We start from the raw sequence: 64,580 nt of genomic DNA, 5'->3' as shown, positions 1-64,580 counted from the left end.
TAGTCGCAAACTATACAATTAGTTTCGTAATTAATCACCTTCGTCCAACAAAGGTCGACGGATAGCAGCAGTGACACACTGACACATCTGAACTTTTAACAAAGGCATGCGGGAGGGCCCGGCCGGGGGGACGCGTGGCGCAGTCCCGTCGCCAGCGCAGGCGCAGAGCCGCGGCAGCTCGACGCTCCACGCGTGAGCCGCCGCGCGCGAGGACTCCTGTTTGAAAGTGGCAGAGGCGGTCGCGGGCGCGCCGTGGGCCTCGGGCGCCGGCGCCGCTCCCGGACATGACATGCACTGCACGCGCGGCCTACGACGTGGAGGGTCTACTCCTCCACGCCGTTGCGCGACATCATCGATTGCGGAGCGCCGGACCCGGACCGGAGGCGACGGCCCTCAACGTTCGTCGAGCCTCTCGCGTCCTGTCGGTCGCCATGCCTGGATGTCCTCTTCGCGCGCGCTCCCTCTCACCACGCGTCCGGTCCGGCGCAGGCGGCAGGCGCTCGGTGCTCGCACGGACATCGAGTCGCCCGGACGCTGCCACGTACTTTCACCGAGCTCGCTGTGCATGACTGCACTATGCACGGAGATTTTCTCCAAACTCCTGAATTTGACACTATGTAAAAAGAAGATTCTCCATTACATCAAACTTACGGTAAATACATGAAGTACTAAATGTAGACGAAATCAAAAACTAATTACACAGTTTGATTCTACTTTGCGAGACGAACGTTTTGAGCCTAATTAGTCAATGGTTGGACAATTATTACCAAATACAAACGAAATGCTACAGTGCGCTACATAATGCTACAGTGTATTTTGACGGCGCCAAATTCGGCCTGCTAAACGTGGCCCATGTTTGAGAGGTCCGGGGGAAGGGGAGCGCCGCATGGTGGCTGCCGTTTTGCGTTTTTGAAATCCTGGTGCCGCCATCATGTTCTGCTGCCTGCCTTGCACCGGCATTGGTCCACATGCAAGGGGAGCCCTTCTTTCTTCCTGTCGCTGCATTGTCGCTGCCTGCCTTGCACCGTCGTTGTTCAGGATTTTCTGTAGAGCTTTCTTGAGTAAAATGTACCCTGGGTACTTAAATTATTGGGGCATTACCATCTAGATACTCGAACTGAAAAAAGGTACCACCTAAATACTTAAACTATGGGGGCATTACCATCTGGGTACTCGAACTAAAAAAAACCTCCTACTTGGGTACTTAAACTATTGAGCCATTACCATCTGGGTACGCGAGTGGGCCGTCGCCGCCGCTGCTGAGTGACCAGGAGCGCGGGAAAATGAATTTTGATTCTTTTTCTTTTTCTGAAAATGGATAAATAGTGCTGGAATTTGTTATTTTTGTAAAAAAATAATTAGAGCTCCAAACATTCTAAAAATTTTTGTGTAGCCTCTATATGATGTACTCTACCTAGGAAGAAAATAAATAGTTTTTGTATGTTTAAAAATTACCTCTTTTAATTAATAAATGAACTTCCATAAATTTTATAATTAAAATAAATAAATGTCCAAAAAGAGGCGGCCTACCTGTGCTCGCCTGCTCGCTCGCACACAGTTAGGCCACCTCTTTTTGACATTTATTTATTTTAATTATAAAACTTATGGAAGTTCATTTATTAATTAAAAGAGATAATTTTTAAACATACAAAAACTATTCATTTTCCAAGTTTCATATTTTTCCTAGGTAGAGTACATCATATAGAGGCTACACAAAAATTTTTAGAATGTTTGGAGCTCTAATTATTTTTTTTACAAAAATAACAAATTCCAGCACTATTCATCCATTTTCAGAAAAAGAAAAAGAATCAAAATTCATTTTCCCGCGCTCCTGGTCACTCTGCAGCGGCGGCGACGGCCCACTCGCGTACCCAGATGGTAATGGCCCAATAGTTTAAGTACCCAAGTGGGAGGTTTTTTAGTTCAGGTACCCAGATGGTAATGCCCACATAGTTTAAGTACCCAGGTGGTAGCTTTTTCAGTTCGAGTACCTAGATGATAATGCCCCAATAGTTTAAGTACTCAGGGTACATTTTACTCGGCTTTTTTATAACTGTTTTCTCTTAAGTTGGAGTACTTCCAAACGTGTAGAAAAATCCATCAGTACCATTAAAATATACTCCCTCCATCCCAAATTGTAAGTCATTCCAAGAATCTTGGAGAGTCAAAGCATCTCAAGTTTGACCAAGTTTATATAATAAGATAATAACATTTATGATACCAACTAAGTACCAATAGATTCTTTGTTAATTATATTTTTATAGTATACCTATTTGATGTCATAAATCTTTGTAATTTTTTTTATAATTTTGGTCAAACTTGAGAAGCTTTGACTCTCCAAGATTCTTGAAATGACTTACAATTTGGGATAGAGGGAGTAGTATACTTCGTAACCTTATCTTTTTTATGTGGTTTCCTTGAACGCCATCGTTTTACATTTTTCTCTTTCCTTATGTGCCATTGCTGGTGCCGAAATTATATTATTCTCTTCTAAGCAAAAATGAGTTTCATCACGTGGCTATGTAATTCATAATTGGTGACGAGCGCGCTAGGGGTACATTATTCACAATTTATGCTATCATATTGAATGACGGCGTTAGGCTCTGACTTGTTTGCTGAGAATTAGCGGCAGTGCCACAGAAGGAGAATTAAAAAAAAAGTTCTGAATAAATTGTAACAAAGGAATACTGTATTTTATTTTTTTTAATGGCACTTAAGGGCCGGATAGCTATAGGCTTTGAACGTACGTTATTCAAGCGATTTTGTCTTCAAGATCGAGTCAGCGGGAGCGGCCGTTTGATAACTCTGCGGATAGGTAGCTCCACGTACGCGTGTACTACGTCCAACTCGCAACAACCTACAGCACACATAATTTTCTTAAAAAGATCCTACAGCGCACGGAACGTTAAGAAGCGCACGGTGTATCGATCGACGTACGTGTCGTCACGTAAGGACTCTCTCTCTCTATATATATAGGATAGAAAATACATACACGACTACAGTCGTGCAGAGGAATGCTTCCGTGATTTTAAAAATCGATCGAGGAGAACCGTCGAGAACAATGCAAGTTGCGCTGGACGAGCGTGTAGCCCAGTGGCAAAGCTCCGGTGGTGGGAGCTGGCCGGCCGGGGTTGGAGCCCAGGTTCTGCACCGCTTGTTTCGTGCGAGCAAATAAATTCCAACCATCTGCTTCTCCTGTGTGATATCACATTAGGATTGTGACGTGTCTGTCGTCTACGAAATTAGTGGATTTCGGTGATCTCAAGAAGGACGCGGTCTTCAGATCTGAGTGTAGCTTTGTATACGGATGGTATGTGTAGTGTGCGTATGTTGAGTGGACGTGCATGTGTATAAACGGATGCTACAGTTGTACCCAAATAAGATGCAATAAAAAAAACCAATGATCATTGCGTTGTGCGTTGGTTTGCTAGCTAGATGTACGAACGCGTCATCGTGTGTGTATATATATATATATATATATATATATATACTCTCTCCGGTTCTCTAAAGTAAGTCGTTTTGAACATCAGACACAGTTTTTAAGAAACGACTTTAACTGCAACTTTTTACTATAAAATATTTATAAAATATAGTCAATATATATTTTTATGAAACTACATTTCGAGATAAATCTACTTATATCACTTTCATATTTTCAAACTTAACCCAAAAAAAATTATTTGTAGTCAAAGTTTAAAATATTTGACTTAAGACAACCTCAAAACGACTTGCTTTAGAGAACCGCAATGAGTATATAATACAACAGATACATGCTTCATGCATCATGCCGCGTGTATATCATAGTATCTTTTTGTGACAAGCGCAGCAGGAACGCATGCAACTGGAGTATTTCCAGATAATGCTTGGAATACTTCGTGAACGCAAGTGGTCAAGATTGCTGTAGTATACTGCTAGCTCTGGCATGCATGGTGTATTTGTTTCGCATGGAATGGGGCAGCAAGGCCACTGTACAGGTATATATCATAAAAAGCTGTGTGTGTGTGTTTTTTTAAGAAAGAAAACCTAGCGGGCGTGAGAAATCTACGCCCCTTTTTTTTACAAAGCGTAGAAGTTATATAGATTAAAAAAATATACCCCCTCTGTCTCAAAGTAAACACTTTTAAGATATGTTAGGGTGTGTTTGTTCACTCTTCACGTCCTAAATCTAGTCTCATTTAATTCTATTTAATTATTTTTCTCCAAACAGTTTAAATGGGTTTTAGCCAACTAGTCACTTAAATATTACTAAATAGGACTAAACCTCACCTTTTAGTCAGGCTGCCTCACCTTTTAATCACATTGGTGCCAAACACCTTGACAAAAAGAGACTAAAGACCTCTTTTAGTCTCTTTTGGTCAACCAAACCAAACAGGGGTGACTAAAGTTTAAGGGCCTGTTTGGATTGAAGGAATACAAAACAAAAGAATAGAAAAAACGCAGGAATTAAATGTGGAGTTCTTACCAAAACAGAGAAAAAGAAAAACGTAGAAAATATACAGGAACTGGTGTTTGGATTGCATGAATTTGCAACGAAGTACAGGAAGTCACGTTATGCATCCATGAGACACCGACGCAAGGGTGCACTAGACAGGTAACCACATGATTCAAGTACAGACCTACAGCAACATCAGAAAAAAGCTAGATTATGGTCGATGGCACACACAAGACAGCGATAAAAGTGCGTGCAGCTACCTCGGTCTTCGCGAAGGAACAAAAACCAATAGAGGGGCTCGAGCACCCCTACCGTGGCTGAGCCTGTGGAGCCCCCCTCAGCCCCCCTAAATTTTTTTGTTATTGGAGGATGGAAAGGATGAGCTTGAGCGTTGAGCTAAGGTTGAAGACGATGCTGGAGCATTGAGCTGAGCTTCATGCCTTTGTCCCCATGTGAACTTAAGCCCCCCCTAGATTTTCATCATAGATCCACCACTGTTTGGATGGATGTTTTATTTCCTGCATTCTCTACATAGAAGGAAGTCGTTCGTGAGGAAAGGAATCTGTCATTCTTTTGATCCAAACATCAAAATGTAAAATATTTCCATAGGATTGGATTCCTTCATAATTCCTTTGGATTTCCTCCAATCCAAACAGGCTCTAAAAGCTAGTTTAGGTGACTAAAATTTAGGAGGTGCAAACCATACACGCCTTTAGTATAATCAATGATACCATGAAATGAAGTAGCAAAATCTACTAGTGCTAGGTATCCTATGATCCAAATATAAATTCATTGTGAAAAAAATTTACAAATGTTAGAAGTGCACTTAACTTGGGAGCAAGAGAATGCTATTGTATCCGGTGGTGGTGGACGTGTTTAGTACTAACATTTTGCCGTACGTGATTATTTTTTCCAAAAAAACATATCTCGTCGTAAGTTCAACCGTTCAACCAGAGCCGCAACCCGAAAATATTCGCCCTGTTCGTTTAGACTGGTTTAGCTTATAAGCCATAGCTGAAAGTACTACTGGCTGGTTTGGTGTGAGAAAAAAAACACTATTCGTTGGCTGATAAACCATGGCTTATAAGCCATGAAAGCATCTAGGCCCCTAGTTGGGTTTTGGTGATTAATGACAATACATGATTACTGTGACTAACGTGTGTTTTGGCAGAGGCAATTAAGTTAGGTCACGATAATGGAGACCGATTGGACTATCATGGTGGTCATGCCCCTACGATGAAAATTGTTTCGGTTTTCAAAGAATGGACGACAAGGTTAAGGATGAACTAGTTCTAAATATTATTTGGAGTTGAAGAGACACTTATAGTAGTTTAGGACTTTGTTTTTTCTTTGGCCGTACAATTAAGGGGGTATGAACGGGTAGCTTGACCTAGGTGAGTTTAGTGAGTTAGGTGTGGTGCACACTTGCTAAATCTAGCACTAGATAGCTCCAAAATAGCCCTTAGATCTAATGGAGCAAACTTCATTCACGTATGATCGAGAGTTGGAAGCGAATAGAGGGTCAAATACTGACCGGACGCTGGCTCCGGTGTGACCGGACGCTGGCTTAGAGTCCGATCAATTTATTTGACCAAGGTGTTTTCGTCTGGTGCGACCGGACGCTGAGAGGTGAAGTGACCGGACGCTGAGGACCAGCGTCCGGTTCACTCCAGTAAGGTTCCAGAGAGGGAAAATCACGACCGGACGCTGTCCAGCGTCTGGTCACTACTTGATCACTGGAGTTTGGGGTGAACTGTCCGGTGCGTCCGGTCAACATGACCGGAGCGTCCGATCACCCTGCAGAGGCACATAACGGTTCGTTTTTTAGCCGGTGTTATAAATACCACCTCTATTCATGTGTGGGGGTACTTTTGCTCATTCCAACAGCTGAGAAACACCTTTGAGAGTGCCAAGAAGAGCAAGGTCCTAGTGAGGTGATTGAGATTTGGGAATCCAAAAGAGAGCCCTCATTAGTGAGACCAAGAGTAGCAAAGTATGCATCCACCCTTCTCATTAGACTTGTCGTGGTCAAGTGAGACTCCGTGCTTGTTACTCTTGGTGATCGCCATCACCTAGACGGTTGGTGGTGATTGGGAGCTTGGTGATCATCCAAAGAGCTTGTGGATGACCCAACTGTCGATGTTTGACCACCGATAGCCTGTCATGGGAGTCCCCGGGGCAGTATGTTCGGGCTTCAACGTATGCGGAACTCGACGGTTAACGCAAGAGACAACCAATTTATCCTGGTTCAGGCCCTCGATCGTAGATCGAGTAATAGCCCAACGTCCAATCGGCGTTAGCCTTTGCGTTAGATTGATTGTAAAGTGTTGTGTTGTACAATTGTTCTCTTCAACTCTCCTATCTAAGGAGCCCTGCCCTCCTTTATATAGTCAGGAGGTCAGAGTCCTAGTCGGTTTACAATGAGGGTTCCTAGTAGGATTACTGAATAATACTAGTACTAAGATTACATGGAAAGAATCCTAATCAGGCTAGTTTTTCTCCCTTCCTTGCGGGGTACCCTGTGGGTCCCGCACCGACAAGCCCCCGAGCACTTCATGGTTGAGTTCTGGAAGCCTCGTCTTGTTCCTTCAAGTCTTGGCAGATAGGAACAAGCGTCGTCCGAGTGCTTTTTGAGCAAAATCGTGTAGCGCTTCGTGAGACCTTCGAGTGGTGTGTGCTTTTTGAAGAAAAAGTACATATGTCTGGGTATAGCCCCCGAGCCTCTTGCTGTTTAGAACAAGGAGCTGGAGGATCTTGTTTTGAAATTGCTCTGATTCTTCGTTGAAGGGCTCCCGAGCATGTACCCGGGTTCTTTATCATGAATGAACTCGGTTATGGTTCGGGCTGGGTTCTTCTGTCGTAAGGTCTTGAGTCTGTCTTGAAGAAGTGTTCTGAGTGATGTGCGCTTTTTTAAAGAGAAAAGTGCACTCACTAAGTGTAGCCCCCGAGCCTCTTGCTATTTGGAACAAAAAGTTGGAAGGTCTTGAATCTGAGTTGTTCGATAGAACTGTATACCTCTTCTTTTGCAGCCCCCGAGCATGTATCCGGGTTGTTTTGTTCAGGAAGAACCCAGATGCAGAGTCTTGGCGTATTCTCTGGTAGTCTACTGTTGTCAGATGTAGTTATATGGTGGTGGTTGAGTGTAAATGCCTTTTGTTCACGGGTTGTACTGTGTTGGTATATTCTTCCGAATATGCTCGTCTTCGAGTACTGTTCCCTCTCGCCTGAGTCTTCCATTATTGAGTCATGTCTTTTCACTGTGTTCTTTGTTAGGCTTATTTTGTTGATACTCCTGGTCCATGTGCACCGCTCCTTTGATCTATAAATACCCTCCCAGAGTACTTGTTTTCATCCATTGAACATTCTGTTGAAACCTTCGTGGTCATGAACATGGTAGTTTGTGAAGTAGAGCAGCCCCCGGGCGTGTTTTATAGTTTCTATGTGTCTTGTCATAGCTGGAGAAAGTCTTGTGATAGGGATTAGAGGTAGGCTAATCCCGTAGCAGCATTGTACCTGGATGTACTAGGTGGCAGTTGGAGGAAGTCTTGTGATGTGGGCTTCGTTCCTTCATCTGGCAGTTCTGGGTTGATCCTCGTCGCCTGTCTTGACACTGTCCGGTGCAGATCAACACCATATCCAGCATCACATCGGTCTTGGGTAGATAGATGCCTGCCGGCCTTCTCTGCTCCGTGTTGTCCTGCCGTGCTGCTGATTTTCGCCTTGGATGCATTGCGTCCGTCCTTTGAAGAAAACAGTGTAGCCGATGACGGTTTGTCCTACCGAGTAGCAATTTGGGACACATAGTCGTTCTAGAGCCTAGCCATGTCCGGGATCCTCTTTGCTACTTTGCTTTTCGTGGTACCAATTTCGTTGGGTCTTGTAGGATTTGTAATCTTCTATTTTTGAAGTTGCTTGTAATGGAGAGAATCTTGTCTTCTGAGTTGTCATTTATTTTTCTGCTGTGGTCCTGGTTGTTCATCAGATTCCCGAGTTCTTTCTGTAAGAACCGAGTTCTTATATTCCTTGTGAGGTAGCCCTTCTTTTCTTTATGGCTGACGGGTTGTTTTTTGCAGCAATCTGTTAACTCCACCGTAGTGCCGGATGGACAAGTCTGAAATCTGCCCGTTGAATTGTACCGTTGTGTGGATTTGTGCCCTCCGTTATTTTAGCTGCGTCAGGAAATAGACCGTTGCGTTCTCACACGGTGCTTTAACGGGCCTGGTGGGCCGTTTTTATCGCTGTAAAATCTATTTAAAGACCTTTCATCTTCTTTTTCTTTACTGCCCTTCTCTTGCCTTGAAAAAACCCTAGCTCTCAGAAATCCGCCGTCGCCATTGTCGCCGTCGCCTTAGTGCCGCCGTCCAAACTTTCTCTTCCCCTAGTTGCTTTTTGCCTCCGTTAGTACATGGGTAAGAAGAAAACCGCGAGCAAGTCCCAGTCTAACTTCGTGGATGAGGAATCATCACTTTCTTTGATCGAGAACCAAGAGTTTGTGGCCATGAGGGCTGCCCACAAGGTTTGGCCGGCTCCGACAACAACCGAAGAGTAGCTTCGCGAGCTTGTCAGCGACGGCTTGATCCAGAGCAAGGACTTTGCTGAGTGGAGAGCTCCAAGCGAGCATCGGGTCCCTACTCCCAGTCCTGGTGAGATTGTCCTCTTTGTCTCCTTTGTCCGTGCTGGACTCTGCCTTCCCGCTTCTGCCTTCCTCCATCGATTCCTTAATTATTTTGGGGTTGCTTTGAACCATCTTACCCCCAATGTTTGGAATTCCTCCTTCTCTTTCCCTCTTCCGTTTCTTCTTTCGTCTGAAACCACAACCCCGCCGTGATGACACCTCTGTTCTTGGTGGGTGTGGGATTCAGTTCCGTCAGGGTCTCAAAATTAAATTTTTTGATTATGACTTAGTTGACTCTGTGAAGGATTGGCGTTCCGAGTGGTTTTATTCCGCCAACATGATTCCTCCTCTTTCCGTTCATTCTTCTTCTAGTCCCACGGTTAACGATCGATGGGAAAAGAAACCTTTGACGAATTATGAGAATTAGGCGATCAAGCCGCTTGTTGAGAGGATAAGTACTCTAAAACAGCAAGGTTTGACCGGCCTTGGTATTATTTCCAGTTTTCTTCGCCGTCGAGTCCAACCTCTTAAGGAGCGAGAAAACTTTGGTTTTGAGTACTCTGGGGCAGAGGATCCTTCTCGTATGGTCTCTGCCCTTGAGTTGACCGACGAGGAGGTGCTCGAGCGTCTTCGGAAGATGCTGAAAGGGGTGAACGTCGTTCCTTACGCTGTTGTTGAGTATTGCGCTAAGAACCCTCCTCCTGCTGTGAGTTGTTTTTCTTTATTCGAGTACTTTTTGAATTTCCTTTATGGTCTTCACCTTTGTTTAATCTTTCTCATTTGGTTGTTTTCCTTTTCTTTGTAGGAATTGGGGCACAACTTTGTTGACCCAATCCCTCTTGATGTCCTCTTTGCTGTGGTGAATACTGGGGAGGATCTTGCTGGGGCTTCTGTAATTAGTAAGTTCCAAATCACCACATTGTTTCCAGGAGTTTCTTCCGGAGTTGTTGATGTATATGAAGAATATGTTCCTCGTCCAGTCCCCCGAGGTCCTCGTAGCGTCTCAAAGAGGGGGCGAACGGATGGTTCTTCATCTGGTCTGCCCGCTTCCAAGAAGTCTCGCAAGCCAAGTACTCGTCCAGGTACTCCAGTTGTAGCTAGCATGCTCTTAGGTGAGTATATTAACTCTCTGTCCCTTTGTTTTCTTGTTTTTATCTTGATCCGAGTACTTTTGTTTTTTTTTCAGCAGGTGCCCTGGTGGCCTTGGACGAGACCGAGGAAGAGGATGATGAAGTACCCCTTATCATGCGGCGGTGAGTTGTTTTCATATTCTCCCGCCATTGAAATCCTCCTCTTTATCATGACTTTTAGTCTTGATCTTTTTGTAGTAATCGGACATCGGGTATGGGTTCTTCTAAGGCTCCTGCGCCGGTTTCTGTTGTAGCTCCAGTGTTTAGTTCTTCGGTAGCTCCGGTACCGGCTTCTTCTGAGGCTCCGGTACCGGCTATACCGCTCCTGTCGTCAAGTGGCGATGACATTTTTGCCGCTGTGGTCCCCCCTGCGAGGTCCTCTTTTTGTTTTGCGAAGAAGGTGGCTGGGTGAGTGGATTCTGGCTTCATCTCTTTGCTTCTGTTCTCCTTTTCTCTGGTTCTCATTGGCGATTTCTTTTATCAACTTTTAGGCCTTCGTCTTCTCTCGTTTCTCCGTCAACTTCTTCTCAGCCCTCTGATGTGCCGCCGAGTACTGAGCCTCAGGACTCGCAGCGTACTGTTGGTGATGTGGTTGTGGGGGCAACAAGGCTTTCTGGCGACGATGCTGCTGCTGACTTGGTTGCCCCGAAGGTGACCGTGGCCATTGCGGCGGGTCCTTCTGAGGGATTGGCCTTGGTTTCCCGGGAGATTGCCCTGGTCGTGCCTTCTTCGCCTAGGCCGGCTTCTCCTTCTCCTTCTCTTGCCTCCGGTGTTCCTTCTTTTGCAGATGATGTGGTGCAGCAGTTTGATGCCACTCATCGGCTATCGGAGTTAACTACTACCTGGGGAAGCTTATCGTCCCTTGCGACTTCTTTTGAAGAAAAACTCCAGGTAAGTTTTTTTTTGCTGTTCTTTCTTTCGATGTTCGCTTTTCTTCTGTCCTCATTCCTTGTTTTTCTTTGTCTCTTCTTGCTCAGTCCTTCTCTCATGATCATACCGGCTTCTTTTTCTCGTCTGAAAATGAGAAAAAGTTGTCTTCCAAAGTGAGCGCCCTGAAAGCTGATCTTGACCTCCTTTGGGCCGAGATGGAGGCTGAGCATCAGACGCATCAGGAGGAGGAAAAATCTCTTCGAGCCCGGGTTGTTGAGACCGAGAAGCAAAGGGATGCTGCTTTTCAGGAGGCTCAAAAGAATTCGGAGGCCGTGAAGAACTTGGAGGCCGCGAAGAAAGAGTGCAACGGTATTGCTAGTTCTTTTTGTTTCCTTCTGTATTAAAACTCTCCTTTGTGCTGACTTATTGTTTATTGCCTTGTCCAGCTCTCCGGGTTGAAAAGCAGAAACTCTTGGAGGGCGTTGATGAAATGAAGACTCTTGTTCGTACGAGTCATAACAAGGCTGAGGAGGTAATTACTCATGTTGAGGAGGAACTTGCGCTTGCTAAGTTGATTAGGCGTGGAGCTGATAGAGATCTTGTGCAGGCCCAAAAAACTATTGAAGATTTGTCTGGCAAGTTAGCGACGGCTACTGAAAACTGGAAATCTTTATGGAAATCCTTTCGTTCAGTAGCCGACGTTCTCCGAACTCCAGCGAAATTGCTCTGGTCTATGCCCAGGCTTAGTTTTAGTCGTTTTGCTTTTTGTTTCGGGTGTTAGCTCATTGGCTATCCTCATCGGCGGGCTCAAGCGATTTTTCAGCTATTTTGCTCTCGGCCGGCATGCTCAGACGTCTTTTCAACCATTTTGCATTTTATTTCGGGTGTTAGCTTGTTAGTTACCCTCATCGGCGAGCTCAAGCGTCTTTTCAGCTATTTTGCTCTCGGCCAGGATGCTCACGCGTATTTTCAGCCATTATGCATTTTATTTCGAGTGTTTGCTTGTTAGCTACCCTCATCGGCGGGCTCAAGTGTCTTTTCAGCTATTTTGCTCTCGGCCGGGATGCTCAGGCGCATTTTTAGCCATTTTGCATTTTATTTTGGGTGTTAGCTTGTTAGCTACCCTCATCGGCGAGCTCAAGCGTCTTTTCAGCTATTTTGCTCTCGACCGAGATGCTCAGGCGTATTTTCAGCCATTTTGCATTTAAGAAACAACTCGGATAGAGCCATTAGACATATGTTTGTCGAGAGATAATTATCTTTATTGATCATGAAAATTGGTGTGTTACAATGATACATAGCGCTATCTTTGTTGATCATGAACGTTGTTCTCTTGTGTCTTGTATACATATGTTCCCTTGCGTTGTTTTTATGCATAGAATCTTCGTAGCTGACTGATGTGCCATGTATTGTTGACTTCTTTTTCGTCTTCAGTTATGAGCTTGTATGTGCCTAGTCCGATGACTTTTGTGACTATAAAAGGACCGTCCCATGGACTGAGTAGTTTGTGGCGTCCGTCGGTTTTTTGTACTCTTCTTAGTACTAGGTCTCCGACTTGTAATGATCGATACTGGGTATTCTTGTTGTAGTGGCGCCTTAGTCCTTGGAGGTATCTTGCTGATTGCAGAGTAGCGTTTACTCTGATTTCTTCTGTACTGTCAAGTTCTAATCTTCGTGTGTGTTCTGCTTCTCCTTCGTCGTATTGCTCTATCCTTGGTGACGTCTAGATCAAGTCTACGGGTAGTACGGCTTCTGATCCATATACCAGGAAGAAAGGCGAGTATTCGGTGGCTCTGCTTATTTAAGTCCGTAGCCCCCATACAACCTTAGGTAATTCTTCAATCCATTTTAACCTAGTCTACTAGTTCTTCATACAATCTTGGTTTTAATCCGGCTAGTATGAGTCCATTAGCCCCTTCTACCTGTCCGTTGGCTTCTGGGTGTGCGACTGATGCGTAATCTATGCTGAAGCCACAATCCTGTGCCCAACTTTTGAATTCTGTAGCCGTGAAGGAAGAGCCTAAATCTGTGATGATTCGATTGGGCATGCCGAAGCGGTGCATAATGTCTTGGATGAACTCGACTGCTTTGGCTGCGCTGTATTTTGCGAGTGGTTTGTATTCGATCCATTTGGTGAACTTGTCAATTGCTATGAAGATATACTCGAAACCGCCCTTTGCTTTCTTGAGAGGTCCTACTTGATCTAGTCCCTAGCAAGAGAAAGGCCAAGCGGGTGGGATGCAGATGAGATTGTGAGCTGGCACATGAGCTTGTCTTGCGAACATTTGACAACCTTTGTATTTTCTGACAAGTTCTTCTACGTCTTTGAGAGCTGTTGGCCAGTAGAATCCGGTGCGAAAAGCTTTGCCGACTAGTGTTCTTGAAGCGGCATGATTTCCACAGCAACCTAAGTGTATTTCGTCTAAGATTTCTTTGCCTTCTTCAAACAAGACACATTTTAGGAGTACTCCTGACGATGCAGCTCTTCTATAGAGCTTGTCCCCTACTAGGACATCGTTTTTACTTCTGCGAACAACTCGGGTAGCTTCCTCTTTGTCTGCTGGCAACTTATTCTCTTTGATATAATCAATAAAAGCCTATGTCCTTGAAGTGTTGATTATCAGAATTTGGTTGTCTTTGTCTGTGAGTTTTGGACCTGTCCCACCAGGTTGTTTGATAGAAGGAGCTGATAACTCCTCTATGAATACGTTGGGTGGGACCTTTGCCCTATCTGATCCTAGCTTGGCGAGGACATCTGATGCAATATTGTAATCGCGCAGGACATGTAGAATTTCCAATCCTTGGAAATGTTTTTCGAGTTTTCGGATTTCAGCGCGATAAACACCCATGTTTTCTTTGGTGCAGTCCCAATCTTTGTTGACTTGGTTGATGACTACTGCCGAATCGCCGTATACGAGTAATCGCTTGATTCCGAGAGTAATTGCCATTCGTAGCCCGTGGATGAGAGCTTCGTACTCTGCTTCATTGTTGGTAGCTTGCCATAATATTTGAAGGACATACTTGAGTTGTTTTCCGTCTGGAGAGATTAGGAGAACGCTGGCACCGGCTCCGCCTAGCTTGAGTGATCCATCAAAGTACATCTTCCAGTGGTCAAGGATTGTATCTGACATAGGTTGTTGAATCTCTGTCCACTCGGCAACAAAATCGGCAAGGACTTGAGATTTGATTGCTTTTCGCAGGGTGAAATTGATGTTGAGAGCACCGAGTTCAACTGCCCACCTTGATATGCGCCCTGTTGCGTCTCTGTTGTGCAAGATGTCTCCGAGTGGGAAGTCTGTCACCACGGTAATCTTGTGGCTTTCAAAATAGTGGCGAAGCTTGCGTGAAGTGATCAATAGGACGTAGAGTAGTTTTTGCATATGCGGGTACCGAATTTTTGATTCTGACAGTACTTCGCTGATGTAGTATACGAGTCGTTGTACTTTATACACGCGCTGTAACACCCCGGTGTTATGCCAACATTTAGGCACTGCAAATCATGCATCATCAAGCATCCTAATCATACATGCCTAATCATGTAAATAACAACTGACACACTGCTTCGAAACATACGAAACATGTTTGTGAAACTTGAATGTTGCATACACTTGTTAGAGTTATTTTTGCCCTGATTATGTTTGCTAGGCTAGTAAAACATGTTTGGCTACTATTGTAAATCATCTAGGATTATTTAGTTCAATTTTTGGAGCAAGGTTTGTATTCAAATTAATTCAAAATTTTGCTTCAAAAAAATAATTTCCCAAAAAAATTAGGGTTTTGAGTTAAACATTGACTTTGATTTTATAATTAAAAATCTAGATAGAATTGGACTTTGGTCATAAAAGCAAAGTTGTAGAGAATTAAATTCTAATCAACTTTCATTTTTGGTACATTTTCAAAAGATGTCATTTTCTTGCTCAAAATGATATTTGAAAGATGGTATTTGAAAAATTCTTGAAAATAATAATTGAAAAAGGGCTTTTCTCACTTCACGGGCCGCCGCCTCGTTTTCGGCCCACGGCCGAAGCCGGCCTACGCCCGCGCCCACGCGGCCGGCTACTTCTGCTGATGCCGGTGCGCTCGCTTGCTCTCTCCCGCGCTGCCTCTCCTCTCCGCAAGCACCGAGCTCACTCACTCTCCCCCTCACCGCGCCACCGCACCCGCCGGCCAAATTCACTGTGCCTTCTCCACCGCGGCCAGCAGTTCCGCCTCGCTCTCTGGCACGTAGTGCTCGCGCTTGTGCCGACTGATCGAGCTCAGGTAGTGCCTTCTAGCGCCTCGCCACCGTCGGCCATGGCGCCGCCGTGCTCGGCCGCCGTGGAAGGCACCTTCCTCCTCTTCTCCACCCTGCCTAGCTACCTGCCCACCTTCGCCAGCTTCTCGCGAACCGCATGCTCCCGCTAGCTTGCCCTGGCACAGCCAGTGATGGCCGCCGGCCTCGTTGGCCGAGCCACGCCACCGCGGCGTCACAACGCCGACGTGGCTTCGCCTCGGCCGAAGCTGGGCCAATAAGGCCATGGGCCGACGCCCTGCCGGGCCGCCTCCCCCTTCCCTTCGCTCGGGCCACGCAGGCCAAGTGTGGCCGTGGGCCAGCTGATTCCAGCGGGCCGGCCCAGTAGCAATAGGAGGATTCGTTTTCGATTTTTCTTTATTATTTGAAAATAGAAATGGTTTGAAAAATGTTTGGATACTCAAATTTGCTCCAAATCTGTTGAAATAAATTTTTCTAGGTTCCTTATCATCAGATCTACTTGAAAAAATTATTGCATGTCATTTTTGGGATACTTCTCTGTAGAACTTTATTTAATCATGGATATTGCTGATAACTTGAAAAATATGTAGAAAAACCTATAGGCTTCAGAAAAATATGATTCCAAGTTTGTTGATCTTCTTATGTAATGTACTTCCTAGAAAAAATATGTTTCATGCATGTGTTGTGGGAAAATTTTGAGGTGTAGTTCAAGTACCTTTAATGGCTGATTTTTGTTATTTTAGCTAGAGAGCAAACTTTGTATAAAACATGCATGTGATAATTTTTGTACAGTAATTGTATGCTATGAAGAACATAGGAAAAATGCTAACTCTGTTTTTTGACACTTTTCGTAGTACAAAGTATTTTCATGTTCATAATCATGCCATAGCTTGTTATTTTTGTGTAGGCTAATCCACTCATTCAAATACCATGAAAATCTGATAGTAGACTATTTAGGGTAGTACTGTGCTGTAGTAATTTTCTAAGATTTTTCTAAGCAATAAAAATAGATGTTGCTATTCAAACCTATTATTAATTAGGGTTTAATTAAGTATTACTTTTTGTGTGATTAAGAAATTAGTAAAGCTTTGGTGTATCTTTGAAGCATTTAATAAGATGTGTTGATTTAGAATATTAGTAGTAGAAGAGAATGCAGTAGATGACATGTGCTTGTAGTATATGTTCTTGGATGATGTTGACTACCTTGCATTCAAACATATCTATTGTATTCATCTCATTCGATGCACCGATTGCATAAGCACTTACGCACATTGCATCATATAAGATCGCAAACCGAGAACCTAGTCGTCATACCCGAGGAGCCCAAGGAGCAGCTCGAGGTGCAGCCGCAGGAAGTGCCCGAAGCCGACGAGGAGGACGTTGAGGAACTTCTAGAGTGCCCCGATCACCGCCCGAGCTCCTTCAAGAGAGGCAAGCCCCGGAGCATTTTCTCCCGGTTTGCAATTATTAATTAAATGCTTTACTTTAATTGATGCATTATGTTCAGGAGTTGTTTGCAACCGTTGCTGTATTATACCTTGTTTACCTTTGTTATACTATATCCTTGTTACCCTGGTATCCACAGTCGAGTCAATGCTTAGCTGGCTTAGACCGGTAGAAGTCGGATGATTTTCTGTCACCTGCGAGCTATAGGTGGTTACCTAGATCTGCTTGGATGACTATGAAGTCATGGTATAACTAAGTGTTAAATGAAGTTGAGACCGAACGAAGACTTGCAGAGTTTTGGACTGTAGTGCTTCCCGTCTGTGTCGATTAAGGACCGACCGTTGTTGGGCCTTGAGTCATGTTGAACACATGCCTTACATTTAGCTGGCCGGATAAAGTACCTTCCGACCGCGAAGCTGGGAGATTATTCGGGCCGAGTAGATTGCCCGCAGCGCACTGTGTCGGAGCAGATGTGGTAGGACACGGGGGCGAGATGATAAAACCAAAGTGCAGTCGGTCAGCCCCCGGGTACATGTGGTTCCTGGCAAACTCAAGACTCGTGGATAGTTGACTCGGTGATCAATATCTCACTTTAGCGGGTGAGTGAGGTTTGTGTAAGGAATAAATCACCAGCTGGTTAGGAATCGATTCGAATCGCCATCGCTCCTGGATAGTGAGCACTTGACTTAAGTGACTTCATCGTAGTAATGTTGATGGAACACTTGGACAGTTATAATGAATATGACATTATAAAAGTTGTTTAATGATCATTGGTTATCATTATCTGCTTAATCACATATTTGCTCTAGTATAGGTGTAAATCTAGTCGACAGGTTAATAACAATTAACTTGACAATAATGCTTTTGAAAAGGGTCTTGAAATGCTAAAAATGCTTCTTTTTGCAAATGAGTCAGCTACCCTACTATAAAGCTCTTCATAATCCTTGGTGTCGTTTATTTTTGGTTATGTCGAGTAAGTCTAGCTGAGTACCTTCTCGTACTCAGGGTTTTATTCCCACTTGTTGTAGATGGGCAGATGTATTACGACTACTGTATCAACTGCCTTTATCCTGCGATGAGTGATACTTAGGACCATGGGCATGGTCATTCCTTACGTCTCGTCTGATGCTTTTGTTGGAGATGATCATTCGCTGGCACTGTATTTGAACTCCGTGAGTGTGTGTGTGGTTTAAACAAATGGCTTCCGCTACTTTTATTCGAACTTGTTTTGTAATAACTATTTTTAAACTCTGATGTATCTGAGATGCAACTTTTTATGTAATATGTGATGGTGACCGCTAAACTTATTACAATCTTGGCTGGAATGGAAGTTTGTTTGAAATCCTTCGTGATTTCACGGACTACCGGGTTATACGGGCTTAAGTTTGCTAAATCGTCTGCTCTAACGGATGATTTTCTTACTTAATTTCGTATAATTGGTCGGTTCTGTTACACGCGCCCTTCTTCTCTTTCTACGACTATCGCCGTGATGACCACAGTAGAAGTTGCCGAAATGTATAGCATCATGTCTTCGTCTTTCTTTGGAGGTGTAAGGACTGGTGAGGATGTGAGGTATGCCTTAAGTTTCTTGAAAGCTTCATTGGCTTCTTCCGTCCACTCGAACTTGTCTGTCTTCTTTAGTACTGCCGCCATGCACCCTTTAATTTTTGCACATCTTTGACGTTTTGAGGTGGGCCCATCTCTGTTATGGCTCGAATTTGCTTGGCGCTTGCTTCGATTCCATGATGACTGACCAAGAAACCGAATAGTTGTCCTGAAGGAACTCCGAATATACACTTGTTTGGGTTCAATTTCCACCTCCACCTTTTTAGGTTCTCGAAGGTTTGCTTTAAGTCTTCAATCAGTGTATCCGGGTTGTTTGTTTTTACAACCACATCGTCCACGTATGCTTCTATGTTTTCGCCGATTTGATCACCAAGGCATGTCTGGATAGCTCTTTGGTAAGTGGCTCCGGCGTTCTTGAGTCCAAATGACATGGTCTTGTAGCCGTAGGCACCGAACGGAGTGATGAAAGATGTCTTCCTCTGGTCTTGCTCTTTTAATGCGATATGGTGATACCCTGAATAGCAATCAAGAAAGGATAATAGGACGGATCCTGCTGTTGAATCAACTATCTGATCAATGCGTGGCAGCCCTAACGGATCTTTCGGGCAGTGCTTGTTGAGATCTGTGTAGTCGACACACATGCGCCATTCGTCCGTGTTCTTTTTCAGTACTAGAACTGGGTTTGCTAGCCAATCTTAATGAAGGATTTCTCTGATGAATCCAGCCGCCATTAGCTTTGTGATTTCTTTTTTAATCGCTACCTTCTTGTCAGGCGAAAATCGTCGTAGTCGTTGCTTCACAGGCTTGGAGCCTTCATTGACATCGATTCCGTGCTCAGCCAACTCTCTTGGGACCCCTGGCATGTCGGCCGGCTTCCAAGCGAAGATATCCTTGTTGTCCCAAAGAAAGTTGATGAGCGCGAGTTCCTATTTTGCTGTCAGGTGGGCACTGATGGTTGCCATTTTTTAGGAATCACCGATGCCTAGGTCGATTTGCTTGACGTCGACTTCTTTTGGTGGTGCTAGGATGCTTGGCCTTTTAGCCGGTATCTCTAGTTCTTCTTGGCTTATTTCTGCGGCGATAGTGGCTATTTCTTTTCTTCCATCGTTTGCCTGTGCCTTTGCTGCAATTTGGATTGCCTGTACGTCACAGTCAAATGCGCGCTTTAAATCACTTCGAAGAGAAAGGACACCGTTAAGTCCTGGCATCTTAAGTAGTAGGTACGGATAATGTGGTATTGCCATGAATTTTGCAAGCGCTGGGCGCCCGAGGATTGCGTGGTATGATGAATCAAAGTCCGCAACCTCAAACTTGAACTCTATACGGTAGTTCGAGGGAGTTCCAAAAGTGACGGGTAGAGTAATTTGTCCAAGTGGCATGGCTGCCATGTCGGGTACTATGCCATAAAAGGCTGTACTTGGTGTAATCATCCCGGCGAGTTGCAGTCCCATCTTCCTTAGCGTTTCTGAAAAGATGATGTGGAGTCCGACTCCCCCGTCGATTAGTACTTTGGTGACAGTCATACCGGCAATAGTTGGATCTAGAACCAGTGGGTAATGGCCTGCGTTTCCTACGCTGGTCCATTGGTCTTCTCTTAAAAATTGGATTGGATACTCTGACCAATTGAGATATCTTGGTGTAGCAGGTTCTGCTGCTATGATGGTTCGTAACGCTAGTTTTTCTTGATGTTTGCTTCTGGAATCTGGAACCACAGCAAAAATTACTGCCACTGTTCCCCTAGATTTTTGGAATCCCTTGTCCTCAAGGTTGTCTTCTTTTTTCTGATTTTCTTCTTTATTGTTTCCCTTGCTATCTTTTCTAGTGTATCTTTCGTTGAAGGTGTAGCAATTTCCGATGGTGTGCTTTCCGTGGGGGTGCAAAGGACAACGTATATTCTCAATGTCATCATATCTTCTGGGCTTGGTAAATTTCCTTGATTTGTCAGCCATTGCCACTGTGTTGTCTGGACCACGCTATCTCTCCTGATGTCTGCTGTTTCGAGGAATTTGCCTGTCCGAGTTGTCTCTGTTGTTTCTATCCGGGAATCTTTCTCGTGTCTTCTCCTCTGCAGTAATAATCTTTTTCACTGTTCTTCTGAATTCTTCATTGTTTCTTAGGTTTTCTTTGCAAAAGTCTTGAAATTGCCACCTAGCCATGATTCCGTGAGAGAAGGCTTCGATTACTTCTCGTTGCGTGATGTCATGTACTTGAGCTCGTAGTTCGCCAAATCGTCGATAGTAATTTCTGAGACTTTCACCTCCTTTCTGCTTGAGTCCTTTTAACTCTGCGTGGGTGATTGGATGTGTAATAATTCCCGCGAAATTTTTATAGAAAGCTCTTTGCAAGTCTTCCCAATTTCTGATTGATCCTAGATTCAATTTGTCAAACCATTAGAGTGGCATGGTTTCTAGGGCCATGGGAAAGAACAAGGTTTTGATGTTATCGTCTCCTCCGGCCAATTCAATTGATTGTGAGTAAATCCTGAGCCATTGCTTTGGTTCAGTCTTGCCATCATACTTGAAGTGGTTGGATGGCTTGAACTTGTGAGGTAGTCGTATTGAAACAAGTCTGTTCGCAAAACAGGGGAATCTATCGTGCGTTCTGGCTTCCGTATATTCTGATTCTGCGCCCCCTTCTTGCCAACTGTCGTCTTGGTGAGAGTAGCTCTACGTGGCTGTCCAAGTAGGTGCTTTGCTTCTGGTCTTTCTTGGTTGCTCGACTCGGTTGTTTTGACTGTGATTTCTTCGACTCTCTCCATTGTGACTTCCACTTGGTCCAAGTCTTTCGAAAGCGGACTTCCTTTGATTTTGATCTTCCTGTTCATGAGATGTCGCACTTCCGTCGTGCGTTTTAAGGACTGTTGATCGGAGAAAATCTCAGAGCTGTTCTTGTTTTTCATTAGGATATGAGGTTGCCCTGAGTTCTTCTAGTGCTTCTCAGATCTTGTCGTAGGGTGTATTTGCTGCTCGCCCTTCTTCAACCTCTCGTTCTGATTTTCTTCTATTGTAGTCGGCTAGATCTGATTCATATTTGATCCAACTGTCTTTTCACTGCTTAGCACGGCGTTGACGTCCTTGTTTCAATTTGTTCTTTCTTTCTCTCGCTTGTCTCTGACTCTCAGTCTCACCATCGTGCCCCTGGATAAATGGTGATATGTTGGACTCGAATTCATCTGAAGACCTTACGTCGGGTGCTTCTGGGGGAATCAATGGTGATCGAGGACGGCGAATCATGAATACTTCTCTAGCGTGAGTTGTTCTGTCAACGTTGTTGATTTCCGTACTGCCAGAGCTGTTGATAACTTTAGTAGAGGTTTCAAAGTCATAGATCGAGTCTCCTTCTTGGTAGGGTAGAATTGTTGTTGTCGTATCGTCAACTAGTTGGGTGCCGTCATTCTTGGGAATGGTACCTGGCCAGTGAATGATGCAGTCTTGAGATGTTATGGTTAAAACGAGACCTTCCTGGGCTCCCTTCAGCGACATTCTAAGCATTGGATAAGTGGATCCTTCGGGCCATGTCTGATAAGATGTTGCCATGTTGTGGAATCCGAACGGAAGAGGACCCGACTTCTCTGAAGTGCTCTAGGTATACTCCGAGTAGTATTCTTGACAGGTTGACGTCATGTTCCAGAGCTTTGTCAGAAAAGAACTCGGTTTTCCGAAAGAACTCGGATAAGACTTCGTTTTGGAAGCGGAACTTAAGTTTGAATCGGATGCGCAAAGCCACAAAACCTGAGTTGAATCGAAAATCATGAGCTGCGCGAATCTTCCGGCGATTTGATCTGTCGTAGTTGCCGAAATAGAATAGTCTTCATGGTGATTCGAATCTTCGAGGAGACGGCTTTGGAGCTTGCCATTGTCGTCCGCCTCGCAGATCCATGAGCCGAAGATGAAAGTTGATGCCGTCGAGAAGATCATGCTGTCGAGATCCATCGAGCTCTCAGATGTAAATTCACCGAAAGCCCCTACCTGGCGCGCCAGCTGTCGATGTTTGACCACCGATAGCCTGCCAAGGGAGTCCCCGGTGCAGTATGTTCGGGCTTCAGCGTATGCGGAACTCGACGGTTAACGCAAGAGAGCCGATTTATCCTGGTTCGGGCCCTCAATCGTAGATCGAGTAATAGTCCTACGTCCAGTCGACGTTAGCCTTTACGTTAGATTGATTGTAAAGTGTTGTGTTGTACAATTGTTCTCTTCAACTCTTCTATCTAAGAAGCTCTGCCCTCCTTTATATAGTCAGAAGGTTAGAGTCCTAGTCGGTTTACAATGAGGGTTCCTAGTAGGATTACTCAATAATACTACTACTAAGATTATATGGGAAGAATCCTAGTCAGGCTAGTTCTTCTCCCTTCCTTGCGGGGTACCCTGTGGGTCCCACACCGACACCAACTCAAGTTGTGAACGGTTGTGGGTGATTATGGTAGAACCGCCAGAAATAGCATACTTACGGAGACGCTCGTCTTCCATTAGACACTAAGTACCCTGAAAGCAGGCTACAACGAGCGGTATCCGTCGGGCACACCCTGAGGAAGAACCCGAACGATCCACATTTTTCCCAAGGATCCAATAATGAGAACGGGTTACAATACCAGTTCATTTCATACATCCGAGTTTCTTAAAAGTATATTATTACAATACCAAATACCAGAGTGTGGAATAATAAACAGCGAATTTTTTAAAAATAACAACTAGCGATAAGGGCGAGGATTCCGTCTAAACCCACTAGAAGGATCCTCCACGCAAAGGTACTCTTCAAGCATCACCTGCAACAGGGGTAAATAAATCCTAAGTACATAATGTACTCGCAAGACTTACCCGACTAGTGGGAATAACTTTCCGACTCCAAGGAATATGATAAGCTTTATGGTTTGCTGGTTTTCGTTAGCAAAAGCAACGCTAATAGTGAGTCCTTATTTATGTCTTATTATTAGTCGTATTAAATTATCATCTAGCCAGTCTATATAAGCACATGTTCTACTTTCAAGCAAGAGTTGAGCAATCAGTTCCATGTCTTCTCCTTTCAACTTTCAGTTCTTATTACGATGCTAGAGTTAAGACAAGTCGTACCGACTTGGCGGTGGTTCGCGAACCAATGTGCCAAGCAAGGTGCCCCGAAAACACACGCCCTGCTTGTACCCCAGGCAAAGCAGGACTAACCCATCACTCCCCTGTCCCGGGTGTCCAGGTCCCCGTCCAAACTTAGACTCCAAGCCCCCACTCACGAGTCCCGGACTCAGTGTGGTGCAAGAACCTCCACCATCTCCGCCTCCAATCAGTCGATCCGGAAAGAGCCTGATCCACGACAAAAGAGCAACAAGTCTTCCCTACGCCCATACCCAAGTATGCGCTCGAGACAATAGATCTATGACTTGTCTAGCGTCCATTGCAACGACCAGTCCTTAATCGACACGGGCAGGGAAAAAGTGTAACCAAGCCATGCCCCATTGGCCACAGGACATAACCCCTTACACCCACCAGTACTCAAACCATACCCTTGCCCGGTCACCATTTTCCTTTCTACCATTTTATCATGAGTGATCATATTTTATCACCTATTTGCGAGTAACGGCAGGTTACTCACGCTACCGATATCCTAAGCATAGCAGCTACTCAATCTGTACTAGTAGGACTCATGGGTAAATATATTTATACATGTAGTTTCCATAAAATGCATGTAACTTAAATGCGCACACACACACACACATATATATATATATATAGTGATCATAAAAATATGGGTTATGCTCTGGGGCTTGCCTTGGGCAGGCGCCGGGTCAGCAAGGTCAGCACCAACAGGCTCCTGAGCTCCCTCCTGCACAAGAATCTCCTCATCGTACTCCTCGATCACCTCGTCATACTCCGGCTCGCCGACGGGCACAAAGTCTACCAGTTTGTGATCTACATGAAATGATGATGCAATGTTTAATAATACGACAACAGAAATTCTTAAAGTAAAGGTACCTCGATTTAACTCCTAAGCTAATGATACCGACAACGGTGATAAGTCATCTATTGTTACCGATAAGTTTGAGGTATGACATTCATTATTATTATAACAACTACGGTTAGTCTTCCTCCTAATGCTGATTTACGTTAAAGACGATAAAACAAGAGTAATAGCTATTTTATTTAACACCACATGCTAAGGCTACAAAATTTACAGGGAGTACATGACAACCTAGTAGACCTACCGTAAAATTTGTGGCTACATCTATCACCAATTATCCACAAATATTCCTACAAGTATTAACCTACCTAATATTAGCTCTCTAGTTTTGAATTTATGACCTAATACTAGTGATAGCTAACTGCAATCCAACTGTACTATCAAGTAGATGGTATTTTTACGAACCTAACGAAATTAGTCTCACTATTTTTGGACAACTACGCAATTTACTACGATTTATCGAAGTTCGACTCATAACTAAAATAAATAAACATTTCTATTCTTCTAGAAATTAAGAAAACTGAATCCTACACCTAGGCCCACACGGGCGGCCTGGCCCGCCACGGCGTGACCCACACGCGCGCGTGGCCCAGCCGGCCAACGGCCCGTGACGAGGGAAGACCCGCGCGCGATGGCAATTATGCACACACCCCCGAACTACTATGTATTCATAGCGAGCTCTAAGACACTATTCCACCAGTCTATGGTTTTACAGCTGCACCCTCCCATTTCTCCTTTACCGCGGCGAAGTCCCCCGGCACCCGTACGCGCACTGGCGCGACGACGCGGGCACCGAGCGGCCACGTCGGCATCATCCGAGCCTCTACTACCTAACTAAGGGGCCGATGATTACCTTGGGGACAAAGCGCAGCGACTGGAGGCTTCACGGCGAACAGGGGCGCCGTGCCGAGCCCCCTCCCCGGCGGTGGTCGCTTCCCTACGATGGCAGGCGTGTTCCCGTGAGTGACAGCGAAGACGAAGCAAGCAACTAAGCTAGAGAGCTCAAGGGACTACCCACGGATACCTTCGCGTTGACGGTACAGCCGGAGATGGCCCGAGCCAAGCTGGCCGCGTGCGCATCGACGCCGCAGCGGCGCACGGCGATGACACGATCGCGTCAGGGAAGGGTGGACTGCTACAACACTACGACCGAGGTGCGCAGGATGCTTAGGAGGGTAAAGCGGGGCTGGTGGTGCACTGAATTGCCACAGGGTGCCTTGGTTGCGAGGTTAGCCGACGGCGCAGAACGCCCCGGTCTTATGGACCCGAAGGCGCGGCGTTTCAAAATTGGGGCACAACACGGAGACACAGGCAGTGAGGTGGGGACGGTTGTGCGGTCAGTTACCCAACGGAGCCGAGGCTGCGGCAAATTTGATTAGATTGCTGCGGTCATGGCGAATTGAATGGAGGTCCCGCCGATCATGGCTACAACGAGGACATGGGCTCTGGCGCGCAATGGCTTGGCACAGTCGTGGCCGTCAACGCAACGAACAAGCACGCACCATGAAGGGGGACAGCGGGACGTGCTCCAGGCGACTGTCCGCACAGCCACGGCTGCAAGCCGACGAGACCCAGCACGGCGTCGCAGCAGGCAGCGCTAGACAAGAAAAACACAGTGCGAGTGACGCGGAGGTGATGGTGGAGCAGGCTGTTGTCCGTCGCACGGGCAGCCAAGGTGAGTCAACGGAGCAGTACCGGGCGTGGCCGCTGGCGGCGCGTAGCACGGGACCCGACGCGCCTCCGGCCAAAGCAGGGCAGGGCATGGCACGGCAGAGCTTGGTCGGTGGCTCGGATGTAGCGCGTCTGTCGCGGTGCTGCAACCCGCGCGCCAACGAGTGGCAGCAGGCGAACAAGGTAGCTGCGCCAAGACCCTACGCGCGTGTGCCTTCACGGTGGCAGTGCGGATGCGGCCGACGCATCGACGCGTTTGGGCGAGCTAGCAGCGACAGAACGGCTAGCAGCGACGATGGCCGCGGTCAGCGCGCGGTGGCAGACGGCCTTGGCACGCAGCGCAAGGCCGTGCGCGTGCACAGGCGCGGCGGTGGGGCGCAACCGGCGAGCCAGGAGGACGTGGCCGGCGCGGCAGTATGCTGGCAAGCCAGCAGCGGTGCCAGGCCAAGCGGTGACCGTGCCAAGAGCTAAGTCATGTGCCGTGCACGCTTTTTAAAGCAGCTTGAAAACTTGTACACGATGCTCCAAAGGTCAAACCAACTGTTCGATGCACAAGAGGGTACGTTGGGCTGTCAATCGGAGTCCAGATATCGTACCACTTCCTAAGCCAATCGCTCTACAATTATTGCCAAAGGTGGCTTCGTCGACCTTCTTTCAAACCTACGCGGAACGACTTAACTTCGAATGGTTTCACGTCGAATCCCAAATCCGACCCCCTTGATGGACTAACTAGCTATCCTTGCCCTCGACCGCACATGTTTCAACGTCGTTCGCAAAAATGTTCTATAACATTTTTGTTCGACAAAAATTCAACCAAGTGACATGACACGTAACATTGTTTCATGTTTCGCATAAATGTTTCAAGTGCCTAACATTGATTTATAATTCATGTTGTACACATATGCACATAAATATGATGCTCATGTGATGTTTTAGCAAGAACAGTACAATGTAACACTGTGGGTGTTACAATGATTCACCGCGACGGAGTATCGAAGAATTAACCCGTAGAGCGCACTTGATCCTTGCGCGGATCAAGGGGGAGCTATACCCTTACGTGGGTGCTCCAACGAGGACTAGTGGGGAATGGTGACTCTCCGATATCTCGGCAAAACATCATCACGTTCCTCCTCTCTTTACTTTGAGCATTTACTTTGAGCAATTCAATTCTTGTCTTTTACATTCCTAGAATTATCATGCTAGAGTAGGATTGAAACTTAGGGTGCTAAACTTTTGTGCGTTAGATCAATAGAAACACTTTCTGGGCACAAGGGGTTAATTAGGCTAACCATAGAGTATAATTATTGCAAAGAAATTTAGAAGTAGCCCAATTCACCCCCCTCTTGGGCATCTTGATTCTTTCAATTGATATCAGAGCCTCATGCTCACGTATTTAGGCTTAACTGACTAGAGAAAGATGTCTCACGGGGATGGACCTCCTCCTATCTTTGAGGGGGATGATTTTCCATATTGAAAAATTCGCATGAAAACGTACTTAGAAGCTCTAGATGTTAGAATACTTAGAGCCGCCTCACAAGGCTTCCCAAAACCTCGAGATGCTACCAACCTACAAGGCGATGAGTTGAATTATGAAAAAAGGAATGCAAAGGCTAGAAACAACATATTTAGAGGCCTTTGTAAAGATGTGTTTAACTGGGTGAGGAACCACAAAGACGCCCATGCACTATGGTCGGACGTTTGTGCGCTCCATGAGGGAACAAAGAGTCAGCATGAGGAACGCTATCATCTTGTCATAAAAAAGCTCAACTCTTTTGAAATACTTCCTAAAGAATGTGCTAATGAAATATATTCACGTTTGAATGTTCTTGTAGATGAAGTTAATGGGCTTGGACTTACTCAAATGCATCCATTCGATGTTGTAAGAAAGATATTGAGTGTCCTTCCCATTGATAAATATGGGCATATTGTGACCATGCTTCATCAATGTGATCTTTCCACTGCTACACCGACACAAATGTTGAGAAAGATCAATGCTCATGAGATGTATATGCACATCACGCCACAAGATAGCTCATCCTCTACCAAGAAGAAAGATAAAACTTAGCATTCAAAGCTAGCCAAGAGAAGGGTAAAGCAAGACTTGAGTATGAGAGCTCAAGTGATGATGAATTTGATGATGCAAGTTTTGCTCTCATGGTGAAGAAAACCGTCAAGATGCTAAAGAAGCTCAACAAGAGTGGCATCAAGTTCGATGGCAAGAAGAAGAAGTTTTTCACAAGCTCTAGAAGGAAGCCAATCTCCAAGATGGATTGCTATAATTGTAGAGAACTTGGTCATCTAGCTCACCAATGCACAAAGCCCAAGAAAAACAAGTTCAAGAACAAGAACAAGGACAAGAAAGATGACTCAAGTGATAAAGATGAGAAGAAAGATAAGCCATACAAAAAGAGAGATGGCAAGGACTTCCACAAGAAGAGTGGAAAGACATACATCGTCGGTGATTGACTCACGGACATTGATTCATCTAGTGGCTCATCCGATGATGATAGTGACTACGAGATGGTGGCCGCCATGGTTATTGACTCATCATCTTCACCGCCACCACCGCCATCATCCTCTACGCATCTATGCCTTATGGCCAAGGGTGAACGCAAGGTATCAAATGATGATGATAGTAGTGGTGATGAACATGCTAGTAATGATGATACGATAGTGATGATGATAAATATGAATCACCTTTCTATGATGATCTTGTTAAATTGCTAAAACAATACACTAAGATCATTATAAAAAACTAGAGCTAAGAATGAAAAGCTAGAGGCTAAAAATGATGCACTTTTAGCAAAATATGATATAGCCGAAAAGGCTAGTGTTGAGCTTAGAGAAGTAAATGATGCTATATCATCTAAACTCAAGGAGCTCAAATCTTCTAAGAAAGAGCTTAAAGATAAACATGATAAACTTAAGTGGGTGCACAAAGAGCTCATCACTAGTCACAACAAGCTAAAAGAAGAATACACCACTCTTAAGATTAATCATGATAATCTAGTCATTGCTCAAGATGATCAAGGCGCAGTTGTAATTGGAACAAAGTGGGTGTTCCGCAATAAGCAAGATGATCAAGGCATAGTTGTAAGGAACAAGGCAAGACTAGTTGCAAAGGAGTTCTCTCAAGTTGAAGGATTGGATTTTAGAGAGACCTTTGCACCGGTTGCAAGACTAGAAGTCATTTGTATCCTCGTTGCATATGCATCACATCATGAAATGAAACTATATCAAATAGATGTGAAAAGTGTATTTTTAAATGGTTTTATTAATGAACTAGTCTATGTTGATCAACATCCCGGATTTGAAGACCCTAGATATCCTAATCATGTTTATAGGTTGTCCAAGGTATTATATGGGCTTAAGCAAGCCCCAAGAGCTTGGTATGAGCACCTTCGGGACTTCTTCATTGAGAAGGGCTTCACCATCGGGAAGGTCGACACCACACTATTCAGCAAGAAGCTTGATGGGCACATCTTCATTTATTAAGTGTATGTTGATGATATCATCTTTGGATCATCAAATGAAGATTCTTGCAAAGAGTTTGACGAATTGATACCAAAGGAGTTCGAGATGTCAATGATTGGAGAGCTTACATTCTTTCTTGGTTTTTAAGTCAAGCAAATGAGAGAAGAGATTTTCATCTCTCAAGAAAAATATACAAATGATCTTCTTAAGAGATTCAAGATGGATGAGTGTAAGCCAATCAAGACACCAATGCCAACTAATGGACATCTCGACCTAGATAAGGGAGGTAACATGGTTGATCAAACTATCTACCGCTCTATAATTGGTAGCTTGTTATATTTAACCACATCTAGGCCTGACATCATGTTTAGTGTGTGTATGTGTGCTAGATTTCAAGCTAATACTAAGGAAACTCATTTAATTGCTGTAAAAAGAATCCTTAGGTATCTTAAGCACACACCAAGCATTGGCCTTTGGTATCCTAAATGAGCTATATTTAAGTTAGTTGGCTATTCCGATTCGGATTATGTCGGTTGCAAAGTTGATAGAAAAAACGCATCCGGATGGTGCAATTTGCTTGATAGATCACTTGTGTCTTGGTCCTCCAAGAAGCAAAATAGTGTGGCTTTGTCCACCGCCGAAGCGGAATACATCGCCGCGAGTGCTTGTTGTGCACAAATACTTTATATGAAACAAACTTTGCTAGACTACGGTGTAGTTCTAGATAAAGTACCTCTTTTGTGCGACAATGAAAGTACGGTAAAACTTGCAAATAATCCGGTTTAACACTCTCGCACCAAGCACATAGATATCCGCCATCACTTTCTTAGAGATCATGTTGCTAAAAATGATATATCATTAGAAGGTGTAAGGACCGATGATCAATTGGCGGATATCTTCACTAAACCGCTAGATGAGGCAATATTTTATAGATTGCGGAATGAGCTCAATGTTCTCGATTTTAGCAACTTTACTAAAAGATGAGCTTGTGTTGTCCCTTACATTGCATTGTAATATACAACATGTTTAATGTTTTGTAATGCATATAGGGCTTGTCTAACATGGTTATGATAACCGTCGAAAAACGTGTGAAGAAGCTTAACCTTAGATCAAACTTGATAAGCAACTAGATTTACTTTTAAGTATTGCATTGCATATGGATGAATGTTGTTTTGTCGTTTATCTTAAATTGCCCTCTTATTGCCTATTTTTTTAAAAAGAATTATAGCTTAAGGCAAAATATTTTTGAAAAACATGAGGGTTTGAGAGATGTCACTCACATCAGTCACAATTGGTGTTTATTTGGATCTTATTTGAGTTGGGACTTGATTGGGAACACGCAGCATGAAGAACTTTGAAGTTTCGCTAGAAAAGGAGTGACCGGACGCTGCACCGGAATCTGATGTCCAGCGTCCGGTCAGTTCACAAGAGGTGAACTGCTGCTGAGGAGTGACCGGACACTGAAACAGTGTTCTCCCAGCGTCCGGTCAGATGGTGGCTCTACGTCCGGTCGATCAAAGACGATGAAGACTGCTTGCACCGGACTCTGGCTACGTCCGGTCGGTGTTCACCGAACACGTCCGATCGTGATTCCAGGGGTTTTGGACCTTACTGGAATCGACCGAACGCTGGGTGGCAGCGTCCAGTCGCTGCCACCGGAGCGTCCGGTCAATAGAAAACGTGCGGAACCCAGACTCTTTCTCAGTTTCCTTTTCTACTCCGCGGGGGACCCCCATATAATCCAAGCGCACGTTGACCTATCTCTATCCTCACCGCGCCGTCATCCTCGAGCCGCCGCTGTTGCCTCCGCGTGCCGCCCGCACCGCTCGCGCCACCTCGCCCGCGTGGCCAACGCCGCCACGCCGCACCTCCGCGCGTCGCCCGCACCGCTCGCGCCACCGCGCCCGCATGGCCGACGCCACCGCGCCGCCTCTCCACGCTCCTGAGCCGCCGTGCCTCCACAACAGCACCGCCCACGCCTAGCGCCGACAAGGCCCTGCCCTAACGATGTTGTGTCCTAGCATTCACATTGCAACCTCGCCGGTGACCCAGCTCGGCATCACTGCACTGACTTCAATTGCATTGCTCGGCCGTCGATTCACTACTCACCACGAACCCTAACCCTAGCCGATTCGGTGGTTCCCCGCGTGTCGCGTCTCTTCTCTTCTCGGGTCGCCGTTTCGTCAGGTAGCATGCCCCTGATTCAATTTCGTACCTATTGCTTGCTTTCTTAGGGTTTTGCATCTCTAGATTTATTATTATTATTTATAAATATGATCTACTCTAACGTGCAGCAAGTCGGTGCCATTGAGGTCCCATTAGAAGTTGTTAGTCAACTCGGGGCTAAGCTCGCGAGTACGGATCGAGGTCAAGCCTCGAAAGTGACAGTTGGCAGTTGTCTCTTGTCAGCGGCAGTTGTTCTCTTCAGATCCTTCAGATGGCTCGTGTGAAGAACGCCGAAGGTGGTCCAGGTGATGAGGATCCAAGGCGTCCACCTCGCCTGCCTGCAGATCCAAAAGGCAAGGCGACAAAGAAGATGGCAATAAGGAATTGCAAGTATCCAGATGAAGATACAGCTAGAGCAGCCGCAGTTGCAGAGGCTGCAGAGCGTGCCGAGAGAGGAGGTGCTCGCAGTGGAGTCCGGATTACAGATCAGCTTACACCAGAAGCAAGGGCTACACTTGAGCAGGTTGAGCACCTTCATGGTGGTCTAGCTGGGACTCTCATGATTGGAGGTCGACGTGTTGCCATCGATGAGGGCCAGTCTCAGGGGGAGTCACAGCAGTAGTCACCGTCAGCAGAGCAGACTCAGGAGGGACAGCAGACCGAGGAGACAGAGCAGGCACCTCAGCCACAGCTTCGCCACTCTGGTCGTACCCGTGCTCCAGTCATGCCGAGGGCAGATACACAGCGGAGGGGTTCTCGTCCACCGCCCAGACCACAGGATCCGCCTCTTGTGACACACATGGACTTGAGGGCCGCCACGGCCAAGCAGGTGCAGCAGCTCAGGTTTGTGGACTTTGAGCAGTGGTTCCCATCGAGGAGGGATGATAGAGCATTAGAGGACTTCTACACACCACTCCACGAGGATTTCTAAAATGCATATCTTAATAGTGGAGCTGTATTTAGACCTCAGAGGGTGTGCAATATTAAGTCTATAGTTGCAGCAGCTGGAGACCACATTCGCCCATACCTTGCATATCTGCTAGGCCTGGCAGACTTGATTGGACGGACATGATTATATGTTCCATCTTGGGTCCGTCAGTTCTATGCTACACTATGGATTGACCCGCAACACAGATACATTCACTTTGCATTCAGAGGCGAAGATTACAGGCTAACGAGCACTAGGGTCAGCAAGATACTCAGGCTTCAGGAGTAGCCCGTCAGGTTACATGATGTTTGCTATGGACAGACAGCGCCTCCTAGACGCCCTCATGGCGGTATGGTGTCTCCCACAGATTTGGTTCGCCACTGCTTCAAGGAGCCTTTTGGCGAGGGGTCGAGCAGGACTCACAGTGATCTCACTCCTACAGCTAGAGTGTTGGATGTCATTATGAGGACCTTGATTCCAAGGATGGGGTATCGCGAGGGCTTGACTCGCTTATAGCTATGGCTTCTCAACTCTCTAATGCAGCAGACAGTGTTTGACATTTGAGATCTTCTATCAGAGATGGAGGATACTATTGCTGAGGGGTTCAGAGGTCATCGGCAGTTGCCCCATGCCCATTGGTCACATTTCTTATTCACAGGGCAGTTACAGTGAGGCCGCCTGAGATGCTAGCTGAGTACAGTAGTGCTACTACAGAGTTCCATACATACAACCTGACTTAGATGATCCGCCATAGTACACCACATGCACCTAGTCAGCTGCGCCGTCGTCCAGATGTACCAGAGACTGTAGCCCAGCAGGATGCTATTATCAGGGGTATTGCAGCTACTAAGGAGGAGCAGCTTGCTCAGTAGGAGGGGATGGTCGAGAGCGACCCCAGTGACAGCTCAGACGAGGACTACCGGGATATTCCTGAAATGCCTGCACGTCGACATGATCATGAGGCCGGCAGCTCCAGTTCAGCTCCACCTGCACCGCAGACAGACCCCACTCTCCTTGCTATACTTGAGCGGATGAGGCAGAATCAAGCACACCAGGCTTGGAAGACCGCTGTCACTTTTGCATAGTTCCAGACTCGGTAGAACAAGTTTCAGAGACAGCAGCTGGCAATTCAGCAGCAAATGCAGGCTCTACAGCAACAGCAGGCCATGCATCAGCAGCGGATCCTCATGCAGCAGCAACTACTTGGATCTATGCAGCATGTTGTGACAGCTATTGGGGCTCCACCGCCACAGCCTTCGCCCCAGCGTGGTCAGATAGCCACTACTTCTATGACTCCAGCATTACAACCTAGTGGGCTTCAGAGTTAGGGACGCCACCAGCACAGTTTGCTTCACCTACAGAGCAGGTGTCCTAGTATTTTGCTTCGCCAGTGATAGCCCCGCAGTTCACACCTCTTCAGACGGGCTTCACACCAGCTGAGACGTCCTCGCTGCTAGTGCCAGAGACTACAGTGTCTAGGAGCCTTGGTGCACCCTTCAGTGAGTTGACAGGGCAGTCTACTCCTCCATATCTACATGTCCTAGGTCCTTCTACAGTTGCACCTATTACCGGGACTACAGAGACGCTCCATTCCTCAGTGGCACCATCAGAGCCAGCTGCTTCAGTCATACCAGCACAGCCTACAGCAGCTTCAGTTCCTGATCCTACCCAGACTGCTTCAGCATCGCTTCCAGCTATAGAGGGTCAGACTGCTTAGAGCTCAGGGTTAGATGATGATGGCGCTCACTTTTAGCTCGCTCCTCGTACCTCAGCGCCCGACTCGTCCGCTGCAGCCCCACCGACCGACCCTTAGGTTTTAGTGTTTGACGCCAAACGGGGAGAGGGATCGAGTATGTTTGACTTAGGGGGAGCGACATATCTAGGGGAAGCTTAGTTTATCTATTACATTTGGAGTTTTTATGTGTGATACACTATTATGCATTCGTCGTGTGTTTACCTTTATGCATTAAACTATATTTATGTGATATTGATATCTACGTAATCGTGATATATGACATGTGTGCTCTGTACTTTGAATTATTTATATGTCATATCACTTGTGCTATGCTCATTTGCTTTGCTTCCGCGTTTTACTCCGATGCAAATGAGCTTTATTACTTGTACTCCGCGTTTTACTTCGATGCAAATAAACTTTATTACTTGTACTCATGCTTATTTTATATCTTTTGAGTACATCATGTTGGCTTGGGTCATATAAGCTTGCCTAACACTTTTGTTCTTATTGCCAAAAGCTTATATGAACCAAGCATGTTAAAAACCCCATCTCTTTCACATACTCGAGGTAGTATTGTCATCCATCACCAAAAATGGGGAGATTAAAAGCATCTAGGCCCCTAGTTGGGTTTCGGTGATTAATGACAATACATGATTACTGTGACTAACGTGTGTTTTGGCAAAGGCAATTAAGTTAGGTCACAGTAATAGAGATCGATTGGGCTATCATGGTGGTCATGCTCCTACGATGGAAATCGTTTCGGTTTTCAAAGGATGGACGACAAGTTTAAGGATGAACTAGTTCTAAGTGTCATTTGAAGTTGAAGAGACACTTAGAGTAGTTTAGGACTTTGTTTTTTCTTTGATCGTACTATTAAGACGGGTATAGACGGGTAGCTTGACCTAGGTGAGTCTAGTGAGTTAGGTGTGATGTACACTTGCTAAATATAGCACTAGGTAGCTCTAAAATAGCCCTTAGATCCAATGAAGCAAACTTCATTAACGTATGATCGAGAGTTGAAAGTGAATAGAGGGTCAAATACTGATCGAACGCTGGCTCTGGTTTGACCGGACGCTGGTTCAGGGTCCGATCAGTTCATTTGACCGAGGTGTTTTCGTCTGGTGCAACCGGACGCTGAGATGTTAAGTGACCGAACGCTGAGGGTCAGCGTCCGGTCGACTACAGTAAGGTTCCAGAGAGGAAAAATCTCGACCGAACACATCCGGTCAGTGCTGATCGGACGTTGGCCAGCGTTCGATCACACTGTAAACACTGGAGTTCGGGGGTAAACTGACCGACGCGTTCGGTCAACATGACCAGAGCGTCTGATCACCCCGCAGAGGCACATAACGGTTCGTTTTTCAGCCCATGTTATAAATACTTCCTCCATTCATGTGTGGAGGTACTTTTGCTCATTTCAACAGCTGAGAAACACATTAGAGAGTACCAAAAAGAACAATGTCCTAATGAAGTGATTGAGATTTGAGAATCCCAAAGAGAGCCCTCATTAGTGAGATCAAGAGTAGCAAAGTGTGCATCCACCCTTCTCATTAGGCTTGTCGTGGTCAAGTGAGAGTTCGTGCTTGTTACTCTTAGTGATCGCCATCACCTAGACGGCTTGGTAGTGATTGGGAGCTTGGTGATCATCCGGCGGTGCTTATGGATGACCCAACTCAAGTTGTAAGCGGTTATAGGTGATTCACCGCGACGAAGTGTCGAAGAATCAACCCGTAGAGAGCACTTGATCATTGCGCGGATCAAGAGGGAGCTACACCCTTGCGCGGGTGCTCCAACGAGGACTAGTGAGGAGTGACAACTCTCCGATACCTCGACAAAACATCACCGCGTTCCTCCTTCTCTCTTTACTTTGAGCAATTCAATTTTTATCTTTCACATTCCTAGAATTACCATGCTAGAGTAGGATTAAAACTTAGGGTGCTAAACTTTTATGCGTTAGATCAATAAAAACACTTTCTAGACACAAGGGGTTAATTAGGCTAACTATAGAGTATAATTATTGCAAAGAAATTTAGAAGTAGCCTAATTCACCCTCTCTTAGAAATCTTGATCCTTTCAAACAAAATACGAGCAAACGAACAGACTGATTATTTACTTAGCGTTCGTGAATCGTGATTATTTGCTTATTAGTAGCGTTCATGAACCGTGATGGCGATCTATCGTACGTACGTCGTACATACTGCATTGCTGTACAAAATATGATTATATACTCCGACTTTTTCTCCCCTATATATGTACACTGTTTGTTGCGTGTCACTCAGTCGGCATGCAGTTGCTGCGTGGCACTGGTCGCTTTCAGCTCGTAGCGGGAACGTGTGCGCCGTGCCGACCTCGTAGGTCAGCTGGTGACGCATGCGCGCATGGTGGGACTGGGGCGTGGATGGAAACTGGAGTTGATCGAGTGGATCGGAGACTCGAGCAGGCCAGGTTCAGCGTTCGTCGTCATCGCTCGTCACACAATTTGTCACGCTTGGACGACGCAAATCGCAAATGCACCCTGGCTCGCACGGCAACGGCATGCGTGTACCGTACCGTAGCCCGTAGCCGCTGGTATTTGAACGGCGGCGCGTGCAGCTACAGTCGTCGTGCAGCCACGCGCGCGCCGCCGTTGGATTGGCCCAAGCAAATGTACGTACTCGTACTTTACTGTGTACGTGTCTCCGTTTGGACACCTCGATAACGTCGTCAGTCCTCGCACCGTCACACGAGGAAATAAATAGCTAAAATCCCCAACTTTAGTCCCTCGATTCAAACACCCCCTTATAATTAGATGGTAGCTAAAATCTAAGCACATATATTTTTATATGGCTTTGTTAGCCGTACTGTTTCAGCAAAGGAACAGTATTTTTCTCTCACAACGAATCAGCGAACAGTACTTACCGCCATAGCTTTTTCAGACAGGGCGATAGAGTAATTGCTATCATAACCACGGCATCAGCATCTAAGATGATGCATTTATAAACAACAGAAACATAGCACAAATTATGAAGCAACAGCAACTCCAAGAAATCCAAATTCCAGACGAATAGCCAATTCATAGAGCTTTTTTGCCCGCAAGGGATGCAGAGATATTTATAATAGCACGATATAGGTACTGCAAGTGTGCGACCTACATCCTTGAAGGAAAAATCTTGTCTAATTACTCAGTCATATAGCTATTGCTATTGGCTGCGCTTTGTTACGTATAACCATGTCAAGGATAGCACAAACAAATAATCATAATAAAACAACCAAATAAGTGAAGCATCTCACTGTTTATCATTGTCAGCTTATGATCTGTCGAATCTAGAAGAAGAAAAAACATGGGAAGTCTTGCTTTACAGTATCATTGTTTCCTTCATGTTTGTGAATATTCTTGTATTTCACTATTAAGCAATTTCTACCAAATAGTAATTCGGAATAAGTACAATTTTAAAAAATGATTAGATTGTATAAAGCAAGAAAGCACAGCTTCTGTTAACTACACAACCCATATGTAATTTCAATAGGTCATTTTTAGCTTTATCATAATAAAATAGTTCCCACTCTGAAATTAAGCCCACAATTATCATACCCACAGAGCTTTGGCAAAATGGAATGAGAAAATTGGAGACATTGCGAGTTCAATGCCTAGAGGACACAAGATGGTTTGAGTGGGATATCAAGTGATCTTGTCAACATTCTTCATGACGACTTGGGACTCATTGAGTTTATAAATTTCCAGTTCCAAAAGAATCTTTATGGAATCAAACACATGGGTGAAATCTTCAATATTTATAGAGAACCCAGCCTTAGAAACAGACAAAATCATACATTTAACAGATATATCAATCAACATCACTATTCTAGTATCCTAGTTTAAGTGTAAGCTTATTTTTATCCTTTTCAAGCTATGGCGATAGTGTAAGTTGCAACTTCAGGTTTGACATCAATCAAGCACCTTAAAAAAAAAGAAGAGAAATATAGTCGCAGGCCATGGAAAATACTGAATACGATGTGTCTTGTGAGGGATTAAAACTGAGATTACTCTATCATCAGCAGCTGCGAACAATTAAAATGAGGCTAGGGTGCTATCTTTTGGTGGTTGTTCCGATTTTACATTTAGTAGTACATTTATCGCAAGTCATTTTCTTTTGGGGCCAGGTGAGTGGACTGGCTTAAAAGATTTTTGTTGGTGATACATGCCGAATGAACTTTACTTGTATGTCATATATTGGTCAAGATGGTGGGCTGAGCGCTCAGTGCATAACTATTTGATGAGCTTTTTTAGTAAACTTGACGCCTTTTCTAGAGCTTCATGATCATTGCATGGTAATACTGTTGCTAATTGGATAAATAAAGAGAAAACAGAGGTACCTTCTTGCACTGCCTCTTGAGCTTGAGGTTCTGATTCAACAGGTGACGAACCCCCTTTAGCTCATCCTGCATATATACCTACATGTATATTTCAAAAAATAAAGCAAATCCAGATTAAATGCCCACCAACTAATCATCAGTCAATAGTTTCAATTAGAACCCAACAAGCTAAGGTAAAAATTGAGGAATGGACCACATCACTCTCCTACATTACTTTTCTTGACCTCGGAGTGCAGACTCCCTGTCCATCATCCGGATGTTCTTGAATCCATCGGCCACCAACTACCAGTAGGTGCTCCTCATCCTCCTCGGCGTCACCAACACTGAGCAACAGAAGAGGGAATCTTGAGCGCAATGGCCTGAAGAGTCCTATATTGCATTTATCCTAGGCTGCATACAAATCCACGTGAGGGAGAAGGCCTCACCTTGGGGGCGATGCCGATGGCATGCTGTGCAGATCGACGACGAGCGGCCTTGCAGGGGCAGCACCGCGGGGCCTGATGTGTGGATCGATAACGGGGACCCTTGCTAGGGGTGGTGTTGGTAGCATGGAGGAGCAGGGGGACGCGGTCAGCAGCTTATGGAACTCGTCAACGCCGAAGGCCTGGAGGAGAATCAAGGACGCCGAAATGTGTCCGTGGAAACTGCCAGATCCGGCGTCACGCTACAGCCGTCCCTTACACCGATTTGGTGCCTCGCATCTTGGATCCGGCCGCGGATCCTCGCGAGCTAATGGCACCTCCAAGCCATGGATCCATTGGAGGTTGGCACTCCATGGGATGCCACCGCGCTCCAACTCGCCGGCGGCACCCGCACCACCTCTCAGTCTCCCAGCGGCAGAGAGGGGAAAAGGAGACAGTAGGGAAAGAGATAGAGCGGCGGTGGGGGAGATGAGGTTCCGGTAGCTAGGCGGAGGAACGCCATGGAAGAGGTGGAGGAGTGACGGCGGCGAGCCGGGAGGCGCGCCCGGTGATACGCGAGGCGCATCGACGCCTGGGAGAGGAGAGAGGAATGAGGAGGGGGTTAGGGTTCGGGTCAGGTGGGGGGCTCTCTGCAAAATCTCACCGTTTAGGGACGATTGACTGGACTGAGGGTTAGTTTCCAAAGAACTGGAGGGCTTTTCCGCAAGATAGGCAGAGACACATGTTGACGCATGGAGGAACCACCAATGCTCCGAATGCTGTGGTGCAAGCAGAATCAAGTGGGTTTTAATCACCCTGATTGAGCAAGCAAAAGGCAGGTTTTGGCCGCTGCACGCTCCACGGCCGAGCGCAACTGTTCACTAGCTACAGCCCCTCAATTGACAATAGTTTCAGATATTTTTTATTTAAAAGATGATTATAAACTCAAGGAGATTAAACTAATATTTTATTATTTCTTAATAAAATAGACAACCTCCTATTGAACCACCTAGATGACCAAATGCAGGGGCGAAAGCTCGTGGAGGCGAAACTGGTCCATACGCGTAGGTCCACTAACCTCAAAAACTGCATCTCATGGCGACGACGATGGAAAAAAGGCGTCGGAGAAGATAAACAGGCCTGTATCGGTAGAAGCATCTTGATGAAGGGCTACGTCTTGGTGGGCTTTGTCTCAGGTGGCCCAAACTAAAGAAATCATGTTCGGCCTGTTCGCTGGCGGGTTTCTGTGCTGATAAATTCAGCTGGTGCTGGTTTATGATAAGAGAAAAACATTGTTGGCTGGTTGATAAGCCTTAACTAAAACCAACAAGCAAATAGACTGGTTGTCTCAGATGGCCCAACTAAAGGAAAGATGCAATCTACAGTCTGTTCGTTTGGCCGTATTTGACTTATAAGCTATGGCTTATCAGCCAACGAATAATATTTTTCTCTCACACCAAATCAGTCAACAGTACTTTCAGCCATGGCTTATAAACCAAACTAGCCCAAACGAACAGGTAGCTAGTAGTATCTACATGTAGCTGAAGCGAATGTAACTCTACGCAGTTCAGTATACCCATTTGCCACCCTATAAAAAATATAAGGGCAGTGCTACTCTTCACGTGCGCACACGGATAAACTATAAGGGCAGTGCTACTCTTCACGTGCGCACACGGATAAACTCCCGCACACACACCTCTTCTTCTACGCCCCGCCTGCCTCCTTCTTTCTTGCCCGTTCGGCTCCAGCGACCCGACCTTTCTCCCGTGCTCCCCGCCTCCCCCCATCGCCTCCTCCCTCGCGCCTCCAGATCCGTCTCGCCACCCTTGCCCCTGCCCTCGCCCCCACCTCCCACCGCCCCACTGCCCACCGACGCTGCCGCGGCACGTGTTGAGCTTCGGTGAAGCCCTAGCGTGTCTGCGGTGTCCGTCTTCTTCCCCATGTCTTGCCCTCGCCCCCTCCCGCTTGCGGCCATGGCGACATCCGGCGAACTCCGGCAAGGGCGCTGCTGTTCCGACCTAGCCCGGCCGCCTCCACCGTCGGCAAGGCCCCTAAACCGCCCGCCAACCATCCCCACCGTCTGGCCGGTCTTCCTCCCCAAATCCCTTTCCTTCTAAGGCCGTCGAAGTTTGGGAAAAAGCGGGTGGCAGAACCCTAGCCGTCGCGGTGGAGCTGGGGAAGAAGACGCGGGAGAGGAAGAAGACGGCGGACGCGGGCGGGCGCGAGCGCGAATCAGACGGGCTCCTTCCCCACGCGCATCGAACGAGCGTCGCGAGTGCGCGCGCTCGGAAAGAAGCATTTTCGAAAAAACAATGTCAAATACTTATCTTCAAATAAGTTTGATATATAGATGTATCCCACAATGAATCGAATAATATTTGCTTGGTAGATGCTAGTGTTTTTTTATATAAATTTAATTGAATTTCAAATCGTTCGACTTTTTAAAAACGAGAATTTCGTGTGTGGGACTACTCTGCGGGAACTATAAATGCATGGTAGTACAATGCACGGAGCGATTACGACGCACGGATATGCTAACTATACACCCCGTTCGTTTGGCTGTGACTTGTCGTAAACGATCGTAAATTTCTAGCCAGAACAATATTTTTCTCTCACACAAACCAGACAGCAATACTTCTTCACGAACCAGCAACGATATGAACCAGCCAACCGAACAGGCTGGTACTCGCATGAGATATTCCTGTCTAAATCCCGCAGAGTCGCCGCATGTCTTTCGCAGTTTCGCCTCATCTTTTCCGCGTCGCTCGGCAACGACGAATTTAGGCTTGTTTAAACTTGGGATGTAAAGTTTGTGCGTGTCATATTGGGTATGGAAGTTGCATGGATGTTCGGATACTAATTAAAAAACAAATTACATAATCCATCAGTAATATGCGAGATAAATTTATTAAGTCTAATTAATCTGTCATTATCTCATATGTTACTGTAGCATCATATTGTCAAATCATGAACTAATTAGATTTAAAAGATTCGTCTCGTAAATTAGTCGTAAACTGTGTAATTAGTTATTTTTTAGTTTATATTTAATACTTTATGTATGTGTCTAAATATTCAATGAGATAGGGACTCAGGAAATAAACTAAACTAGGCGTCATCCGCTTGCACAGGCATGCGTCGATCGTGTGGATGGATGGATGGATAGGATGCCGCGGCGGAAGTGCGTGGGCGTTCGGGACACGTATACACGTCTCGTCGCGGGACGAACGTGTGACGCAGCAACAGAGCGTACCTCCGGCTTTGGCGGACGAGCGAGCGGTTCTTCCGGCCGGCCCGTACGTTGTCGTGTCACGCGTGCACTCATGCTGCCTGCGTGCGGCCCGGTCGTCGCGTCGCGAATGGTCCATCGGTCGAGAATGCATGGTCGCCCCTAGCTACCTGTCGACTTGAAAGAGCTGGGACTGGGAGGTATCGTCTAGAGTTTCGTGTGGTGGTTTCCAAATAAAAAAAAACTGCATCTTTCGGATGATCGGTACATAAACTTCGCAACATACAAGCAGGCTTTACAGCATGGTGGTTGTTTTGTTTGCCCCCGCCACCATCCAATACGATGCTTTACTCTTTCTAATTGTACAGAAATTGCTGGTTTGATGCCTCTTTATGGTCGTGTTTTTTTTTCGTTGCGCTCCTTGTAATGACGCAACAAGTACTAAGAATGACGCAACGTCTAAGTCTACTAGACTAGAGACAGGTAATGTGCACGCCAATTTGGTCCACGACGCGCCGATATGGTCTGATCTGTCGGCCACGCGATTGGCTGTACTAAGCAGTTGATGATCAAAGGAGCAGATTTTTACCACGGCGACCACGTGTCTCGGTTAAAGAAGAATCTTCAGAATTTGTTGATCAACAGTTTCTCAGCAAGCCAAACGTACTCCAGTAATCCAGTTAGATCGATGCAGGCAGGCATGCAATTGCAGCGTTTGCGTAAACAAACACACGCACCGGGCACACGTACGGACGTGTTTGGCGTTCCACGTACAGGCCGCCGCGCCGCTCTCCGGCCGAATTGAAGCATTCTTGCAATGGCGAAAGCGATCACATACGATACGGACCAGGACCACGCATGGCAGGAGGAGGATACTACTGTGTTACGCGGCTGGACGGCTGGACCATCCATCCATACTCACAGGCTCTGCTAACTACAAGACGCATCTAGTGGGCCACAGAAGGTAAGAAAGCGGCCCATTATTCCCATGCGAATGAGATATGTGGCCGGCCTATTATTATTAGTCTACCGGTCGTGGGCCGAATGGAAAGGTAGCCGTCGTGTGGGCAGTAGGGCGAGTCGTTGCGTACTTGCGTTGCGGGGAGATAGCACCACACGGAGGAGGCGGTACATCGTACATGAGGTGGGCTAGCTGCAGCAGCTCAAGGCACGCAGCTGCGTGGTGAGCACAAAGCGAACTGTTCTTTCGTCTTTTCTTTAAAGAGGTGCCCAACAAATAAAATTGAAAATGTTTATATACTATTCAAAATAATAAAAAGGTTTATACTTTTTTGTTATTTAACTAAATTTAATTTTAATTTTTTTAATAATAATAATAATAATTAATCTTCTCTTTGAGGAGGTGTCTAACTAATAAAACCCGCATTTTTAATATTTTGTAATATATCTCAACTTATGTTTAAGATGAGATGTTTCAACATAGTTCTTTTGTTCACATTATTTTCTTTTGCTTTACTTTTTTCTCTATAATTTCTACTTTACTGTGCTTTTTCTAATTGGCAACATGCAATTAGTTTATAGGAGGAACGCAAGCTGCCGAATTTTTTTACTATTTGGCCCTTTTTTCGAAAGTTTCTCTCAAATAGACCTCTGGCGGAAACAATTCCAGAAATGGACTCTTGGCTCGGCGCCACGGTCACTGGCGCCGAGGTCCTAGGCACGGGAAAATGGCCTGCCAGGGGCTCGGCGTCAGAGTGACTGGCGCCGAGCTCGGCGCCGTCGATCTTGGCGCCGAACTCGGCGAGCCACCTGCATTTAACCCAGCCTGCACTTCTTCCCCGAGCTGAATTTTGGCTATGGCGCCGAGACACCTGCATTTAACCCAGCCTGCACTTCTTCCCCGAGCTGAATTTTGGCTATGGCGCCGAGACACCTGCATTTAACCCAGCCTGCACTTCTTCCCCGAGCTGAATTTTGGCTATGGCGCCGAGACACCTGCATTTAACCCAGCCTGCACTTCTTCCCCGAGCTGAATTTTGACTATGGCGCCGAGACACCTGCATTTAACCCAGCCTGCACTTCTTCCCCGAGCTGAATTTTGGCTAAGTCCCTAAATTTATCATAAGATGGACAACTTAGAATTTGGCTAAGTCTTTAAATTTACCATGAGATGGACATGCTGGGTTAAATGCAGGCTGGGTTAAATGCAGGTGGCTCGGCGCCAAGATCGACGGCGCCGAGCTCGGCGCCAGTCACTCTGGCGCCGAGCCCCTAGCAGGCCATTTTCCCGTGCCCAGGACCTCGGCGCCAGTGACCGTGGCGCCGAGCTCGGCGCCAGTGACCGTGGCGCCGAGCCAAGGGTCCATTTCTGGAATTGTTTCCGCCAGGGGTCTATTTGAGAGAAACTTTCAAAAAAAGGGCCAAATAATAAAAAGTTCGGCGCAAGCTGAATGTGTGTGGCTTTTGTTGTGCTCAGCAAATGATACACTCCTTAAGCAATACTAAAGCAACAGCTCACAGGTTAACAAGGGCTGAAAACAATTATTTCAGAAATGCAAAAGGCCAACTCACAAATTAACAGTAAGGACTGAACAATATGTCAGAAACGCAAAAGCTTGTTGAACTGAAAATACTGAACATTAGTCTAGCACTCTAGTTCATGCATCGGACTGAAGCACTGGACATTAGTCTAGCACTCTAGTCGGCGTCCCGGCGGCCGGTATTCTCTCCACCTTGCGTTACATGCACTGTACGTTGCATTCTCTTGCTGTGTACGTTCGTTGCTCCTTGCTTGTTAAACACTAGGATTGTTTGGGCCAGGCTCATTTAACGGCCTAAATAGAGTCTGGTCCAACAATCCTAACCCAGGGCTCAGTCCCACTTCTAGAGACTGTGATAGAACCGCTCAATTTATACAAGATCAAGTACGGTTGTCCCCGCTAACACGTTGACATACCCATACTTTCACTCATATAAACCCGGTAGTCCGCCGAGTGTCCCGAGAGACCTCGGTAAATCAACATCACAACCAAGATCGCGTGATTAAGCAAATACACATCACATACATCGGGTTGCAGCGGAAATAATATTACAAATGGGTTCACAAATAAAAGTACCAGTTTGGGTTTCAAAACCGCTTAGTGAAAACAACATAGCTTTCAAATGATTACATTAATATAAGTTCCAAATATATTGCTAGCATAAGTGACATCATCCGACAAAAGCATATAGATGAGAAGTAAGTATAGAATCACCGAGCCCACCGGTGGTTAGCCACCATCATCAACAGGTCGAGAACATCACCTGCAACAAGGTGGGATAAACCCTGAGTACTCGAATGTACTCAGCCAGACTTACCCGTCTTAAACCAAAATAAAGCGACACCAAGGATTATGCATGGCTTTCTTTAGTGGGCTAGCTAACTTGTTTGCGAAAAGCATAAGCTATCATGAAGAAACCATTTTTAAGTACTTTGCATCATCTTTATTATGACCTATCCATCTAGGTAAGCACCTGTACTATAGCAATCACTTGATTAACCAATAACATCCAGTTACCAATTTAGAATTAGCATATCCCATATCATCCAGATAACCATCATTGTTCCATAATAATTACTACGATGAAGTAACTCGAGTCAAGTGCTCACTATCCAGGAGCGATGGCGATTCGAATCGATTCCTAACCAGCTGGTGATTTGTTCCTTACACAAATCTCACTCACCCGCTAAAGTGAGATATTGATCACCGAGTCAACTTTCCAGGAATCTCGAGTTTGCCAGGAACCACATGTACCCGGAGGCCGACCGACTGCACTTTGGCCTTATCATCCCGCCCCCGTGTCCTACCACACCTGCTTCGGCACAGTGCGCTGCGGGCAATCTACTCGGCCCGAAAAATCTCCCAGCTTCGCGGTCGGAAGGTACTTTATCCGGCCAGCTAAATGTAAGGCATGCGTTCAACATGACTCGAGGCCCAACAACGGTCGGTCCTTAATCAACACAGACGGAAACTAACAGCACCCCAGAACCCTGTCTGGTTGCCTCCAACTTTTTCCGTCCGGTCTCCAATTATCCATCACACATGGTTAATTCCAGGATATCATTCTTTCCATAGCTAAATTCTTCCAGTAACCACCTATAATGTAGGTGACCGGATATCACCGATCGCTACCGGTCTAAGCAAGGCTAAGCAGTTATTCGATCCTGACCTAACAGGGTAAAAAGGTAATAAGGTAGGCAAGGATAGTAATAAATGCATCAACGGTTTCAATCAACTCCTACAACTTAATGCAACAATATATAACTCATATATAGAAAGAATTGCTTTTATAAATTAGGAGACTTATAATGCTCCGGGGCTTGCCTGGGATCCGCCATAAGTCAGTTCAGTTAACTTGCACCGTCCTGGTGACATCACAGGTCCTAACACTTGCTTAGTCCTTCCATCTTCGGGATAGATCCTCCATACACCGTCTTCGGGTTTGGCTCCAACATCATATTCTTCACGTGGTTCATCTAGCGCACCTAGATGAGATGCAATATGCAAGTGTATGAATATGAAGAATAGTACCATGAGATGCATCACAAAATAGCAAGCAAGGACAAGCATAGTTTACACTCGCACTTAAGTACTTTGCGATGCTTAACTTAACCATCACACAATCTATCATGCTAAGATGGCAAAGAAGACGACAACACCAAGCATGACACAAGTTTTCCCAAGATCTCATGTGCTCTAACTCAGTCATCACTCAAGGCATAAGTCACACTTAACAATATACAAGCAAATACTATAATTGGAATCTGCCAATTTCTAGACATGCAAACAGCAGCTACAAGATTTAGCTATAACTGGAGTTACACAAATCCAAATGACTTGCAAGAAGACATTATGGAAATATTATGAAATTGTCTACAATTCATATTTAAACCTATCAGCATGATTCCAAAGTTAACCAGGTTAAACAGGCACATTTATCAAAGCTGGTCCAGCAATTCCAGAAAGCTACAATTTCTGAAGACCAACTTAGAACAGTCATAACTCACAAACTACTTGGCCACATGCCATGAAAATTTAACACAAGCTAGTTAGGTGAGTTATCTACAACTTTCTTATTATCATCTTAAGATGATTCTACAGTTAGAAGGGTCAATTAATCCAATAATTGCATCTCTGTCCAAAACATAGACAGAAACTGACATGCCACTTTAAACAGCTATAAATGGAGTTATACATATCCAATAAATGTGGTTCTAGACTTTTTAGAAAGCTTATCAAATTCTAAACAACTTTGTTGTAAACACCTAAAGCAAATTCTACTATTAAGAAGGCCCCACAATACCAACAAGGTAACCCTGTCAGAGTTTGGGCAGAAACAACCACTGATATTTAAGCAAGTATATCTCAAGATCTACTTAACCAAAAATCATGATATTTAGCTTTTTGAAAAGCTTAATAAAAGTAATACAACTCATGTATTATCACAAAGTCATGATTCATAACCTAACTAGGCCAATTAATTTAATCTTGCAGGCCTATTCAGAATAAGGGTAAGGCAATACAGGCAATTTGTTATTTTTATAGATCTTAAACTATCAAGCCTAAAATACTGAAATTTTTACCAGACATCACTAATCACATCAGTAACACTCCATAAAAATTTCACATTTATTTGAGTAAAATAACTGCAGTTATAAAAAGAACAAGACATGACTAGCATTGAGAACCTAACTGCTTAAATCTATTTTTACAGCTAAACCTTTTAAACTAAAGCATGTAATATTATTGATCTAGTACATAGAGAATTTTCACAAGGATTCCAAAAAGTCCTTATTTTCTATTTTATGATTTTGGTACGAATTACTATGAATTATCAAAGTGGAGCATTCAAATCTGCAAAAATCAGAAAGAAAAGGAATCTAAATCTTGCATCGAGGACCCTAAAGTTTCCACAAATAAAACCCGAACGAACGGATCCTTTACTACACTATTCATCAGAGTCACTGTCTGTTCACTTAACCCCCTGGAAAAGCTCCTATTCATGCGCGGGGTCCTATTTCTTCTTCCTCAGGACGGCAGCAGGGAGTGGCCGACCGGCTCGTGGCTCCGGTGGCCATGGTCGTCGCCGGCGGCGGTGAAGTGGCGGGGAGGGTACCTGGGCCTGCGCGCACACGCCGGTGGCCTCGGCTCAGCCCAAGGTGGAGCGTGGACTGGCTGGCCACGTGTGCATGCGGCTCGGCTGCGCATGGACTGACGGCGGCGGCGCTGTGGGGCACGACGGCGACGAGTGGCTTCAGGCGAGGGGTGCGGGAGTTGCGGCGTGAGGTGAGGGAGGTGGTGGTGCAGTCAATTTGGGTGGAGGGAGGCTGGAGACGAAGGAACAACGGCGGCCAAATCTCGAGCTCGCGGCGGCAACCATGGTGGCCGCGTTCCGGAGCGCGCGCAGCACCAGAGAGCGAGGGAAGGAGAGTGGGGAGGCAAGTGAGTGCTCGGGCAGCTCGGGCTTTCGCATTTGGAGGCGCAGGGGCAGGGCAGCGCGTGGCGCGGAGGCGGGACGCGCGGCTGGCAATGGAGTGCGCGCTCTGCTGCATGGCTGCCACGGAGACAAAACAACAAACACGTGGCGTGCGTCTCTGTGCCCGACTTGGGGTCCGTTTTTGGGCCATCTCTGCTCCGAATTGGGCTATGGGCCTTGAAGCAAAATTATTCTCCTTCTGATGCTCTACAAACTTGATTCAGGGTGCTCGGCCATTAGGCTGTTGGATTAGCAGATAATTAGTACTAAACTTGATAGTGTCAGTGATTTGACAGCGACAAGCAAACATCAAAAATTGATGGTCGAAATGAAATGCAACTGGTGCCATCTTCTTGTATGTTCTTCCCCATCATGTAAGCTCCAACTTTTACATTTGGATCAACTGAAGTTGCTTAGCAAAATTTGGAGAACGCGGAATGCCAACAGTGATGACAATGGATTCCAGACTTAGAAATTTTTCTAAGTACTGAAAACAGCTGTCAATTCAAAGTTCGAGCCTCGATTTGACTTACTTCCAAGCTGATCTAGCTCTTAGTCCAAAAACAAAGTTTGTTCTACATGATATGGACTACAACTTTCATTTAAGGTCCAACCTCAAAACTAGTATAGAACCTACTGTTCTAGTTTGACCAAAGTAGGATCACTATGAAGCTTAAATTATCCTTTTTGACCCATTGGAGCATTTTCTTGGTATTTGCTCAACATGAACCCTTCATGACTTTTGTTGTAGAGTTCATCTAGAGTCATTTGGGCATAGGTTGCAAAATTTGGTTGATGATCGAGAATTCCCTTCACTTTATAAAATAATTCAAGCAACGACATAACTCGTCATTTCATGTGACTTCTTGATTCCAAACTTCACGAAACTTTTCCATGGATCAATATAGGTGGTTATTGATGTGAGACATACGAAGATATTCTAATAACACCACTCAAGCATATATCTTGAAAAGGGGTCTATAGGCGAGCAAAGGTGCAATCTCCAAGTTTAGGTTGGGGCTCGTTCTATAGGTTCGACCTTGACACCTTCATCATCACTTAATATACCATGTTTTAGCTCAAACCCATTGCTTAACTGGTGGCAAACACCTGGGGTGTTACAGCCCTCCCCCTTAAAAGAATCGCGTCCCGAGATTCGATGCGAAAGACTTTTAAGGGAAGAGAACATGTCATCCAGTTTCCAACATCAGTGATAGCATTAGGCTACTTAATTTTGGAGCATCAGAGAGGCTAATTTGGTCATGACACTTTCTGATACTTGCTCTTCGTCGTAAGCTGTTGTCTGAAGAATTTCCTTCTTCGGCCTTCATGAAATATTATTACTTTGGGAGGAATCCAAGATAGCAATGTCCTACGTACTTCGTCCTTGATGTACGAAGAGCGATACAAACGTAGACTAAATACTTGCAGCATCTACTTTCCAAGTGGATATAGCATAGACCTTATGGACTCTGCACTAGACCGTAGTCGGTTGATGGATATTCCTTGCAACGGTGCTATATTTGCTTCCAAGGTTTGAAAAGCAGTTCTCTATTAAAGTGGCTTGAGCACAACTTCTCGTAAAGGATGTGATCATAAACAGGTAAACATCCTTTGAGGGTATGAGAAGCTAGTTAACCAATATCCAAACTGATTGTAGCGGTGCAATTACTCAAATGTCAACTGATGGAAAGCTACATAATGTTCCATGTGCGCAGTGCTCTTTCTTTGATAACAATATTGTATGGTCTGAGTCTGCTGAGTGAGTGGTAAACATAGTAGCTGACTCTGTCGGCTCAACGTTCTCGATGATCATTCCTTAGGGAAGCCTTCGTATCCATGTTGCAACAGTGATCTGGGTTGAATCTGATGCAACCTCTTGGGTAAAAACACACATAAGGTACCAAAGGCATGTCAGCATTGGAGACCCATTGACGTAGAAGGATGTTAGCGAGGCTTGAAGGACAACACAAGTTGCAAGTAATTCACAAAACCTAGGGACTAGTTCACTACCAAGCAGGTTGAGTACAATTTGCCTTCGTGGTGCAGTTGCACAGCAAGTTGGGTTGACTTGCATCGTAGCAAAACCAGCTTTCTTGAACTATATTTGACCTCAAGGCTTCCATTCTTAGGCCAATCAATATCTCAAAAACCATAATCTGAAAATCTACGGTCTGACACCTTTCCAATTGCTTTCGAATTGCAAGGGCACAATTTTGACTGCTTATGCATTGCTGATCTAAGAGGGCAAAAGCAAGGCACATAGGGGTGCAATTAGTCTTCTCAAGGGTATGGAGGGTTGTCTAATCAGCAATACACCTACAAGTTGTAATTTCTTGGCAGGAATGGCAAACACAACTGTCTAATGCAATTGATGATCGCAGTCACAACGGAATTGCAGATTCTATACCCTTTTGTTTTCTATTCATGTCTCACAAACTACTGCTCCAATATGCACAAAATTTGGTGGGCGGGTAGATCCATGGGTCTTCTAACTACTCACCAAAAATCAACTCAACCGAACACCGTTGACCATCCAAACAATTTCATCTACCAAAACTGTTGTGTTCTGAAATGACAGCAACCCAAGCCGACAAGATATCTCTCTAATCCGATGTTTTACTCAACCAATACTCAAACTAACTTAAGACATTGAAGGGTCCTAAGCAATGAATGAGATCACCAAGTTCGAGGTCAATCCAACTTCATTTGAGTCACTAATTGTTGGCTTGAAGATGTTCGGTTCTGTACCTTAAAATGTAGACAGATTTCTCGTTCTTCTCTTTCTTTACTTCATACGTTGTGGTGTGTGTTCTATACTCTTGATCTCTTTGGATAGCAGCAACAGCCTTTCCCTAGCTGAGGATGGAGGCTAGAGTTTTCCTCACATGCTTCTCTGGTAATACTTTCCGCCGTTGATCTAGATACCAACTTGACGATGCGCAAGCATTAGACTGGTGGGCTAATTTTGTAGGGCACAATGCATACTCTTGTGGAGGGGTAGTCCTACATAATAAGGAAACGTCTCTGATTACCCTTCGGTGCTTCATCCCCTCGAATCTAGAACAATCCTTTGATAGCACCATATATAATGATATGGACCGAAACTAGGGACGTGCTTTCTATAGCTCCTTACTTAGCTGATACAGCACCTTGCACTACCCATTTGATTGTCCAAGATGGAGTTGTCTTGATAGCACATTTGGAGAAGAAGTAGCACTTGCATTGCAGGGCCAGGTTTGCTGTTTCCTTGATCAACATTGTTCTGTGAGATCTGGCCTTCATAGTTACCAAATAGTTGTTACCTATCTGAAGACTAACTTTCCTACTGGTAACAAATCAGTTGTCCCTCAACACTAAAAAGGTTCCAAATCTTCACTCTTGATAATAAAAATTTTGGTCGAAGCCTACAGATGGTCGCCATTGAAGTCAGCAGAAAAGGGGTCACACCAAGAAGGTCGATTCATCTACGTCATCCTTATGCACCTAAAGATTGAGAATTTGGACAGGAATCTCATATATACCAGGTGATCTATTACAGCACATAATCTCCTGGTCCATTCATTATCCGACTGATAACTTGTTCAACCTTAAGTGTGGTGCACCTTTTTGATCCAATGAAAATGACATAAGTTGCTCACTAGATGATCGATGTCATTATAGGGACAGTCACGTCGAGTAGAGTCACTTGTCTACCCTCTTGCAGTCTGTTTAGGTTCCTATTAGTGACCTGTTCTTCAAAGGTTAACCGTTGGACGACTTAAAAAGGGAGTCCTATTGCATCTAGTTCGACATATAGATCTCTGGACATGATGAGGAGAGATAACTAAGGAAGAGCTCAAGTGAGAATAACATATTGGTGTAGTTCTGTAATGGATCATGACTAGGAACCTCGATACCAGCGCGTGCCGAGTAGCACAACCTTGCGTGCGCGCCCACAGGAGGCTCTCGGTTTCGTCACGGCACCGTAGATCGCTAATCGTGGCACCATTACTGAACATACAGCCCGCAAGAAGTCTCACATGGCATAAATTGGGTTGCATAGGAGCAAGCACTATGCAAAGGAGGGACAGCAAACAAAGGTAGTCACAAGGTTAGGAGTCAACAAGGAGGTGATCTGAAGATCAAAACACAGCGCAAGGGAACATAGCCTACTTGCCGAAGACAACTGAGCAGGGGACTCTTGCCTGATTTCCATATACGCCTTGTGTCCACCAAGTGATTACCAAAACTTGGACGTGGTTCTAGGATAGCGCTCTTCAACACTCGTATGCTTACCGAGGACAAAAGGGGTGATAACTATGGCACTAATTAGATCACAAGCATACATACCCACCACTTGGCTAAACTAGAGGACATTATAGGTTAAGCATGTAACCACAATTATTTCTAGCAAGGCTAAGCACACACTTTTCTCAAGCACTTCCTATTCAAGCAACATGGAACAAGGCATTCTTGTTTAACTCCGCACAAGGAAGATAGTGCAATACATCGATCACAAGTTACTTAGTACTCAGAACAAAGGAAGGGAAGCATATTGATGCACAAGCACAATCATGATGCATGCTCGTACCTATTCGTCCTCACGAAATTGCCAGCCTAAGGTGGCAATCACGTTCTATGTCGGTGGCATAACACGTACTCTCTCGATATATAGCTAGTCGTCAGCTACATTCAATCTACGCATTCGTGGTTAGCATACCTGCAGGCAAATTCATTGTAGCCCATCCCCACAAGAGATAAATAAGCGCACAATGAAAACAGTAAACTAAGATACTTTCCATATATACATCCCCAGATGTATATACTTTGATATCCATAGCTACCTGATAAATATACCCGCAATTAAGTACCTTCATATATACATGTGTGTAACATGTAAATATTCCAGTAGCCATAGCTAACTCTCCCTTAGACCGACAGTTGGACGGTCATGCTCTCACAACTCACACTTACCTGGACGTAGAGGCAATTGATCCATACAGTACCATTCAAGCGAATGGCATCCATACAATAGCACGCCGTATGGACGACGAAAGAAAAATTGCAATAAAATACATCCCTTAAAGTTAGTACTTAGATAGCCACCTAATAGTCCTTAACTGGGCATAAAGGAGGATGTCGCTAGCATAGTTTTGCAAATAAGTTTTGACAAATTTGCCTGTAGCTAAAGTTTTAGTTAAAATAGACCTTGTAAAACCAAAACTTGGCTTTTAAAACTATGTACCTGACAGTATTATGCTTAATCTCGCTCTGATACCTAGCTGTGACAGAACCGCCCAATTTATACAAGATCAAGTACGGTTGTCCCCGCTAACACGTTGACATACCCATACTTTCACTCATATAAACCCGGTAGTCCGCCGAGTGTCCCGAAAGACCTCGGTAAATCAACATCACAACCAAGATCGCGTGATTAAGCAAATACACATCACATACATCGGGTTGCAGCGGAAATAATATTACAAATGGGTTCACAAATAAAAGTACCAGTTTGGGTTTCAAAACCGCTTAGTGAAAACAACATAGCTTTCAAATGATTACATTAATATAAGTTCCAAATATATTGCTAGCATAAGTGACATCATCCGACAAAAGCATATAGATGAGAAGTAAGTATAGAATCACCGAGCCCACCGGTGGTTAGCCACCATCATCAACAGGTCGAGAACATCACCTGCAACAAGGTGGGATAAACCCTGAGTACTCGAATGTACTCAGCCAGACTTACCCGTCTTAAACCAAAATAAAGCGACACCAAGGATTATGCATGGCTTTCTTTAGTGGGCTAGCTAACTTGTTTGCGAAAAGCATAAGCTATCATGAAGAAACCATTTTTAAGTACTTTGCATCATCTTTATTATGACCTATCCATCTAGGTAAGCACCTGTACTATAGCAATCACTTGATTAACCAATAACATCCAGTTACCAATTTAGAATTAGCATATCCCATATCATCCAGATAACCATCATTGTTCCATAATAATTACTACGATGAAGTAACTCGAGTCAAGTGCTCACTATCCAGGAGCGATGGCGATTCGAATCGATTCCTAACCAGCTGGTGATTTGTTCCTTACACAAATCTCACTCACCCGCTAAAGTGAGATATTGATCACCGAGTCAACTTTCCAGGAATCTCGAGTTTGCCAGGAACCACATGTACCCGGGGGCCGACCGACTGCACTTTGGCCTTATCATCCCGCCCCCGTGTCCTACCACACCTGCTTCGGCACAGTGCGCTGCGGGCAATCTACTCGGCCCGAAAAATCTCCCAGCTTCGCGGTCGGAAGGTACTTTATCCGGCCAGCTAAATGTAAGGCATGCGTTCAACATGACTCGAGGCCCAACAACGGTCGGTCCTTAATCGACACAGACGGAAACTAACAGCACCCCAGAACCCTGTCTGGTTGCCTCCAACTTTTTCCGTCCGGTCTCCAATTATCCATCACACATGGTTAATTCCAGGATATCATTCTTTCCATAGCTAAATTCTTCCAGTAACCACCTATAATGTAGGTGACCGGATATCACCGATCGCTACCGGTCTAAGCAAGGCTAAGCAGTTATTCGATCCTGACCTAACAGGGTAAAAAGGTAATAAGGTAGGCAAGGATAGTAATAAATGCATCAACGGTTTCAATCAACTCCTACAACTTAATGCAACAATATATAACTCATATATAGAAAGAATTGCTTTTATAAATTAGGAGACTTATAATGCTCCGGGGCTTGCCTGGGATCCGCCACAAGTCAGTTCAGTTAACTTGCACCGTCCTGGTGACATCACAGGTCCTAACACTTGCTTAGTCCTTCCATCTTCGGGATAGATCCTCCATACACCGTCTTCAGGTTTGGCTCCAACATCATATTCTTCACGTGGTTCATCTAGCGCACCTAGATGAGATGCAATATGCAAGTGTATGAATATGAAGAATAGTACCATGAGATGCATCACAAAATAGCAAGCAAGGACAAGCATAGTTTACACTCGCACTTAAGTACTTTGCGATGCTTAACTTAACCATCACACAATCTATCATGCTAAGATGGCAAAGAAGACGACAACACCAAGCATGACACAAGTTTTCCCAAGATCTCATGTGCTCTAACTCAGTCATCACTCAAGGCATAAGTCACACTTAACAATATACAAGCAAACACTATAATTGGAATCTGCCAATTTCTAGACATGCAAACAGCAGCTACAAGATTTAGCTATAACTGGAGTTACACAAATCCAAATGACTTGCAAGAAGACATTATGGAAATATTATGAAATTGTCTACAATTCATATTTAAACCTATCAGCATGATTCCAAAGTTAACCAGGTTAAACAGGCACATTTATCAAAGCTGGTCCAGCAATTCCAGAAAGCTACAATTTCTGAAGACCAACTTAGAACAGTCATAACTCACAAACTACTTGGCCACATGCCATGAAAATTTAACACAAGCTAGTTAGGTGAGTTATCTACAACTTTCTTATTATCATCTTAAGATGATTCTACAGTTAGAAGGGTCAATTAATCCAATAATTGCATCTCTGTCCAAAACATAGACAGAAACTGACATGCCACTTTAAACAGCTATAAATGGAGTTATACATATCCAATAAATGTGGTTCTAGACTTTTTAGAAAGCTTATCAAATTCTAAACAACTTTGTTGTAAACACCTAAAGCAAATTCTACTATTAAGAAGGCCCCACAATACCAACAAGGTAACCCTGTCAGAGTTTGGGCAGAAACAACCACTGATATTTAAGCAAGTATATCTCAAGATCTACTTAACCAAAAATCATGATATTTAGCTTTTTGAAAAGCTTAATAAAAGTACTACAACTCATGTATTATCACAAAGTCATGATTCATAACCTAACTAGGCCAATTAATTTAATCTTGCAGGCCTATTCAGAATAAGGGTAAGGCAATACAGGCAATTTGTTATTTTTATAGATCTTAAACTATCAAGCCTAAAATACTGAAATTTTTACCAGACATCACTAATCACATCAGTAACACTCCATAAAAATTTCACATTTATTTGAGTAAAATAACTGCAGTTATAAAAAGAACAAGACATGACTAGCATTGAGAACCTAACTGCTTAAATCTATTTTTACAGCTAAACCTTTAAACTAAAGCATGTAATATTATTGATCTAGTACATAGAGAATTTCACAAGGATTCCAAAAAGTCCTCATTTTCTATTTTATGATTTTTGTACGAATTACTATGAATTATCAAAGTGGAGCATTCAAATCTGCAAAAATCAGAAAGAAAAGGAATCTAAATCTTGCATCGAGGACCCTGAAGTTTCCACAAATAAAACCCGAACGAACGGATCCTTTACTACACTATTCATCAGAGTCACTGTCTGTTCACTTAACCCCCTGGAAAAGCTCCTATTCATGCGCGGGGTCCTCTTTCTTCTTCCTCAGGACGGCAGCAGGGAGTGGCCGGCCGGCTCGTGGCTCCGGTGGCCATGGTCGTCGCCGGCGGCGGTGAAGTGGCGGGGAGGGTACCTGGGCCTGCGCGCACACGCCGGTGGCCTCGGCTCAGCCCAAGGTGGAGCGTGGACGGCTGGCCACGTGTGCATGCGGCTCGGCTGCGCATGGACTGACGGCGGCGGCGCTGTGGGGCACGACGGCGACGAGTGGCTTCAGGCGAGGGGTGCGGGAGTTGCGGCGCGAGGTGAGGGAGGTGGTGGTGCAGTCAATTTGGGTGGAGGGAGGCTGGAGACGAAGGAACAACGGCGGCCAAATCTCGAGCTCGCGGCGGCAACCATGGCGGCCGCGTTCCGGAGCGCGCGCAGCACCAGAGAGCGAGGGAAGGAGAGTGGGGAGGCAAGTGAGTGCTCGGGCAGCTCGGGCTTTCGCATTTGGAGGCGCAGGGGCAGGGCAGCGCGTGGCGCGGAGGCGGGACGCGCGGCGGCAATGGAGTGCGCGCTCTGCTGCATGGCTGCCACGGAGACAAAACAACAAACACGTGGCGTGCGTCTCTGTGCCCGACTTGGGGTCCGTTTTTGGGCCATCTCTGCTCCGAATTGGGCTATGGGCCTTGAAGCAAAATTATTCTCCTTCTGATGCTCTACAAACTTGATTCAGGGTGCTCGGCCATTAGGCTGTTGGATTAGCAGATAATTAGTACTAAACTTGATAGTGTCAGTGATTTGACAGCGACAAGCAAACATCAAAAATTGATGGTCGAAATGAAATGCAACTGGTGCCATCTTCTTGTATGTTCTTCCCCATCATGTAAGCTCCAACTTTTACATTTGGATCAACTGAAGTTGCTTAGCAAAATTTGGAGAACGCGGAATGCCAACAGTGATGACAATGGATTCCAGACTTAGAAATTTTTCTAAGTACTGAAAACAGCTGTCAATTCAAAGTTCGAGCCTCGATTTGACTTACTTCCAAGCTGATCTAGCTCTTAGTCCAAAAACAAAGTTTGTTCTACATGATATGGACTACAACTTTCATTTAAGGTCCAACCTCAAAACTGGTATAGAACCTACTGTTCTAGTTTGACCAAAGTAGGATCACTATGAAGCTTAAATTATCCTTTTTGACCCATTGGAGCATTTTCTTGGTATTTGCTCAACATGAACCCTTCATGACTTTTGTTGTAGAGTTCATCTAGAGTCATTTGGGCATGGTTGCAAAATTTGGTTGATGATCGAGAATTCCCTTCACTTTATAAAATAATTCAAGCAACGACATAACTCGTCATTTCATGTGACTTCTTGATTCCAAACTTCACGAAACTTTTCCATGGATCAATATAGATGGTTATTGATGTGAGACATACGAAGATATTCCAATAACACCACCCAAGCATATATCTTGAAAAGGGGTCTATAGGCGAGCAAAGGTGCAATCTCCAAGTTTAGGTTGGGGCTCGTTCTATAGGTTCGACCTTGACACCTTCATCATCACTTAATATACCATGTTTTAGCTCAAACCCATTGCTTAACTGGTGGCAAACACCTGGGGTGTTACACAGACCTTTTTTCTTCTTTTGGCTAACCTGATAAAACTACAACTTTCGTCCGGGACATTTCTTTGTCTAAAATCATTTGAAAATTTCAAATATTTTGTATTTTTTGGGTGGTAGCATCAATCAGCACTCAAACTTATTTTTAGTGTCGATTGGTGCTACAAACCGGCATTGATGCCTTAGGATATCGACTTCAATGCAGTTGAGGGCTTCTATGGGTTGTGTCACCAACCGGCACTAAAAGAGGTATCATTGACAGCTCTAAAGCAACAAACGCTGATGGAAGAGTGAGAAATGCCCATTCTGTAGTGTCAATCACAAATCACGATAGCTCACCAAATGTTTTTTCATGAGGGTTTATGTACATATAGGACAATCTTGCTAGCCCTGTTGTTCCTCTCAAGAAGATTAGAAATAGCAAACAAGATGGTCTTAGATAAATATAACACATCCATTGGAAACCAGATCACCAAAGGTGGAGGAAGTTCAGTTAATGATCCTTGACTGCGGGATCGCGATCGAAAAATATGACAAGAAAACCAGCCAGCCTGCATCCTGACTATTACCTCTATTTCAAAATACAACGGATTCTAGGTTTGTTCTAAGTCAAATTATTCAAAGTTTGATTAAGTTTATAGAGCCTCCGAATATTATTAGCGTCTGCCAAGTAAACTATTGAAGTATATTTCAAATTTCATAATAGATCAAATTATGCTCATGACATTGTAAATACTATTGTTCTTTTTTATAAACTTGGTCTAATTTAGAACTTGGTGCAAATCAGGAGGGCACATGCCCTTAGGGCAAAGATTACTTTGCAGTCTCCTGGTGTACACAACTAGATGTGCATCAGGATGCGGAAACCCTACCATCTTGTAATATACTTATATCATGCTTGTGATCATCTATATATCTTGGTGGAAAATATTTGAAGGTTCAAGGTGTTAGCTTAAATCCGTTGCATATCTTTGTAAATACGTACCAGCATGTGTTGAGTCGTGTCAGGTCATTAGCTGGTAGGAATGGGTCGTGTGTGGGCTGGAGTCGTGTGTAGCTCACGGCATGGCTAGGTGCTGTGTTTGGTCAGCGCCACAGCGCCCATGGCGGGCACATCGCGTGGTGTTGCAAGGAAATAGGGCATCGCGCACCTGGGCAGTGTGGCGTGGGGCTCGGTCCTCAGCGACCATGTATTCCAAATAAAGAGGAACAGAAAACACAGAAAAACGTTGCGACGTTGGCAGCACCAAAAACTTCCACTTTCTCGCGTAGCGTGTGTGCGTTCTCGCCTCGCCGGCGGCGACGTCGTTCAAGCCGAGGCACCACCCGGTTTCAACACAAGGAAGGAACGACAGTCAATCATGTTGGATAACAGATGATGAGAAAATGTGTGAAGAAAGCTTCAGTTGAGGTACAACTGCTTGGTGGATCTAGTCGTGCATTTCTAGTTGAAGTGTTGAATGTTGGATCTATTCCATCTGAAACTGAAGTTCAACAGACTGAAGAGAGAATTACCTACTCTGAAAAGAAATAAGTTAGAGTTCGGAATGGATCTGAAGTTAAGTTGGTACTGTAGATGAAAGATAACCCAATGAAATATGGATCATGGTGCATGAAGGAGAAGCAGAGAAATAGAAGCTATATCTCTGTGTTGCCCAGGAGGAGTGTCCGTCACTCCGTCCATGTGAAAGAAGACATTGGGTAGTGGAGAAGCTAGTGGGGAAGGGGACCACCCTGCCTCGCACACATCGGCGCAATAGTGGGAGGCCCTCCCAAACACCACCGAAGCCCTTAGGGTACCCGCAACAGTAAGAGCTAGTAACTTCTAGGGGCCCTCAGCGCATCCTCCAAGGCGTCCGTGACGCAGGCGTCATAGGTGGAGGCGTCGACATCACCACGACACTGAGCGAGGCTGTGAATGGCATCAAGAACGAACCTCGTGGTGGCGGTGGCGAAGAGAGCCCCGGAAGAGGCCGCCTTCCTAGGGAGGGTCGCGATGAGGAGCTCAAGGTATGCCTCGTAGGTGCTATTGGCAATGTAGTAGGACGTGGCGCCGCATACATTGCCCAGGGCATCGCCGGCCGCCAACAAGGCAAGCAGCAACACCAGAAGAGCGATGATGACGTACTGATGACCATAGTGGTGGTGATGGTGCTGCTGCTGAGAGAGACCAGATATGAGACACAATTTTTTTTGCCCTTAAGGCCTTAAGGGCATGTGCCCCCGTCCCTATTGCCGTTGGATAATTCTCTCTCCTACAGTGCATCCATTCCAATGCATATCCAATGGGAAACGGGGATGAGAGCACATGCCCTTAAGGATATATTTAACTTTCCCGACCAGAGATGATCAGTGTGTACACACTACACAGACAGATAAATAATAATAAACTTCTTGAAAGTAATTAGGAAGAAAGTAATGAGTGTATGAACTAGTTATTCAACTTATTTTACTCTCATTTGTGGTTACTTTATCTCTTTCTATATCTTCTTTTTGAAAAGACACCGCTAAGAGCACACAGGGCATATATTGATACAGAAGGAGCCAAATACAATGAAAAGAAAAGAAAAGAAAACCTCAAACACTCAAGAAGGTGACTAAAAGGATCCAAACAATACCTAGAGGGGGGTGAATAGGCGTATCTAAAAATTTCTACGTCATCTCAAAGTCAAATGTCAGTGACAGTCAGAAGTCCCGACAGTTTGGGCCAGAACTTCCGGCTGGCAGAAGTTTCGACGCAAACAGTCGGGAGTTCCGACACCTATGAGAATAGCATTACAAGTGCTAAAACGAACTTTGAGTGAAAGATATCTTACAACCCCACTCCTTAGTGGTAAGATGAAGTGTTGGGGTTGCTCCTTTGACGCCGGAAGGTCACCACTTCGTAGATCAAGTCCAAACCCTAAGAGGAGAGTTGAGGAGGAAGACAAACCAACAAGAACAAATATTATAGCACAAATCACAACAACAACAAGCACGCGGGACACAAGAATTTATTTTGAGGTTCGGCAACCCCACAAAGGAGCTCCTACGTCCTCGTTATTGAGGTGACCACAAAGGTCGAAGTCTCTTCCACCTCCTTGCCTCTCTCAAAGCAACCATAAAGGTTACTTGAGCTTTCCACTAAGAAATCAAGGGTAATACAAACTTTCCAATGCTCTTCCACAACATAGAAGCTCTTGGGCGACGCTTAGCCGGCTAAGGTTCTAAGAACCCAAGAGTAATAGACGCAAATCCAACTGGCTTGACAAAGAAATCAAGTGCTCAAGCTAGCCAAAGTGATTCTCTCACTCAATCCACTCTCCTTTCACACAAAACCCTAAGGGAATCAAAGATTGGAGCAAATAGGAGAGGAGAGCGGTGCCTTGAATGCTTGGGAGCTATTTTGGACGAAGGTTGGTGAGTAATGAATGAGTTGTGAGTTAGAAGAGAGGAGAGAGCTATTTATACTCAAAGGCAAATTCAACCATTTAGATCTGAGTCAGAAGTTCTGACATAGATCTCTAGAACTTCCGGCTCAATGCAAAAATATTGTTCACGTAGATAGTCCACTGGGCTTGCTCGCATATCGTCGAAACTCCCGGCGGCTAAGTCGTGAAGTGTCGGGACTTCCAGAGGGAGCCGGAACTTCCGGCACCCGGAACTCCCAACTCTCGCCGAGACTTCTGACGAGCAAAGATGCGCAGACAGGCTGCGGCTAAGTCAACAAGCGCCGGGACTTCTGACACCAAACGTCGAGACTTTTAACAGCCAGAACACCCGGCTCACACCGGAACTTCCGACTACCAAAAGTCCATAAACTATGTCCAATTGTTCGTGAGGTGATTTTGTGTCTCTCTTTTGATTTTACTTTTATGCTTGAGCACTCTATCTTCCTCAGACCACCTAAATTTGCATCCCTCTTTATAGTACGGCATATCTAAACCCAAAACAAAATAAAAAGGCTTTGGAGAACGCTTTGGGTTCGTCCACTTTTTGCACTTGAAGAATTGAGGGATACCATTTCATCTTAGATCAACTCTTTTAAAACTTTCAAGAGACTAAAGCTGTAATATATCTCATTAAGATCTCATTAGTTCCTAATTTGGAAGTCATCAACATACCAAAACCCACATATGGGCAAATGCACTTTCAATCTCCCCATTTTTGGTAATTGATGGCAACCAACTTAGGCTTTCATAAAAATGTAAGAATGTAAAGCTTTTGAACCCCAAAATTTATAAAGAGCTCCCCCTTAATATATGCAATGAATTTGAATTTCAATGATGATCATCAACACATCACTTGCATATATTAAGGTAGAAACCACCCCTAAATTTTGCAATCCGTGTGGTGCAACAAACGTATGTGAACAAGTTGAAAGGTCCTTGTGTAGTTTTGGTAATTGAGTGACAACCTAGGTGGACTAATTGTGTTTATGTGAGATACACAGGTGATTAGTCCACAGGTACATGTGTGTGAGCAACATATGCCATGAAGGTAAAAATGGTGCAGAGATGTTGCAAAGCTCACACATATGATGATGATAGAGCTTATTGCACATGAGACATGACATTAAGTCATGTGATCAAGGTGGAGAAGATCAAGACATGACTTAGCTTGATGGACCGGTTGCAAGCGTGAAGGGCAAGTTGGAGGCTTTGGAGCGATGGACCACGTGGCGGTGAAGCTTGAGCAAGACTTGGCGTCGATGGATGAAGGCAACGGTGAAAAGCAAGTGAAGTCAAGATCGATGAACCAATATGATCACATGATGATATGAAGTGGATCATATCATTGTTGATCATGTTGGTGCATGTGTTGCATCAACATTGGAGGAGATAGAATGGAATACGCAAGGCAAAGGTATAACATAGGGCATTTCATTTCACCGGTCATAGGTGTGTAGAGAAGTTTATGACCGGGTTTAGGATAGATGGCCGTTCTATCAAGAGGGGCAAACTTGTTTGCATATCGGTCATCTAGTGCCACTTGAGTGATCTAACTTTGCATCGTCGCTAGGATCGAGTGGCGTGGCAAGTCGAGTGCCTAATCTTTTGGAAAATGGTTGTGAAAATGCTAACACACATACACATGTTAGTGTACACTTGGTGTTGGCACATTTACAAGGGAGATGAAGTTGGAGTTGATGTGGATCAACTTGGTGTTGAAATGAAGGCGAGAAGGGTTCAAAACTTCACCAGCGGAGTGTCCGCCCGTAGAGTGTGGACAGTCCGATGGTGCCACCAGCGCCCTATACAGAAAAGATAGGATTTTACAGAGTGCATCGGACGCTGTTCACGTAGTGACCGGACGCTGGGTCCTACGTCTAGTCAGTGGCAGCAGCGAACACACGGTCTTGATCTTGTGATCGAACGCTGGCGCGAAGAGTGACCGGATGCTCAGGCTCTGCGTCCAGTCAGTGCTGACGTATGGTGATGTAGGCAGCACTAGAGTTAGGCATGTGGGCACAGAACTGATTGGACGCTGGTCTGCGTTCGGTCATGGTGGACCGGACGCGTCCGGTCACAAAACAGAGGCTCGGGGAGCTCTCTAGAAACGATCGGACTCAGGCATAGCAGCGTTCGGTCATTCACTATGATGTGTCCGGTCGCAACTTAACCATTGAGATTGGGCGCTTAGTATTTGAAGTAGGTGCCACATGGCATGCATCGTGTGATCGGACGCTGGGTCCTGCGTTTGGTCAATACGACCGAAGCGTCCGGTCGCCCCGAGCTGTGCCCAGTGAAGGGGTACAACGGCTCTATTTTCGTGGGGGCTATAAATAGAAGGTGGTTTCGCCATGGCTATTGCTGAGCACCTTGGGGACTTTGTATCCATGCTTGAGAGTGCTTGGGAGCCCTCTAACTCACATATGCTTGATAGTGATCATCCAATTGTGTGAGTGAGT

General features: G+C 45.1%; 1 protein-coding gene across 5 annotated transcripts; it reads right to left on the bottom strand.

Annotated features, from left to right (window-relative positions):
* Nucleotides 1-4,350: 4,350 nt before the first annotated feature.
* LOC136513462 (uncharacterized) lies at nt 4,351-39,611 on the bottom strand. 5 transcript variants are annotated; one of them, XR_010773372.1, is made up of 6 exons: nt 39,010-39,611; nt 38,794-38,907; nt 38,585-38,662; nt 24,068-24,208; nt 4,693-4,959; nt 4,351-4,616 (listed from the first exon to the last, which is right to left on the bottom strand). XR_010773372.1 is itself a non-coding variant. In XM_066507465.1 (6 exons), exons 1-4 carry the CDS (start codon nt 39,132-39,134, stop codon nt 24,194-24,196), a joined length of 327 nt encoding a protein of 108 aa, XP_066363562.1. In that variant the 5' UTR covers nt 39,135-39,611; the 3' UTR covers nt 4,351-4,616; nt 4,693-4,959; nt 24,068-24,193. The 5 variants fall into 5 exon arrangements, 4 of the variants coding, with proteins under 4 accessions (XP_066363562.1, XP_066363563.1, XP_066363565.1 ...); XM_066507465.1 differs by having other exon boundaries at nt 38,799-38,907; XM_066507466.1 differs by having other exon boundaries at nt 4,693-4,950; nt 38,799-38,907.
* Nucleotides 39,612-64,580: the final 24,969 nt, after the last annotated feature.

This window comes from Miscanthus floridulus, chromosome 16 (genome assembly GCF_019320115.1).
Source record: "Miscanthus floridulus cultivar M001 chromosome 16, ASM1932011v1, whole genome shotgun sequence".
Classification (NCBI taxonomy): domain Eukaryota; kingdom Viridiplantae; phylum Streptophyta; class Magnoliopsida; order Poales; family Poaceae; genus Miscanthus; species Miscanthus floridulus.
This window is presented reverse-complemented; position numbering and strand designations above follow the sequence as displayed.

What these genes read in the sequence shown, in the direction of transcription:
- LOC136513462 (XM_066507465.1), bottom strand. Translation starts at nt 39,134, where the DNA reads ATGCTACCAACACCACCCCTAGCAAGGGTCCCCGTTATCGATCCACAC. An exon ending in CCATCGGCATCGCCCCCAAG is followed by an intron (nt 38,908 to 39,009) that starts GTGAGGCCTTCT and finishes TCTGTTGCTCAG; the next exon opens with TGTTGGTGACGCCGAGGAGG. An exon ending in GCACTCCGAGGTCAAGAAAA is followed by an intron (nt 38,663 to 38,798) that starts GTAATGTAGGAG and finishes ATATACATGTAG; the next exon opens with GTATATATGCAGGATGAGCT.